The sequence below is a fragment of the Zalophus californianus genome, chromosome 3, assembly GCF_009762305.2.
Source record: "Zalophus californianus isolate mZalCal1 chromosome 3, mZalCal1.pri.v2, whole genome shotgun sequence".
Taxonomy (NCBI): Eukaryota; Metazoa; Chordata; class Mammalia; order Carnivora; family Otariidae; genus Zalophus; species Zalophus californianus.
Window position 1 is genome coordinate 165,401,858 of NC_045597.1, and position 72,089 is coordinate 165,473,946.

Genomic DNA, 72,089 nt, shown 5'->3' on the forward strand with positions numbered 1-72,089 from the left:
TAGACGGGCCCAACCTACTCTTACAACCTTGTCTCCTACCATGGCTCCCCCAACCACACTGGAACCACAAAACACTACTCACCATTCCCAAGGTCAGTGCACTTCATGCCTTCATACCTTGGCACATGTTCTTTCCTCTTCCTAGAATGTCTTCTCCTCCTCCTTGCCTGATAAATTCTTGTTATCCTTTGGGACCCAATTTAAATGTCACTTCCTATGTAATACTTATCCCAAGCCTTCTGGAAGAATTCATCCTACCTCTTCTGGGCTCTATGCACTTGGCTCCTCCTCAACTATAGCACAAATCATGTTGCATCATCATGTTCTCATCTCCTCTGTTAAATCGTAAAATCATCTTCTCGGCAGGAGCTGTGTCCTACTGATTGGTATAGATCCAGCAACCGGTTCAGACAGAAGAAGAAGTAGAGTATGTTGAAGGATAGGAGGAGAACTGGATAGACAGATGGATGGGTGGATGGATGGATGGATGGATGGATGGATAATTTGTATTATATTAGGTATCTTGAGCTGTTAAAAGAGGCTCCCACAAGCCTATGAACTATAAGAAATCTGTAAACAAAGAATCATTGAACTGAGACTCAGGTGATCCCAGACATAGTAGCTTTATAGGTCCCAGGGTCCCTACCTAATAAATAAGAAAGGCATTTTCTGCTCTAATGTTCCATAAGTCGGTGATAGTCTAAACCATTGCCATCCAGTTGAATTTTCTGTAGGAATGGAAATGTTCTAAAATTTGTTCTACCCAATAGAGTAACCATTAGTCACACGCCACTATTAAGTACTTGAAATGTGATTAGTGCAACTGAGGAACTAAATTTGTAATTTTATTTAGTTTTAAATTAATTTTAATTTTATGTTTAAGTAGCTACATGTGGCTAGTGGCTACCATATTAGACAGCACAGATGTAAACCATTGTGCACAACTCTACATTATACCTCAGTATACTGCTACTTAATATCATCAAAGACATTACTATGCAGGCTTGAACTGCACAAATTCTTCTTGTCTAGCCTATCACACCTACCTGGCCTGAATTCACTCCATTAGAATTATAAGAATCAGACTGGAGATACCCAATCAAAGATCAAAACCTACGATGAATCTGAAACTATGACCTCATACATCTCCAATCCCCTTGCCCTGGTCCTCAAAGTTGCCACCCCATTGAGGGCAGGAATAACGTCATGATCATCATCATATCTCTCATAACATCTAGAATCATGCCTGGCACTAAGCAAATGCTCATTAACATTTGCTGAATTAATTTACCAGGATTGCCCATGGGGAAGAGCATTTTAGCTATAGACTTGAACTCTAATGACTAACAACTTCACTCCCAAAAGCCTATCAGCCCATCCAAGGTGATCAGTCATAAAACCTCAGTCAATATTCAGTAACAAACACATCTTAAATACCTGCTATGTGTCTAAACTTAGGCCTTTTACCATTTACTAAGGACCCAGGATACAGAATACAGAAGACAAAGTACCTCCCTTCAAAGAATTCAGTTTAGTGGTAAACAAAGAAACACACAATCAACTCTAATTCTAGAAGCCACTGACTCCAATAGAAGTGCATGAAAGAAGGCATACAATATCTCTTCATTTTTACAAGTTTAAGAATCTCTGTTCTTACCACAAGAAAAAAAAAACTGTAACTATGTACAGTGACAGATATTTGCTAGACTTACTGTGGTGATCATTTAACAATGCATACCAATATCAAATCATTATTTTGTATATTGAAACTAATTTAATGTTATATGCCAATCATACCTCAGTAAAGAAGAAGATTCTCCGGATTGGACATCGTGGTGGACATAGGGTTACACCTCCATCAATGAAGGACTTGTTGCCCCAGTACTAAATACCATTGCAGACAGTCTCCACGTACCAGTCCCTTCTCATAGTCCTCATCAAATGACTGGACAATGCATAAGTATAGAGGCCCAGCCATCTAGTATCAGTTCTAGATAAGTCTAAGAGCCATTTAGCTGCAGAGACTACCCAGAGTTCAGCTGAGACTGTCCCAGACCAGCATGGAAGCTTGATTTCTCCCTGCATACACATCTTTGTTCTACTCCCTTCCCAAGGGCCTCCCTTAATAAACCTCTTGCATGCTAAACTCAACCTCAGAGCCTCCTTTCCAAGGAAACCAACCTGCAAAAATTAGTAGAACAAGTGGTAAGAGAAGCAGGGGATTCATTAGGGGCCTGAGTGGTACATCATTTCCCGTCTGGCTGGCAAATAGACACCGTCACTCACTGGTAGAATTTGGAGCACTGCTAATCCCTGGCACAATGGAGCAGTCCAGTCCCATTATAAAAACAGCCACTGGGGGTGTATTAAGATGGAAACCAATGCAAGGGGATCAGGTGTTTGAGAAATATGGTGGTAATAGTAATTATAAGACCAACGTCGGCTATTATTAGGCTTCACTGATATCCTGAAAAAATATAAGAAAAAAGCTGAGAGGACTAATCCCAACTGAAATCTAAGTATGAAAGCCAGAAGACCTCCTTGGTAGCAAATAAAAAGAACCTCATCTCATGTAAGGCAATGGCAGAAAAGGCTGAAGGCCAGGACCAGAACACAATGGTCAGAAGAGCTGAGCCCAAACTATAAATTTCCAGCCAAGGAAGATCTGTTCTGTCAAGGTCAGGGCTGTGGTTAGGATAAAATTTAAACCCTGACACAGGGGTGGGAATGGCTGAGTTATTTCCTCTCCCCTCCCATTACCACAAATTTTGAATCCACGGATTCCCTAAACTTTCTGAGCCTACAGAAGTGGCCGGCCCTTCCCAATAAGAAACAGTACTCCATCAGTGATTGGAGATTATGAGAGTCTTCACTCCTGCAAAGCTACAAGTGTCCCACTCAAGATCTGCCCCCACTTCCCTTACTGATCACTAATCTTACAACTAGGTTTAGTTAAGTCATAACATAACTTTGCTGAGGACATGCCATGCCTGATAAGGAAAAAGGAGCTATACTTTTGTGTGTGTATGTGTGTATATATGCGTGTATGTGTGTTTTAAGGAGGCTCCATGCCCAGCATGGAGCCCTATATGGGGCTTGAACTCACAACCCTGAGATCAAGGCCTGAGTTGAGATCAAGAGTCGGATGCTCAACCAACTGAGCCACCCAGATGCTCCAAAGGAGTTATATTTTTAAGGAGCTCCAAGACCTAGCTAGCATGCACCAGCAAAAGCTGGGAGAGTATTCATGGAACTGTATTCTGGAGATGCTTAATAAAGAAAGTTGGCATATAAGATTGGATAAATAAGAGTTTGTCAATTTGAGATCCTCTCCCAGCATGAAAGATTTAACATATTGGCAAGAACCCTGGAAGACGGTGTAAGCTTACAACAAGATGGCTGCTGGAAGAATGCAAAAAGCAATGCTCACATTAAGTGAGGTTGAAATGCCAGAACTACCAAGGCTGGTGGTGGAAGAAGGGAGTAGAAGTCTCAGAAAAGTGGAGATGCTAGAATGGCTGTACTAAGAAAGGCTGGGAAATCTACAAGATGGTTATGTTCCCAGGAAAGACTCCAAAGAATGTACTAGTAGGAGGGGCACCAGTATTCCTAAGAAATGCAGTGGTAGCTCCCCTCTCTAGGCCCAGGCTCACCGTAGGAAAGGTCATGGTAGCATTAGACCCACTGACAATAAGGGGATGAAAGGACTCCAGAACAAGAGGGGCAAGTTGGCAACGCATAACCCTTAGGAGCTGGGTGAATTCATTTGTCAGAATGAGCAGCGAGATTGCAGGGAGGCAGAGAGAGGGGATGGCCCTGCAAAGGTTTTCTGCTGATGGTTCATAAAACATGAAGCATCAGGGGCAAAAAAGATGGGCAACCAACAAGGGTACTACTCAACTTGTACCAACTAAAGAAATCACACAGATGATTAGGAGACCAGGGGCAGTTATTTTAATATCATAATCTCTTGCCCAGTGTTATGACCCAGAGCCCAATGACTGAAGAAGAGGCCAAGTGCCCAAGGAAAAGACCCCACAATACCACAGCAAGTACACACTCTTCTGATTCTGCCTCCCCCTCCTCCCCACCCCGTTCTTCAAAATGATCTTCTGCCACTTGGTCAGGTAACTACTCAGGTTAGAGAAGGGGGCATACCCAAACATTTTGAAGACTATTGAACATAGGATCCAGATTGACAATGATATCCAGAGGCCTGTTATAGTAGGGGCCTGTGGGAACTAGGTAACAAATGGAATCTCGGCCAAAGTTTAACTTCAGAGTGGGTCCACTGAGTCTGCAAACTCATCTGGTAGTCATTTCTTCAGCTCCCAAATGTATAATCAGCACAGACATCCTCAGTGATGAGCACCACCCCTACATTGCATTTTGGGACTGAGAGGTATGGGCTGTCATAGTAGAGAAACTTCTACCTGCCACCTCCCAGACAAGAAAATAAAAAAATAAAATCATACCCAAGGGGATATGCCAAAAAATGGGGCCTCTCCTAAAGATCTAAAACTGCACTGATTCTTATCCCTAAACACTTGTGGTTACTGAGGACTTAAAATGTTGTTAGTGCAAGTGAGAGACTGAATTTTTTATTTTATTTAATTTTAATTAATAAAATTTTAAAACATACTCAAATCAGTTATTGGAAAATGTTTAAATATGTTTGGAAAAACTTGAGTATATGAGTCTACTTTTTCAACTGTAAATTTTATGAAACCTAAATATAGATCAAGTATTTCTGATGAAACCTTAACATCTGAATTGGAATGTACTATAAATATAAAATACTCTTAGTAACAAAAAAGGACTGTAAAATATCTCAATGGTATTTTGTTTATTACATATTAAAATATTGTTAATAGATTGAATTAAATAAAATATATTGCTCAAATTAATCTCACTGCCTCTTTTTGCTTTTTTTAATGTGGCTATTAAACATTTTTAAATTACATATGGCTCATATCATTTACCCAGTGGAAAGCACTGGTCTAAACGATGCAGAGGCTGTGGTTCCAATTATATCTCCATTTAACTCAGCAGTCTGGCTCCAGCAAAAACCAGACAGATCCTAGTGTACTACAGACTACCACGAACTCAACAGGTAAAGAACCCAAATGCAGCCATCGTGTTAGGTGTGATTTCTTTTCTAGAGGAGATTAATGCTGCCTTACATCCGTGTTATGTGGCACTTGATTTGACAAATGTGTTCGTTCCTATCCCTATCAGAAGACAGGTTCGGAGACAGTTCCATTCACATGAAAGGGACAACAGTACACATTTCCAGCTTTGCCTCAATGGACTCTGACCTGGGTTCAAATTCTCCATGTCCCCCAACCCCTTGCCTTTAGCAAGAAGTTAACCTCCCCAAGCCTCACATTTTTTCCCCACATGTAGAGTTGGATTTATTATGGCCACCTCATAGGGTTGCTATGATGACCAACATTGGTTCATACATATAGAGTGCCTGGCATAGAGTAAGCAATCAGTAACCCTAGGTCTCTCTTCCCCTCAGCAGCCAGAGAGAAAAACCTTGGATGATAAGACACGTAGGGTACCTAAGTTCAGATCAATAGACTATTACCTCCATGTTGTGATACATACTGGTAGGTTCAGAGAAGGCTGCTTGCTTAGCCTATCCACAGGGATATATATTAGCGGCTCTCAACACTGGTTGCAACTGAGGCCGCACAATGGAATTTCCTGGAGGTTTTTTTTTTTTAAGATTTTATTCATTTATTTGATGGAGAGAGCACAAGCAGGGGGAGTGGCAGGGAGAGAGGGAGAAGCTGGCCCCCTGCTGAGCAAGGAGCCCCATGCAGACCTTGATCCGAGGACCCTGGGATCATGACCTGAGCCAAAGGCAGACGCTTAAGCAACTGAGCCACCCAGGCGCCCCTATCTTGGAGAGTTTTAATTCAGTTACTGGAAAACTTTTAAATATGTTTGGAACAACTGGTCTGGGTAATATTCATGTATTTATTCATGTATTTTTTTAAGCTCCCCCAGGAGATTCTAATATGCTGCCAGGGTTTAAAGCCACTTTCTATCTTGTCTTCAGTCTTGGATAAGTGATCTCCCCTCCTGGCTGCCTTTTTAAATTAAAACTGAATGCTCATCAACCATAGGTAAAGATTAATGAGATAATGGCATCTGGTATGTTTGAGATCCTTGATAGGGGAGAGGAGCTCCAAGATATAATTAGGGCCATTGTCATTATTAGTGCTTAAGTTTAAAGGAAGGAATTAGAAGAAGGCAGACCCCTGCTTCTGCTGTTCTGCCTTCCCTACCTACTCCTGGATTTATCATTCTGAGCGTGTTGTGGTGTTCACAGCCCAAAGAACGTCCTAAAGCCTGTTCATGTAGGAGGCCAGCCCAGCCCAGGTGTAAGCTGGAGTCTGATGCTGTTTGCCATTAAATGCACCAACCTCAGTGTCAGCGTATTTGCAACACATTTTGAGATTGGGTCAGGAGGCCAGGAGCTGATGATGGATTTTTTTATTTATTTATATATTTATTTTGCTTACTGGCAAATTTGAGATTTGTAGGGTTCTCAAGCAGCCACTGTAAAATGGTCACGTTACAGAGAACAGGCACCCGTGGAGAGGGAAACAAATAAATTCTGGATCTGACAGCCAGTGTGGTCAGCTCATCCCCTCCAGATTTCCCTGTCCCGTGCTGGAGTGAGGCACCAATGGGATGAGGCACAGCTGTTTGTCATCGGCCTGCCGACTGGGACATTGGCAAGGGGCCACCTCTGCACTGAGGAGCAAATCAACTTCCCACTTTATGCTAATTGTTCAGCTGAGTTATCACAGCTGCCTGGCACCCCAGAGGGGTGTGGTCACTCCCAGGGCCTAGAATGACAGAGCACATTCTACCTCTCATTGCCAAGTCCTCCTCACTAAGCCCACGGATAGGGTCTGGGAAGGGAACAAGACCTTCAAGGGCAGGGACCAACCTCACACTGTTGATGTATGGTTAACATATGTTGCCCCCCACTTTGGGGAAATGTTTAAGTCTCATTACTTCTAATCTCTATATGTTTTCGCTGAAAATAGAAAATGCTACCAGTTTTCACTAGAATCAGAAAATCTTGGCATGGGAAGCACCTGAGAGGTGAACTAGTCACACCTCCCATTGAACATCTTTCATGCCACCCTTTACCCCCCATGAGACATCTGCCTGTCCCTGCTGGATGGTCCCCTGTGATGGGGAACTCCACTGATTGTCCAACGCCCATCCCCAAACTACCTCAAGTGAACGTCTTTACTGCAGCTCCCGAAGATAGTGCACCAAAACCCTGTTCCAGGTCCTAGGGAGTGAAGGCAGACATTGAGTAGCCTGACTCTAGCAGGGAGGACGCAGAGTGGCAAACGTAGGGTCCACCATACCTGGAACCCTCCAGCACTCATACTTTTCAGTGAGCTGGAAAGTCACCTTGGAGTGCAGAGCAGATAGCCCTTTGCTTTCTTCTTTTCCTCAGCACCTCTTTTTCCCTCTTTTCTTGTTAACATCTGCAAATCTTTTTTTCTCCTCCCCCTTGTCCGGCAGCCACTGCCAGTCGAATAGCATTAAAGCCTTTGAGGGTGCCTGAACCCACAGTCCATCCTGCAGAGGCACCTTCTCCAAGCCCTGAGATGACACCACGTGCCCTCTGCTGAAGGGCATCTATAAAGATCACGAAGTTTGGGGTGACCAGGGCTAGACTCCAAATCTAAACCTACCCACTTACAGCTTCAAGTCCTTGGGAAATGATTTAACCTCTTTGCACCTCAATTTTCTCATCTGCAAAGGGAGCTTAATACTGATCTTTAAGAAGTTGGGAAAATGGGGGCACCTGGGTGCTCAGATGGTTGAGTATCTGTCTTCAGCTCAGGTCATGATCTCAGGGTTGTGAGATCGAGCCCTGCATCAGGCTGCCTGCTCAGCGGAGAGTCTGCTTCTCCCTCTCCCTCTGCTCCCCCATCTCCCCCCCGCCTGCTGGTGTGCACATGCATGCGTGCGCTCTCTCTCTCTCTCTCAAATAAATAAATATATGTCTTTTTTAAACAGGTTGGGAAAACAAAAAAAAAAAATATGCAGAAAACAATACCATATAATCACATTCACAAACCCAGGAAGAAAAAGCCTCCTAAGTAAGATGGAAAAATATTTTGACAAAATGTAACACCCATTCACCCATTCATAAAAACAAAAGTACAATGACAAAAGAAAACATAGCCAAATATATATATATATATATATATTTTAAAATGAACACCATGCATGATAAAGCATAAAGGCAAACTAGGAATAGAAGTAGGTTCCTCTAACTGACAAAGGTATCTGTAAAACATCTATAGGAAACATTGTGCTCAAGGGTGAAACAGTAAAAACATGCCCATTATTACCAAGGTTATTAACACTTTGTTGGGAGTCTCAGCCAGAGCACTAAGGCAAGAAAAAGAATAAATACCTGAGTGAGAGAGGAAGAAATTTAACTGTCACCATTTGGTTAATGTAATTGTCTACATAAAAACCCTCAAAAGATGTTATACATAAATTACTGAGATTTATTTATTGAAATAATTTATGTATTAAAATTATTAAAACAAGAAAATTTAACAGTGTTTCTGGACACACAAATCAAAATGCAAAAATCATTGTATTTCTTCATACCCAGAAGAGAGAAAAAAATAGTTTGAATTTTAAATACCATTTAGGGGCGCCTGGGTGGCTCAGTCGTTGGGCAGCTGCCTTCGGCTCAGGTCATGATCCTGGGGTCCTGGGATCGAGCCCTGCATCGGGCTCCCTGCTCCGCGGGAGGTCTGCTTCTCCTTTTCCCTCTGCCTGCCACTCCCCCTGCCTGTGTTCCCTATCTCTTGCTGTCTGTCCCTGTCAAATAAATAAAAATCTTTTAAAAAAATAAATAAATACCATTTAAAATAGAAGCAAATACACAAAGTATTTAGAAATAGATGTAGGTGTTCTTCATCTTCCTCCTGGGTTTGTTCATGGCCCCACCCATCTTACTCTGCAGCTGCAAGTCAGGGAAGGCTCTGCCTAATTCCACCCACACCCTGCGCTTTGCTAATCATGGCCACGAGCTATGCTTGAGACGGGACAAGAGAGACACATATTCACCATATCTTGTTTCTGCTTCCTGGTTCCGTTTCTCTATCATTCAGCTCTCTCTCCTCTCAGGTTGACATTATTTGAGCTCAACATAAGACCCAAGTTTTGGCCTGGCAAATTCTAGCAGGAAGGGAGGCAGGCAAGGTGGTTAAGAATAAGAATCAAACCCCCAAGGAAATTGGGTTGCAGGCTGAAAAAATTAAAAAGAATATTAGACAAACGTGGATCCAATTTCCACATTTGCCTTTTACCACCTCTGTAACCTAGGGCAATTTCTATAATGCCTCCTCCAAGACACAACTGAAGCTATACCTCCTAGTGCTTGATACAAAGTAAATGTTCAATAAACATTAGCAATGAGGATGGTGCCCCCTAGGGGTTAAAAGTGGTGCAGACATGGCTTAAAAATAGATTCCATATTTTCTAGAAATCGAAACTGAACCAATGAGATACTATTTTTTTATCTACTGCCACTGAGAGACACTAATAAATGTCTAATTCCTAGTATTGCTGGGAAGAGGTCCTTTTGACGTAGGAAAGCTGAGGGGACTCCATTTTAGAAAGGCTCCATCTCTGCTGTTTTGTGCCAGGCCCCATTTACTCCTGGTCCACATTTTGCCTCTGAATAAGCCAAAGAAGCTATGTTCCCACTTCAAGAAGGAAGCAGGAAAGTGAATCATTCTGCGAGCTTTGTTCTAGGCCCCAGATACTGGATAACACCTAAGAAGAGCCAGATCGTGTTCCAGGACATCAGCTCCAAACCAACCTCGACTGGCACTGACATCAATATCACTTACCTTTGGCAATTTATGGAATAACACCTATTGTTCACCAACACTCTCCTTTGATCGGACCCTACCCTGGATTCCCCAAGGAACGCGTACCCTAGACCCTTTCCCGATATAAAGCCCGGCCCTAAGCAATGACAAGACTCACGCTCCTTTCTTTTCTGAGTCTCCCAGATCCTCTGACTGCTCTTCTCTGCACTCACCCCATTCAATAAATTCTGCTCTCACTTCCTCCAGCTCGTGTTTGATTTCTATCCTGCGGGAAGCCATGCGCCCTCCTGGCTGGTCCTGTGGGACCCTCCCCTGGGTTCTTGGATGTAGCCTGCTTACGTAGCCTTCATACAAGGATAGGACCATACATTGATGCAAACTTTCTGAAGCAAATTAAGGCAACTCCTATTAATGACCTCCGAAGCATACATATCCTTTCACTTTACAAGAAGGTACCTAGGGAAATAATTATGGACATGTGCCAAGACATACACCCAAGTATGTTAACAGCAACATTGTAAATAATTAGCAAAAATTGAAGAGGAGGGCATCTAAATATCCAACAATGGGCATTAAAGAAGGGATGACAGAACCCTCTGCAGTCATTGGCAATTAGGACGTAAGGACATCCATGAGACAAGGCTCACAACATATTTTAAAGTTTAAGAAGCTGGCTTCACACAGATCTGTACTTCTGAAACAAATAATGCAATATATGTTAAGAAAAAAAAAAGAAGAAGAAGGTAGCAGGAGGGGAAGAATGAAGGGGAGTAAGTCGGAGGGGGAGACGAACCATGAGAGACGATGGACTCTGAGAAACAAACGGAGGGTTCTAGAGGGGAGGGGGGTGGGAGGATGGGTTAGCCTGGTGATGGGTATTAACGAGGGCACATTCTGCATGGAGCACTGGGTGTTATGCACAAACAATGAATCATGGAACGCTACATCCAAAACTAATGATGTCATGTATGGTGATTAACATAACAAAAAAATTTTTTAAAAAGAAGCTGGCTTCAGAACAGAGGGGAATTTTTAATATTCTATATAACAAAGATGCTGTAGATTTACTAAAATATTATGAGCAGTCATCTCTGGGCAGTTGGGAAGAATAGCTACAATAATCTCTTGGTTAATAAATGTGATTCACATATTTTGAAATGGTGCCTTGAAAGAGCTTAATGCCATTTTTCAGAACCGCTGAGTAACTTTTGGGAAAAACTAAGAGGATAGGAAGGCTTTTCTTTTTTTTTTTTTTTTAAAGATTTTATTTATTTATTTGAGAGAGAGAGAGAGAGAAAGAGAAACAGCATGAGAGGGGAGAAGGTCAGAGGGAGAAGCAGACTCCCTGCTGAGCAGGGAGCCCGATGCAGGACTCGATCCCGGGACTCCGGGATCATGACCTGAGCCGAAGGCAGTTGCTTAACCAACTGAGCCACCCAGGCGCCCTAGGAAGGCTTTTCTTAGCACCGTGCTGCCAACCCGCTCCCCGGGGGCCTGCACCCTCCAAGCCTCTTCTCACCCCAGCGTGGGGCTCAGGCTCATGCCCACCTTTCCTTCTCTACTTGCATTCCAGGCAGTCTGGAAGAAGGTCTTCTCTCTGTGAAGACAGATTCCGAGGAATGTGTATGCAACAACTCATGAAAATGCTTATAAAAAAATTTTTTTTCAAATGTGAGTGTACTTTATCAAATACAGCAAATCAGGAAAGCATTATTTTTGGAAACAAATGGAATGTAACAAAACAAAATGAAAAATGTAGACTATAGTGGTCAAAAACAAAACTGTTCCCATCTCTGTGCCCCCATGCCCTGTGACAACGTTTGCCAATGGGGGAATATTTTTTTCAGTCTCAGAAAATATCATCGGTGGGCAGAGTGACTTGTCTCAAGCAAGAGACTGGGCCCCAAGCCCTCGGTCTGCACTGCAGCTAGAGAGGAGTTGGAGGCTTTTCTGTTATGTGAATCGTCTTTAGCTTAATGCCTTCTTGCTACACTCCCTGTTTTGGAGAAACTAAAGATGTTAAGCTGAAAAGAGTTGTAATTTATTTCCCTCTTTGTGCTTTTCGGTATTTTCCAAATTTTCTACAGTGGATATGAATTGCCGGTGTGATCAGATCATGCCTCTTACTTTGAGGAGAGGCGTGAAGTCACAAGGCTACCTCCACAGCATCATCTCAAGTGCCCTGGAAAGAGCTCCTGAGCCTCCTGAAGTTGCCGGAAACGCTTTGAACTAAGGATAGGAACTCTCATTTCAATGAGATAAAGCTTAAGATGCAAAGTTCTAGACCAGAGGTGAGGGGGGACAAGTCTCCACTCTCACACCGTGGTATAAACATCAAGGATCTTAGTGGGGTGCTCTGGGAGGGGGCTTTTCCATCGAGGGGTCCACTTTTTAGTAGCTTAGTCCTCCTTCCTAAGTCCTGCCCCGCAGACAACCCTCGGGGCCCCATGGGTTGATGCCCTCGTCCCCTGTCTCCCTGCCGTCAGTCCCCATGGGCGCCCGATGCCCTGCACTCACAGGAATGGCACTAGTACTGAGAACAGCTCTTTCAGCTCCAACAAAGGCATTACCTGGATTCCCTCTGCGGCATAGCCTCCGAAAGGAACCAAAGCCCTGGACTCACCTGGGTCTTCTTGGACCTTAACGTCCCACAGGAGCGACCCCAAATCTTCTTTGGGGAGCTGGCTGTTTATAGCTTCCTAGCGCTCTCTGATCCGCACAGGAGATGCAATCATGCCCCCATTCCCAGGAGAGGAGGAGAAGGAGTCAGGGAACGGGCTGAGTCAGGAAATCAGGATTTCCTGCTTGAAACAGGCCTCGACCGCAGGTGTGCGACCTACGTCAGAACCACCCTTTTCCTTACTTTGCTCCAATCTGAAGGGGACTCCCAGACCTCCCGGGCTGGACTCACTGCCCAGGTCTGAGCACCAGCCTGGCCTGCCGGATTGTTCCCGGAGCCACCCAGGGGACAGGCGTGGAAGCCGCTGAGACCTGGCATCAAATCCCAGCTGCACCCCCTTCTCGTCCAGGTCCCCCTGGCCAAGCCCTTCCCACTCACAGAGCCTCCTGTTCCTCACCTGGAGGGCGGGGACCATGGGCGAAGACAGTCACACGCTTCGCTCCATACACCCCAGCTGTGCTTTATGAATTAGTTCACCACCTTATTTCCACCCACGTGCAGATGTGCTTACAGCCCTTACTGTAATGAACCAAAGACCAAGAACCTACAGACTACTGGTTATATTTCTCATCCGTTTTCCCCTCAGCTCCACGGAGCCACAATAAATAAATAAATAAATAAATAAATATAAAAATAACAAGCAACCAGGGACCTCACATAAGAGGGAAAAAATCTCGGTTTTGTGTGTTTCCGTTCACAGAGGAAAAACGAATAAAGGAATACAAAGAGATCAATTTTCCTACTTTTTAAAATTTTACAAGGGCACCTAAAACTTACATTAGGTACACAAGACTATACTATTTTTATAATAATGTCTTTTGTATGATAATATGATATTTTGATTATAGCCACTTAAGAATGAAAGGGGAAAGAAATCCGCAGGAAGGAGGGAGAAACGCCTAGAGCAAAGAGATGGAGCCGCAGATGCGGCCGGGCTGACCCTGTGGCGTCCCAGAGATACCCAAGAAAAAATGTGAGGGGTGGAGTCACTGAGAAAGAGGAGAAGCTTTGAGAAGGAAGAGAATGACAGAAAAGACAAACATGACCCCCTGCCCACCCACAACCTCTGGCCACCTCCCCTCACCACGCGCTAAATCAGGGGCCCTCTGGGGCCCGGCGGCGCCAGGACCCGCCCAAGTTCTTTGCGATGGAGGAGCAGCGCCATCTTGTGGGTCATTGAGTTACTGGCGCTGAAGATATTTGGAGTCCCGTTGCTTTTTTACTACCCGGGACACACTTTTCTTTTCAGCAATTAAGAAAGAGGAATCTGAAGCGTCTTCGTTTTAGAACACTTGGTGAGGATCAAACAGAATTAAGGAAAGGGCTGGCGATTTCCCTCACCAACCTCATTCACCTGCTGCAAGTATCTGACTCTCTTTCCCTACCTCATCCAACAGAGACGGTTGCCTGCAGCAATCCCAACCGCACCCCAACAGAGGGCGTTCTGGCAGGGACAGGAGTTGGCAGAGGGAATGGGCATCCTGCAGGAAATGGGACAGGAGATGGGAAGTGAGCTGACGTGGTTGAGGATAAAAATTGTTCATACTTGGGCAGAAAGAAGTTGGGGCAACACCTGGATTCATGGCCCAGAAGATGGTATTCATTTCAAAGACGGATTCAGATCTAGTGATACCTCCATGGCTTCTGGTGTTGCTGAAAACCGTCCTAGAAATGTACCTTCTTTGCAGCTTTATTTATAATATGGAAATTTGGGGAACAGACTAAAGGGACAATGGGAGTGAAGTGATCAAGTAGAGAGCCATGTCACCAATCAGTGGAATGGCGCAGAGTCATTAAGAATGAAACTGTATCAAGCCATTTGCTTCTAATCTGTGCACTTTTCTGTGTTGATATGTTTTACTTACTTTAAATGGATTAATTTTAAATGATTTTAATTAATTTATTTATTTTTTTTATTTTTTATTTTTTAATTTTAATTAATTAATTAATTTTTAATTTTAATTAATTAATTAAATTTAAATGATTTTAACATGATGCTGTGGAATATGCCTAATGTCATAGGCAAATATTCTGGGTGCTATGTTAAATTTTTAAAATGCAGATCTGGGGTGCCTGGCTGGCTCAGTCGATAGGGCATGTGACTCTTGATCTCAGGGTCATGAGTTTGAGCCCCCTGTTGAGTGTAGAGATTACTTAAAAATAAATAAATAAATAAATAAATAAATAAATAAATAAATAAATCTATCTATCTTACCATAAAAATTTTCTTTAAAATTACCAATCTGTATTATATACTTGGATCCACACCATATTATATACTGTATTATATACCTGAATATTGCTAAGAGAGCAGATCTTAAATGTTCTCACCACAAAAAAGAAGTCGTAATGCTATAGTGGTCATCATTTTGCAGTATGTAAATGTATCAAATCAGTGTGTTGTACATTACATTATGTCAATTATTATCTCAGTAAAGCTGGGAAAAATACACATCTGAATATGTCATGTTACGGATTTTTCTTTCCTCACCCCACTTTTAATTTGTGCTATCATGTCACATTTTGTGCATCCTTGTCAACCATGTTAAATCTTTGCTGGAAGAAAATAGAGAATAAGGGCGCCTGGGTGGCTCAGTTGGTTAAGCGACTGCCTTCGGCTCAGGTCATGATCCTGGAGTCCCGGGATCGAGTCCCACATCGGGCTCCCTGCTCAGCGGGGAGTCTGCTTCTCCCTCTGACCCTCTTCCCTCTCGTGCTCTCTGTCTCTCATTCTCTCTCTCTCAAATAAATAAAATCTTTAAAAAAAAAAAAAAGAAAATAGAGAATAAATAAGGAAAATAATGTTTACAATAGATACCCCACTCCAAAATTTATATATGCATGTGGAGAGAAAAAGAGAGAGAACAGCAAGATACACAACAATCATAGACATTGGGACTACCTCTAGGTGAAGACTGCTGGTCATTTTTGTTTTATTTTATTTTATTTTATTTTATTTTTGCATTTTCTTCATCTTCTACACTGAATGGGTATTACTCCTTAAATCAGAGAAACAGTAAATTTTTTAAAGGAAATGAGTTTCTGCACTAGCCCTGCCATCCCGCCTCCCCCTGCCCCCACACCCCCTTTCCAGCACATGTCTCATGGGCCAGGTGGGCCAGGCAGACCCTGGAAAACCAAATCAGAGACATCCTGGAAAGTTCAAGCTGGTTGCAAAAAGTACCCCTCGTTTCCAAGAGCTTCCAGTGCCAGCGTTAGAATAACTTCCTAATGAACCAGCCCAGTCCCGCGGAGGAGGTGACATTAGAAGCTGTTACTAATCAATTAGATATTAGTATAAATGTGTTTATCAGCAGAGTGTGATGGCTCTGGGCTGGGCCTGGAGTCAGGACGCTGAACAGACATTTTCACTCTGTGGTTTACTAATGTACGATTTAGAGCCAGTGACTCAACGTCTCAGTTTCTTCATCTGCAAAGTGGAGATGTCATTATACTTCCCAAGATGGCGGAGAAATGAAATGTGATGGCACTGTATGACACTGCTGTTGATGCAGGTCAAAAATGGGCAAATACCCGCCATTTCTCAGCGTTCAACCTGTGCATGGGAAGTGCTCAGCACAGTGCTGGCGGGTGGCCAGGGCTCCCTCAACCTCAAGGCGATTTTATCCCCATTTCACAGATTGGGCTATAATGGTGGAAAGTGGGGGAGCGGGGGCTGCAGGAAGGCATGGGGGCCTATGAGGGGAGCCGAGGTCGACTGAGATGAGAAGCCTCAGAATGGTGCTGAAGGCTCTGGAAACACAGCATTGCCAAAGGTTGGTCCCCGCCGCCTCCCTTTTGTCATTTTAAAGCCACTTACCGACATTTCCCCCACGCTCACATACCCAGGACCCTTCTGACCTCACTAAAATCACTTTCATGAGGCAGAACTTCTCCCCTGAATCTGAGCCCTGCAGGATTCACCTCTTGACCCCAGAGAGCTGACGTTCAGGACAGGAACCCTGATCCCTCCCTTCAGCAGCTCACCCTGGACACAGGCTTGTAGGCAGGTGCCTCCCACTGAATGGAAGGCACAGAGACTGTAATTTAAGCAGCCTGGTTGTGGGGCTTCCCTCGGTCCTAATTAACTCAGTTGCTCTAAGTTCCATTGCACTGGATATTGAGACAGCCATGTCCAAAGAGTGGGAAATCATGAGGGTTGGGGAGGAGCAGGGGCAGAGAAGGAGAAAGCCACCACTCGTCAGCTTGTAGGGGCCTTTCATGGGGGGTAATACGAAGTTGGGTATTTCCTTTAGATGTCAGATTCTGAATTAACTTTCATCTCAAACGAAAGTGCTGCCTTGCTCTAACCAGAGCTGCCAATGCCCCCAAGCCTTTGATAAGGACTTTCAGTTTCCTCAATGCCATCTTTCAAACTCAGATGTGTGGGAGCACACAGCTGGTGGCTTGGGGGGTACATGAGAAGGGAGTTGGGGAGGACGGGAGGAGGGGGGAAGCTGTTAGGGCTCTTTTATCCTTGAGTTACTTAATCCAAGAATAACACCTACAATTCACATTAGAAGGATCGACAAGGCTTGTTCCATTTAATCCTCCAAACAGCCCTGTATGTAAGAGTTTTAAGTGAACACAAGGGCTCAGAAAAGCCAAGGGTCATGCCCAAGTTCACACAGGAAATATGTGAGAGAGCCAGGACCCAAACCCACATCCACTGTCACAAATATCCATTCTCTTTCCAAATTGCCACAAATCTGAAGGAGAATAATTGCTCTAGAATGATAGTCCCAAATGAGGGAATCAGAAACCCAATTATGGCAAAGAATACAGACGAGTTATGGCAAGAAATCTAATTCAGATGGGACATCAAGCATGGCCCAAATACTTGGAAAGACAAAAGTATGACTGACTTACAGAATCATCCATTCATTCATCAGTCCAACTGCCATCCCACTATTTTTCAAACACCTGTAGATGTTAAGATGATTAAGATACAGTTCATTGTATTGTTGCTTTCTAGTGTTGCTTGGTTGCTGTGGTAACAAGTAACCCCCAAATTTCAGTGGCTTACGACAACCAACATGTATTTCTTACTCGGACTACCCATAGGCTGCAGGTTGGTTGAGGCTGAGTTCCGCTCTGTTCCGTGTGCCTCCTCATTCTGGAAGTTGGGCTGAAGGAGCAGCCCCTGACTGTAACAAGCTGCAAGAGACTTAGTCAAGTTATACAGTCACATCTGGCGCAACCGTGGAGTGCAAACATCCACAACCCTCACAGGAGGCACAGGAAGGGCAGGAATGTATAAGCCTCTTATGAGGGGATGCCTGGGTGGTTCAGTCAGTTAAGCGTCTGCCTTCAGCTCAGGTCATGATCCCAGGGTCCTGGGATCGAGTCCCGAACCGGGCTCCTTGCTCAGTGGGGAGTGTGCTTCTCCTTCTGCCTGCCGCTCCCCCACACTTGTGCTCGCTCCCTCTCTCTTTCTGACAGATAAATAAATAAGAATGAAAATAAAATCTTTTAAAAAAATAAGCCCTCTTATGAGAAGGAACATCATGAACATGAATGCAACCTACCACTTTGTAGACTTTCTTAATCAGCAAATACTAGAGGGAGAACTGTAATAAGGAAAGTTTCAGAATTAAAATATTGGGAGGGTCCTGCTGAAGGAATAACTTGAAGTCTACTCCTAAAACCCCAATACCACCCTGCCCAAGCTCCATCAGCAATTTGTTACATGAACCAGAGGGGGAGCCAGGGTCGCCAAGATGGAATTCAATATTTAAATACTGGTTTTAAGGTTCTAAGGTCAAAATTCAGTTGTCTCCATTTGCATCTGCCCCGAGGAGCCTCTGAAGCAGCTTCAGATGATGGAAGCCCATGGGACACGTCATTCGCTGCCCACCCAAACAGGATGGTGCCAAATGACTTCTATTGGTCAACTCTGGGCAAGCGTCTTACGGAAAACGGGCAGAATCTTGGGTATTCAACCATTCAAAACACAGTTAGATCTTGCTGACCATGTACAACGTGAGACAAAAGAGTAACAGTGACCATCAGAGAGCTTGCATTTGATTAGCATCAGCTTCCCAGCCTCATACGATGAGCAACACCAAGACTCTGAGGTTCCATGATTTGACCAAAGTTGTGCGCACCAAATGAATGACTGTAAAGGGACTAGAAATCGGGTGTCCTGACTTCCTAATCTCTTTTCTCTACCCACATGCGTCCTTGATTAATGTACTTTCCGTTCAATGCTCTGTTTTGTTTTGTGTTAACTTTCCCTTCCCTACAAGGCAGTGTGGGGCCCACTCTTTGATAAGAAAAGAGAAGTTATAGGAAGAAACAATGTGCACCCAGAAAGCAGGTGTCAGCTGTCCATAACCCAGAGGCATCAAACAAGGGACAAGAATCCAGGATTTTTTTTAAATTATGTAAATGATGAAAGCCACCTTTTGCTACATCCTTTCCATCAGAACTCTTGGAGCATTTGTGGCTTTGATTAATGAGGCTATATCCAAGAATGATATTTATGTTACCCGATAAAGACACCATGGGGTTGTTCCGGGCTCAATTTTGGCAACTTGCTCAATAGTCAAGCTGGGCTTTTTTTTTTCCTTCTATCTTATCGACCAGGTACAAAAGGATGTTGTTTAAATGAGAAAATCTCTTCCTTCATGTACTGTTCTAAACTCAGTGGGTTCTCTTTGCAGCCAGGTGAGAAAAAGTTGCAATTTCAATGCAGAGAGCCCTTCTGAATGCCTGCAGTCTGGGAGGTATAATGAACAAGTTTCAGTCTTGGATCGGTTCCCAGACCCACAACGCGAGAACGCTGTGGTGTCTAAACAGAAGTCCCTGGCTTTCTTTCAGTCCCTAGTCTTATTAGGTTTGACGCTTCTTTATTATGTTTTGTTCTGCATCTCTAAATCCCCCTTCTGAAGCATAATGCTGCAAACATGGGGTCCGCACGCCCAAGAGCATTGTCCCTCGGTTGCCATGGTAACCCAAGTGCATCCACCAAGCCCTTTCCTCCAAACGAAATAGCGAGCTCGGGATCTGAGCATGCACCTTGAATGCACCCACCCCAGCCAGTGAATATCCCCATGGGGGTTTCTGTTTACGAGCGAGGGTTGGCAAGAGCCAAAAGGGCCAGCGCAACTGTGTTTTATCGACTTTATTAAAATACCTAGGATACACATTCAATTTCTATTTATTGTTGTTTCACCTGTGCCGAGATGGGAAATACTGGCACTTGACAAATGGGCTGAAAGACTGTCGAGTTTCACTCTGGAGTTGGTGGAGAACAGATGCCGAAATGTGGTTTCCTTAGAGCGTAATGAGACTTTGTACTTTTACAGCGCCTTTCATCAGTGACTCTCAAAGGCTCCCTCATTAGTCCCATAAGCCCCCTGGGAAGGAGGTAGGTGGTGAGCGGGTCCCCCCACATGGCAAGCCCAAGGCAAGGGGAGGCCTCAAGCTAGTTGCCTAGACATAAACAGGACATGGATCCACAAACAGACCATTGGAGCCCCAGTCTGACAGGGCCGCTCTAATCATGAAATTACCCAGCAATCGTGCCCCTCATTTGCATTTTTAATTCCACTCATTAAACTCACGGCTTCTGTTTAGGGAGACTTGTCTCCACACATCTCAACCGTCTGAATGCCTGTGGCTGGCCCTTTTATGCAGTAACCAGGCATCCCCATAGAAAGGTTGAGGAAAACATTTGCTTGGGCCCGCTGCAAAACAGCCCACAAGCTACCTACGTGGACTGGCCCTGGGAAATGGTCGCCTCCATAGAAACACAAAGCAGTCCGTTCTGAACGTCCCCATGTCCATAGCAGAGAAGCCCTCAGTAGGCCTAAGGCACCTAAAACCTTCCTCCTCATCCCAAACTACATCTCCACGTTGTTCAAAGTGGGTGGGGGCCTTGGATAGTATCTAACTCCCAGAAGGGCCAACTTCAGATGAAGAAATCGAGCCCCAGAGAGATTTGTCAGTTAACTCCGAGCCCCCCAGCAAGGCAGCAGCAGAGGGAAACCCAAATGGCCCACCCAGTGGTTCACTCGCCTTGCCTATGTTAGCTGGACGATCCCAAGACAAATTCACATGGAAAGCTTTGTCCTGCGTGTGTTGCCCTTGAGTATTAGCAATATGAGCTCCATCCTGACAGGGATTTTGTTTGTGTTGTTCTGCTGTGTCCCTGAAAAGAGAGCCTACTATGTAACCAATTCTCCATAAATGTTTGCTGATGGTCAAACATCTGTGCTGATCCTACCCAACATGGTAACATTTGAAGAACAAGGAACAAGGACTCAGAAAATCCATTTGAGCCTCAGCCTTTTCGTGTGTACATTGAGGGACCATCGATGTCCCACCTGATTCGTGGAACTGTTGACCTTGCCATGCCCTCTGCCTAGACGTATTTCCCTGATGGAGAGCTCAGCTCGAAGGTTGCCCCCTCAGGGAGGCCTTCCTTGACCTGCGTGTTTATTGCTCATCTCCTTCAGCCCAGTCACTCCTTTCCATTTTATTCTATTTTATGCCCTTTTTTGTTATTGCTGGTATGGCAGTTATGAATAGTTGAAACTCATTTTACAACTCTCTCCGCTGCTCTGATGTAATCTCCATGAGGTCAAGAATTTTTGTCTGTCTCATTCACCACACTATTCCCAGGACCTGGACCAGTGCCTGACACATGGAAGATGCTCAGTAAATGTTTGTTGAACTAATAAATATAGAATGAAAAAACAATGAAAGAGAAAGTGCTAACGATCATAAAATCCAAAGTATTCTTTTCAAAACTAGAAATGTTTAGTGTTCTGGGTGTTACTCATATTTATCAACATTAGCAGCAGCTTGGAGCTTCATTAACCCTCTTAGGACTCGAACAAATTTCCAGAGTTGATGTGTGTGTACAAAACACATCCATACAACATATCATTATCTTCCTGGTTCCAAGTGATCCCACAGTTGGTGTTCTCACTATTTGTCTCAGCTTCTGGGGCTTCATTAATGTAATTATAGACACAAGTCACCAGTTGGGTGTATAATTGGGATTATCTATATAGAACTAATCACTGAAAGGCAAAGCCAGAGTCACCCAGGAAATCAACTGGTCCAACTGGTCCATTTTACAGATGTAGAAACTGAGGCCCTGGCAAGTTGAGGTACCTGTAAGAATCAACCTGAAGGAAAACCATCCCCAAAGGGGACAAGTCACAGAGTGTCATCCAAAAGGAACACAGGAACAGAAGCAAATACTGCACCAAACATCCCACGCACACTCTCAGAGCCCTTCCCGCTCTGTCACACTGAAGAACTACCCTGCAATGGTCCTTCGCTAATAATCTCTCTTTACTGTAAACAAACACACAAAAAAATAGAAGCATCCCTGGGCCGGTCAAAAGAGCACCATCAGTATTTCTTGGGTTTGGGAACAAAAAGCCAATACACTACTCAGATAATTATGATGTATCTGTCTTCTGTAAAAGGCATCCTCTGTCATTTCCCCCTTTCTCGGCCACCTCGCCCCCCAGGCAAGGCCCAGGACCCAGAGGGTGTTGATATGCATCTGGTTTTCTCTTCCTGTCTGGCTGTATGAACTCTGGAGTAACCTGCTCCCATCAGCCTGCACGCACACCTCTCTGTGGGAGGACTCCGGACACCAACCCACTGCGCTCAGCGGCTATGCGCGTTGCTAGGAGGCAGGGTAATGCAGCCGGTGGGTGAGAGCCTTCCTTGGCCTCAAGCCAAGAGTCGGTGTGATTCCTTGACTGCTCTCCACACCCCATCTCTCTCAACCGAATGTCAGTCTGACAATTTTCTCAAAACTAGCTGCCCCTTTCCTAAATATTCCTGACACGTGCAATTTGCTGGTGCCTCCCTGGGCGGTGTCCGATGGCTCTGAGATGTGCCTTACTATCAAGTGGCTTTGTCACATAAGAATACACAGGGCTAGATCCTCAGTTTACCACTGAACTGATAGCTTGGAAAACTGCTCTTATGAATGTTCCATCACGTTTCCATTACTTGGCATTTTTGAAAATACAAAATTAGCCCTGAAGGACTGATTAATTCCTCTATGGCATTCTGAGCACTCACAGTGTCTCCAAATCCAGTGGCTGTCACCAGTGACTTAGGTGCTGTGGGCTGAACAGAGAGCTGTCCCCAGGCATGCAAACAGCTCTTGATTGTCCCTATGGCTCATGTGCCTGTCTCCTGCTGCTACACGTATGAGTCCCTCGAGGACGGGGACCACGTCTTACTTGCCTTCCTATTTCCCAAACCGAGAGCAGCGTCTGGTCCATAGTGGGTGTCTCTCTGTGAAATGAAATGCAGAGTCTCATTTTTGTTATCTTTTATTGTGGTAAAATACACAGAACCTAAAACTGACCAGCTTAACCATTTTAAAGTGTGCAATTCAGGGCATTAGGTACATGCACAGTGTTGTGCGGTCATACTTTTTTAATTTTAAAATCTCTTCTTAATAAAATAACTTTAAATAGGTTAACAGCTTTTCCTAAGAAATGAATAAACAAAAAATAAAATAAAATATGGAGCCTGATTTAAAGGAAATCTAGGCAACAAGGTCTGAATATTGTTTCCTACTAAGTACAACTGTTCTCGCTGCTCAGCTCTTCTGTAACCAGCACTGAGGACACGTTCGGGACGCGGCTGTATTGAGCACTCTGCTGGACACTGGGAATAAATAGATGGAAAGCCGTGGCCATTGCCCAAGAGGGGCTTAAAGGCCAGGAAAAGACAGCTGCTTCTTTCTAATTCCCCACACCATCATGCAAACCTCACAAGGGCAGGGATATTCGTCAGTTTTTTTCCTCCGTACTGAACAGTGCCTGGCATCATTTTAGGCACTTAACGAATATTTGTTGAATGAATAAATAATGAAAGTCTTTCTGGAGAAGTCGGGGAAAGCTTCATAGAAGACATTAGATTGAACTTAGTCTTGAAGAAATTGTTTCTTGAAGAAAGTACAAACATCCCTTGTGGGAGAAGAGGGTCTGCTTGGAATGCTGGGGGACCAGGCAGGTGGTGTGACTGGATGCTACAGGGAAGGACATGTAAGCAGAGATTGGGTCATGAAGGGCCTGTATGCCATGTCGAGGAAGCTGGAGTTTTCATTTTTGTCTTGCAGGTAAAGAACTTTGAGCAAAATGTTTGCATTTTGGAGAAGTCCCTGGATAGTGTGCCACATTAGCAGCACTTGCCAAGGCTCACCTTCGGATCCCTTCCCCATGGGGAGCCTTTAATCATGTGATATGCCGAGAGAGCCCTTCGTATTCCCACCCTTTCAGCCTGATCCCTGATGGGAAGCTCCCCTGGCCTCTCCATCCCAGCCTTTCCACTGAACTCCCTGCTCCCTGAACCATGTTCTTCTCCTGGCAAAGAGAGGCAAACCTCTCTTCTCCTGAAGAGAGACCAGCACGAATCCACTTGGGGGGGGCTCTTCCCCATAGGATTACACTTTCAATCAGCTTTTAAATTCTTCCCATCCACCCCAAGTTTGGGTTCTCTTGGAAGCAGTTGTTGGGACAAGGACTTGAGAGGGAAGGGGTGCTGGAGAATGATGCCCAGATGAACAAGTGAGCCAGTGGAGAACGTGACACACACAATAAAGAGCCAGGTGGTGAGTGAGCTCCCCTGGGAGGACTCTGGAGCTTGAACTCACCATAGAACTGTGGAGAGTACATCTTGCAGTTGTCTCTGGGGAGGCCAAGGAAGTTGGAGTCTTTATCCATCAATTCCTAACCCTTTGGCTAAGAACGTCCCTGGGGGGCAGTAAATCTGGGATACCTGGTGTCTGCCCTGTGCTTGGGCTGACAGAGCCTCAGACAGAGAAGCAAGACCAGGGCATGTGGGTGTGGAGCCCTCAGTGTGCACGGGCACTGCCTGTCCCCTGCAGGGGAACACGGAGGTGGGCCAAGGGCCCGGGAGCCAGGCATCAGCAGCATACCACCTGCCCCACTGGAGGCAAGCTTCCCTTTGAAAAGACTGTGGCAGAGACAACGCTCTGTGCTCGCCATACCATCTCTCCTCAAGCACACAGGAAGACCACATGTCCCCAGCTCCCTTGTCGTTAAGCCACCTCATTCACAACTAAGTTGGGGAAGGGGTTACCACTGGACTAAGTTCTGCCCAGGAGAATATAGAAAGAAGTGACCTAAGTCCCTTCCAGCCTGGCCCTTCAAAATATCTGGGGTGGTCCAACAGTTCTCGTTTTGCCTTCCTCGACTACCTTAGAGGCCACATGTTTTAAGTGGCATGTTGTGACTTTGTTAAATTAACATGTGTCAGATGGAGCACAGGGTGCCAGATGGGGAGCTGCGGTTCCACCACAGATCATAAGAGAAACTGAAATAGAAATGTTCATATTCACATTTCCTGAAGGAAGTACACGGCGCACCTTGAGGGGCTACACGGGGAGGTCAAGGCAGAGGGGAGACAGAAAGGGAGCAAGGGCACCTGGGGCACATTCCTTCATGAGGGCCCACGGGTAGAGTGCCTTGGGGTTCCCTGGCCAGACACAGATGGTCAATTCAAATCAAAAGAGTCGGGTTTTAGTAAGCGTAAGGCAAGCAGATGCTGGGGGTAGCGAGACCGCTGATCACAAGGACTGTCGAGGAATTCACAGCAGAAACTTACATGTGTTTGTGACACTTGGGCTACTGTCTGGGCACGTGCTTGCAGGAGGGACTAGTGGCAGGTTAAGGTTCCTGCAGGTCACTTGGCCAAATAAAATGGATGGCAAGGCAGCAATACCATGGAGTAGCTTAGCTAAACTCTCGACATGGTAGGAACACAAGCTAGGAAGAGTGTTTATCCCTGAGTCCCTGCATGGAGGAGCCTACCAAGGAAAGCCACTCAGATCACACCAGACTGAGAAATAAACAGTTGAACCAAGTTGCTTGGGTGGGGAGATGTATTTGTTACTGCCATAGAGCCTAGCCTAGCCTGACTAACACGGGGTACATGCGGACTCTGCCAGGGATCTCTGCATGCCTTAGCAATATGCTCCTCTCCCCCTCCTTCCTTCAGAACTTGAAAAGAATAGTTTAATGCAATTTTAGGACTTTAAACAGAATGCTTATGTTTCAAAGAACAAATATGCTCAGCTGAGTGATACTCTCGCAGTCTGCAACAAACCTATGAAACCCAGCTGCTATAATGTATTTGCTAGCATCTCCCCAGGCCCCTTGCCCACTGGAAGGCATCAGTTTCAGCAGCAAAGTTCTGCCTCCCACCCTCTCCACCTAACAGATCTAGAGAAACTACCAATTACTACTCAATAGCCTTGCATGGAGTAGCCCTCGGGGTCAGAGGACGACATCCTGGAGGGCCGTTTGCAATGATTATGTAATTAATATTATCATGATGTATAACTGCATATAATGGTTTTCAGAGCTGGAGACCCTTTCTTCCTTGGCTATCCTTCAGAGCAAGGAGGTTTCTTGTTCTACCTGTATGACATTCAGGAGCATCCTTCGGCGGCTTGGTTTATAAGTTTTACTGTACATCCTGAAGTCCTTTCTTGAAAACCCACAGGTCCTCGAAAGTTTTGAACTAGGTCTCGTGGCTCTCCATCACCTTCACAGTCATTAAAGGCATCGGTCTAAACAAATGCTTGATTGTGGCCATTGACTCCTCCCAAAGTCAACACTTATTTATTGACTGAGAAAGACATAACTGACGGAAACTTCATCCAGCTCAATATTTGCCTAGAGACAATAAATCTCAACACCGGCCAGAACTGAAAGTCGATGGCTATGTATTGTTACTTACTTTCTTTTGGCACGAGCAATCAATTGGGTATGGATTTTGAAATAATTTCATTTTGATTGGAGTGTGGGACTAGCCTGACCGTGCAGGCAGAAAATGAAGGGTAGAAAGTATGATAGGAACAGTTGCTCCTTGTACTCCCACGGTTAAATGTAGTGCTGTGAGCAGCACTTAAAAAAGAAAAAAAGACCCTGTCATCTATCAAGCATCCAGAAGGGCTGCTTTATGTGAGATGATGTCATCATAATGGCAGAGTGTGTTAAGCCTTCAGTGAATCCCCACCGGGTATTTGTCCTGCATGAGAATCAATTACAGAAAAGATAAATGGTACATTAGAAGTGTCTTTTGGCATATATTTCACTTCTGATATATGTTGTTCTGCTGAGCAACAGACGATTTAGATAAACCTCAAGGTCATGTTTGGACCAGAGAGATGTTTTTCATTAGCCAGAGAGTGACCATCCTGATAACAGATAAAGCAGCTTGTGGAAAACTATAGAACACCCACCTCCTTGGGGGTGGCCCCAGCGGCCTCCGTGGGCCGCCTGGATGGTGCTGAATGCCCTGGATGCAGCCACACTTGGAGGAGGGACCGTGGACTGTACATCCCCCCAGCTCAACTGCTCATCAATGACAAATCTAAAAACCGACTGAGTTGTGACTTCTTTCCCCCATGACAGCCTATGGCCCATGTTATCACAGTTGATTTCCTATTTTGGCCAAGCGTCTTGTTTTTTCCTGAGACTTTTTCACAATTCCACATGGGAGAAGGGAGTGTGTGTTCATGCCTCCTTTGGATCACCTGGACGTCCATCTCCTTGTCATGAGGTCTCAGATCCGTTGCACTGGGATGTTTGTACTGCCTGTCCTACCCTACGGGTCAAGCGTCAGTGGGCTGCAGCACAGTCGCCCTAGGTCATTCGGTCCAGTACCTGAGGGGCCCATCCTCCCAGGACTTCGCTGCATCCTCAAAGGCCGGTGAACGCCACTCTGCTCCATGTCTTTGTTCCAAGTTCTTAAGTGTTACTAGGGGGCTCAGCTGCTTTCCTTGTAAAAGGTCATCCATCATATTTTCATAAAGAAAAACTTAAGTATTTTCTCAGAGTCTTGCACTAAGAAGCTCCCTCCGACCCCTCAAATCTCGGGTGTCTTCTCCATTCTTCCCTAGCCCTCCCTAGATACAAAAAGCCCATATTGTAATCCCCTGGTTATTTTTTTGTCATCTCAGTAGCCTTAAGCAGTAAGCGCCATGAGAGACCCTTTCCATCTTATTTGCCACCTCACTGCTAATTATAAGCTTGGATGTTGGCACATAATATATATTCAACAAAGATTTTTGAAATAAATGAAAAAGTCTTAGGACATCCAAAAGTCTGTGCCCATAGTTTTCTACCAGGGTCTGTCACAGCACCAAGAACTTCAGAGATTAACCTCTCTGTTTTCCTTATTCCTCAGACTATGAGCAACGGAGGCTCAGCAAAACGTAGGGACTACATAAGGCCCAGCACTGCAGGCCTGTTCACTCTCTCAGGAGCGAATGGGCTGTCAGTGTGTACGAACCAATTAGAAGGGAACAGACCATAAGGGTCACTACTGGTTCCGAGCCAACGAGCACTGCTTCCTGGCTTATGAATTTTTTCCCTTTTTTCCATGGAGAATGTGGACCTGGCCAGAGAGAACAGTGAGTTCAGCAAGAAGGGGAAAACGATCCTAAATCACAGGCACACTAGTGTGTGTGAGCTCACCCTCTGTCCCCACAAAGCTGCATTGGCGGTCCCCTCTCTGCACACAGTGGCTCTGCCCCAGCGCTCCCCACACCGCATTATGACCTCCTGGTTATTTCTCTGATCCTTGCCTTCCCGCATGTGTAAGCAGCTGATCTTCTAAAGCTAAGGTTGGGATTTTTTTTAATAGCTTGAGTTATAACTGACATACAATATCACACGTGTTTGAAGTGTACAATTTTGGTAAACAGATACATTTTTTTCATCCACAAAACCATCACCACAATCAAGACAGTGAACATATTCATTAGCTCCCAAAGTTTCCCCACTCTCCGGTGTTAGCCGCCCACCCCCCTTCTCCCAGCCTATTTCTCAGGCAACCACTGATCTTCTTTCTATTACTATAGATTAGTTCTCATTTTCTAAAATTTCATATTGGAGTGATACCACATGTACTCTTGTTTGCTGACTTCTTTCACCCAGCTTCATTATTCTGAGGTCCATCCATGTTGACGCACGTGTTAATAGTTTATTTAAGGCTAAGAGTTTTTAAATTCTTATCTTGAAAGTTTGAGGGCATCCTAAAAATTGGAAAAGATTGGGTTCTTATGATATATTATAACACAGACTGTCTAGATTTGTTCTAGAATTAGCAACCCTGATATCAACAGGAAACCCGCCATAAGGAAAGATTCAGAACCGGAAAGGAACAAATCACAAGTGGAGATAAATAGCTAAGAGAACAGAGAAAAAGAGCTGGAAATAGCTCCTGAATTTCCTTCTAACTCTCTCCCCCACTGTGCTTCCCCAAGACCCACTGTCACCAATTCATCTTCATCTGTCACTGCAAGTACTTACTTTGCTCTTCTTCCAAATATCTCACCTCCACCATAAATAAAGCCTTTTTTTTTATCACCTACCTTCAGCTAGCAAGAAAGAGTGAAATTACCTCCCACTCAAACATCTCACTGGAAACCCCACTGATTATGGGTTTTAGAATTTTGAATCCACTGTGACTTGAGACAAACGTTTCCCTTTCAGGGTTCCCACATAAGGGTCCCAATGCCTGGCTTCATCTGCCTCCCCCACCACATCTCCAAGACCTCAACCCAACCAGGGGACATTACCCACTGATTATAATGCAAGCTGATTTCAATACGTTATCCAGGTAGCCCAGGACTGATGCATTTTCAAGTGGGAGGCTACTTCCGTGTCTTATTCTCTGTAATGAAAGGACTGTACAGGTATACTTCTCTTTGCTAAAACAGCTGAGCTCCAGGGGCAAGCACCGTGTCAGCTCTAGGCTGCTGCTTTTCCAGAGTCAATCTTTTCAGCCCAGAATTGCTGGCTCTTGTGTCCCAGTTGCCTCTTTGAAACCCTTAAATGTGTAATGTCTTCCCTCCTTGACTTCTGCCTGTGCAAGCGCCTAAATCCCAGAAGGTTGACTGCGGTGAGAAGTCCAACTTGCCTCTAGCCCTTTGTGAGACACTGGGTTTGCAATTTGCTTTGTAAAAAGTCCATTTATCCTCCGTGCGTTTTTCCAGAACTCCTAGCATAAAACTTACCTAGTTAATGGGCAGACTTTCATGCATTAAACAGCACACATTCCAAAGCTATGGCTGAAGGCAGGGCAAAATGATTCCCTTGCAGATAAGGAAGGCGCCATTCCAATGACTGTAAACCTGGCCACAAATTGCCAGGCCCAGAGCAATCCTTTATCCAGACTGGTGGGGAGTGTCTGCCCATTCCCTAGCCCGACACTTTACAAGTGGAAGACTCTTTTTCCCCTCCCACTCCACAAGCAACCTATGCCAAGAATTTGCTCATGCTTCCAGCCAGAGGTTTAATTACTTGGGACTTCATCAGTCATGCTGTTGTTGTGTAGAGCTGCACATATTCTGAGTCTTCAAAGACCCTTCCCTATCAGGTCCTCACCTGTCTTACCTGCCTGACCTCCTCTGTCCCTCGATTCATCCTTCCAGACCACGACCACATCCTGGGCTTTTTGTCACTCAGCCCCCTTTTCCACAGTGTCTCCTTTACCTAGATGGTCTCTGGGGGCCCCACCTCACTGATCTTTGCCTTTTGAAAACCTCCCCATCCTCTAAGTCTAGACCTAAATGCCCCTTGTCCTTAATGCTTCCATTAATCCCCCAACCAAAAGTGATCTTTTTCCCTTTCTTTTCTTAAAGTACTTGGTTCAGTCCATAAATATGGAAGATGTCCGATTCTGCCTTGACTGTAGCTCAAGCAATCTAGAGAGCCATCAAGCCATCACCGACGTCTGACATTGGCGAGAACTTCGGGACAGACACTCTGCTTCCACATGGATCGGTGCACTTAATCCTCAAAGAACTAAGTCCCAAAGAAGTTATTTAACTTTTCTAAGATCACAAAGCTCGTAAGTCACAGATTTGCACGTAAGTTCGAGAGACCCTTGCATTTAACCAAGGTGCTAGACGGAAGGTCCTAAGGAGAACAGCTCCCCGAGTCCTCGCAGCGTGCCCATCTACAGTCACAAACACAACCCACACACAGACACCCAGTCTTTTGTGAAGATTTCTTTTTATTTCTATTAATATTTGTATTCATATTACGTTTATATTCACACCTACATACGTAGAGCTGTATCTCACATAAATGCGATGAACGAATAGGGTTTCCTGTGGCTGCAGGAGAAAATCACCACAACGCTGGTGGCTCAAAACAACTGAAATTTCTTCTTTCACAGTTCGGGAGGCCAGTGGTCTGAAGTCATTTTCACTAGGCTAAAATTAAGGTGTTGGCCGCTCCCTCCAGAGGCTCTGGGAGAAAATCCATTCTTTGCCTCTTCCAGCTGAAGAGCTGGTGTCTGCCCACTTTCCTTGGTTTGTGAGCGCCTCACTCCAATCTCTGCCTCCACCTCCACATTGAATTTTCCAGGTTTGTCGGCCTCTCTCTTACAGGACACTGGTGATGACATTTAGGTCCACCCAGATAATCCAGGATAATGTCACCAGTCAACATCCTTCACTTAATCACATCTGCAAAGACCCTTTTGCCAAATAAGGTGGCACATTCCAGGGACTAAAACCTGCTCTTCCTGGGCCATTGTTCAGTCAACTCCAACAACCAACCTTGACTCTTATTCCTAAGACACGGGCATCCACTGTCAGCTGATTTTATAAATTAACATGTTCCAAACAGTGAGATAAGACTCTGTAGGAACCACTTCCTCAGTCCCTGATAAAGAAGCGACCAGAATTTCACAAAAGACTTCTTTTAGAAGCTGGGTTCAAACATAAAGAGTATGTTCTTCAATAGAAAAAAGAAACAGAGCTCATTCCCCTCAACAAACATATTGCAGGTCAATTTTTATGGCTGAATCAACAAAATGCTCTTCATAAACTACAATTTTGTGCAACACAAACTGTTTCAGAAACACTCCTGCTGCCAAGATGAGAAGTAGATGCGGCTCGTTCCTTACCCTGGTGTCTCTGAAAATTCTTTCCCACGTATCTTGAGGTTGCCTGTGCTAACAACAGGGATAGTATATCATCCTCCAGCGACCAGCCAGCTACCCCTCTGTTAGGGGCCCAGGGAATCTCAGAGCACAGAGCATGAAACACTTCGAGATTCTGTGGTAGAAACCCCAGACAGCTGTTGTCAGAGGAAGTTACATAAGCATATTAACAAGGGCCAATGTGAAATCACACACTTATGTCGAGCCCACCAACTCTGACAACTTCGATGGGTGAGTCTTTGCTAACAATTCTCTGTTAGGGAAACAACCTCGCTAGATGATGCTCAGATGTGGAGAATGCCCAGAAGGCCTTTGGTCAATATGACTTTATGGTTTGTTTAAAAATGGTTAAATAGCTATTAAGCTTCCCTCTCTCTGACCTGCCTCCCTGCCTGCATATAAGTCATGCGTGCATTTGCTCTCCCTCTAAATCTCAGAGACACATAAACACACACACTCTCTGTAGCTTGATTGCTCCATTATGGGGAGGAAACATCATGATTTTTCCACCCCTGTTGAAGGTTAAGAATTCAGTCACAACCATGAACGTGAGCTCACCAGCCTTCAGTGACAGTCTTGGTCGCTTGTGAGTCACAAGAGTTCTCTCTGCCCTGAGACGTAGCCAAGGGTGGGGGCGTCAGTGGGGGCGGGGGGGGGGAGATTTCTGATCCATTCTCCATTTCAAACAGCTCAATAAAATTGATAGAATTAGACAGCTTTCTTTTCCTGGTTATAGTTCAACTTACTTTGTTTTATTTCTGCTGGGTTGGCACTAACCAGCCAGCCAGGTTGTTAACCATGTTTATTACTCATAGCCAGAGAGCCCACAGCACGTGCTCCCTCAGGACCCTCTGGGTCAGGCAGGAAGTCCCCTCCAGAAGCAGATTTCAGTGGTTGCCAGTTGGATGGCTATTCTGATCAGGAGCCAGGCCCAGTTTCTCTTCCAAGGTCACACTTGGGGGAAGCTCAGCAGCCATGAAACCTCTCCTGGGACTCTCATCCAACTGTTACACAGAACATGGATTTGCCTGACAAGCCCCAAACAGCACAGGCTATTTTCCCCAAACCCTTTATCTATGCAACCCAAGAAGTTTTTGGTTAGGATAGAGCTATATTTTATACCACTCGGCATGTTGGCAGTTCTCTCCTTCCCTAACATGTGATTTAGAATAACAGTATGTAAGGATCCAGGGTTAATACAACAACGAAATCTAATCTTAGCACAGAACAAGGGAGAACAGAGATGAACATGGTCTATGCTATGGAAACTCCCAAATTTCACCAAATGTTTACCTTTTGATTCACAGAACAAATCCTTATTAGCTAAACAGATTGTAAGAACAAAGGTGATGTTCTCTGCAGTTTAAAAATATGACCTGAAATTCAGAACTGAATTCAAAAATTAACATTAATTTCTTCACTCACTGGAACTGGAAGAAACAGAGGGCTTCATCCATCCCTTGGAGAACTTGAAACTGCTCAGTCCCTTCTTCATCACATCTGTTCACCGTGGAAATAAAAGAGGCTTCCATTTCACCAAGAGTGGAAGATGGCAGTGCTAACCCTGCCACAATATTCCTTCAGGGACTCCCAGGAAAGAAGAGAAGGGAGAGAGGGATGGAAAAGCAACAGCCGGAGCCAAAAGAAGAAAAGATCCAAAGTCTCCAGGAAGCTATGGACATAAACACATTGCCTTTGTTAGAGAATTCTTCTCATCCTACGTTTTTGCACATGTCTACAGAGAACACACCCTTTTAAGGCTAGGATGCTTTGTCTTCTAGACAGCATTTGGTAGTCTCAAGGAAATGCAGAAAAGGAAGGTCTGCCCCTCAAAAACAAAACAAAACAAAACCTCCCCATGATGCATCAGTTCACCTCTGTGTGTTGAGAATGGCCTTTCTCCACACGTTCCTCCTAGAAGAGGGTGTATGGCAAATCCCTTGCTCATTAACATCTGTAATAATTGCAAATTCTCCAGCAAAGGAGAAATCAAGAAGATTTAAGGATGCAACATGAACTAAGAGCAACAGAAATGGAGGTCAGGAGTGGGGTCCCTACTGCTCTGTATGGAGGCTCTACCCAGATTTGGACAGGTGCTCAGGCCATAGTCCAGGGAGCTACACTGGGAAACCAGAAGGCAATTTTGTGGAATGAGGAGAAGTACGCCTTCCTCCTGGCAAACTCAGAGCCACAGCAGGGCATTCAGCTTGGCCATCAGCTCCCACTCTTCTCCTCAACCAGGCCCCCTTGAGGGGTACGCAAGCTGCACAACCACAGGCAGGGGCTCTGGCAAGAAGACAAAACCTCAACTTCACAGTTTCATGTGGGGACTGACCCTGAAGAAGAACTTTCATCAAGAGACAAAAGCGAAAAAGACCTTTGGGCCATTTTTTTATTACTCAAATTCACGCTCCCAGATATTACTCTAAGTACCCCACGTGTCTTTGATCCTCTAATGGCTGAGAGACACTGGTGTGTGCACTCACCATAACTGTCTCAAAATATTCTCTACACCTTTTCTGTCTCTGTACCCAGAATCTACCATTTTCCCCATCCCTATCTCCCCCATTGTTTCCCTGTTCTCCTGACATAAATAAGAAACAAGATGATGGATGGGTTTGTGGCATTTGCATTGCTGAATTACCGTTCAAGAAATCATTCATGAGCTTAGACCATTCTAGACCTAGAGCATGCTCTCTGCCTACATCTTCAAAATCCTGGCAATCCCAGAAAGTCTAGCCTCATGTATAAATCTTTACACTTACTTCCATGAATGGAGGGCAGAATCAAATGTGTGTACCTCTCATGCCCAGGGATCTACAGGTAGAAAGTGGAGGGGCTGGGATTGGAACACAGGAGCCCCAGGGTTCATGGCACCATGCCCGCACAGGATGCCAGGGAGGGTACAGTGAAGCTGGGAATGTCTAGGAATGCTCCTCCAGATTTAGATTCTGCCTTTCAGATTTGGTATCTGATTTCTTGCTCTGCATCCTACTAACATGTCTTCCAAATGGAGACGGTGCCCATGAGCAACCAGGCAGGGTCTGGGTAATAAGCCCCTAGGTACGCTGCAATTCAACGAGCACCAAATATTACTGAATAAATGGGATTCACTCTAGGTTGGCCAGAGGCTCCCTCAGACCTGGCTTCACCTTTCATGGCCAAAAGGATAAGCCCTCAGGCTAAGGAGGACAAACATAAGCAGCTTACAGGTCGCCTTGCTGAACATGGTTAACTATGGACTGGGAGACAGGAGATGGAACAACAAGTATCTTTTACTTCCATTATCAGTAGGGGCTACCTCATTAGCGTTTTCTGTTGATCAAAGTAATGGACTTTAACCTCAAATCATTGTTGCTATGCTTGGAAATATATTAGAAATATTTGCAAAATTCTTATAGGTTTAAAGAAGATTCTCTCAACTCTTAGCTAAATTACTAAATGAGGAGGCAGATCATGGGAAGGACCAATATATTTCCCCTCTAAGTCATGGTCTAAATTTGATTTTCCTTGTTCATGTCATTAAATTAATACCTTGAATTTTAATTATATTATTTAAAAAGTTGTAAAGGATATGTTTTCCAGTATATTAGACACATACTTTAAATATGTTTTTATCATAATCTTGGAGCTAAGAATTTAAGTCCAATTTGTGGAAAATGTCTCTCACCTAACCTGTTTAGAAAAACTAAATCTTATTGTCAAACCAATTATCAAGTCAAACTCACTGTAAGAAAAAAGTCTAATTTTACCTTAACTCAAACAAATGTGTTAATACAGGATTCCATGACTATTTCCTTCGTTCTGGATCTAATTCCAAAATGGATGCATGGTGGGTAGATGAATAGATTAGAGCCCTACCATGAGTTTATCACCTGGATGAAATAAGGTGTCCTCTCCCTCAATATTTCTTTTTTTTTTAATTGTGATGAACAGCACATTACATAAAATTTACCACCTTAACCATTTTTTATACTTTTTTTATTATGTTATGTTAATCACCATACATTACATCATTAGTTTTTGATGTAGTGTTCCATGATTCATTGTTTGCGTATAACACCCAGTGCTCCATTCAATAGGCACCCTCTTTAATACCCATCTGCAATGACGTGGATGGAACTAGAGGGTATTATGCTGAGCGAAATAAGTCAATCAGAGAAAGACAAGTATCATATGACCTCAGTGATATGAGGAATTCTTAATCTCAGGAAACAAACTGAGGGTTGCTGGAGTGGTGGGGGGTGGGAGGGATGGGGTGGCTGGGTGATAGACACTGGGGAGGGTATGTGCTATGGTGAGCGCTGTGAATTGTGTAAGACCATTGAATCACAGACCTGTACCACCTTAACCACTTTTAAGTGTATAGCTGTATACTTAACCACATTCACATTGTTACACAACAGATCTCTAGAAATTTTTCATCTTGCAAAACTGAAATTCTATACCCAGCGAATAACAACTCCCTGTTTTCCCACCCCCTACCTCTGACAACAATAATTCTACTCTTTCTATAAGTCTGACTACCTCAGGTCCCTCATATAAGTGGAATCATGCAGTATTTATCGATTTGTGGCTGGCTTATTTCACTTAGCAAAGCGTCCTCAAGTTTCATCCATGTCATAGCCTATGACAGTATTTCCTTTTTTTTTAAGACTGAATAATATACCATTGTATGTAAATACCACATTTTCTTTATCCATGCATCCGCTGATGAACATTCAAGTTCCTTCTACCTCTTGGCAATTGTAAATGTTAAAATGAACGTGGGTGTGCAAATATTCCTTCAATATTTCTTTTTTTTAAAGATTTTATTTATTTATTTATTAAAGATTTTACTTATTTATTTGACAGAGAGAGACACAGCAAGAGAGGGAACACAAGCAGGGGGAGTGGGAGAGGGAGAAGCAGGCTTCCCACTGAGCAGGGAGCCCGATGTGGGGCCTGATCCCAGGATCCTGGGATCACAACCCGAACTGAAGGCAGATGCTTAATGACTGAGCCACCCAGGTGCCCCTCCTTCAATATTTTCTTAAGAAAACTCTTTTTTGCTTTGGTCTCATGAGAGCCTACGCTCAACAGCAATATACTGCTAAATTTTCCCTTTTAAGGGTTGTCCTGGGGGTATTCTATCCCCCGGGGAAAATACACCATCATAAAATCTAAGATTGGTGAGAAGAATTCTTTTCTTTTTAATGTGGGGAGAAGGTGATTAGAAAAAGAAAGTCAAGAATCTGGCAGAGCACAGACAGACTTCGTAGAGCTGGGTTAGCACCCAAGTTAGCTGTATGGAACTTGGGTTCCAGAATTCTAGGCCCTTACAGCTATCCCTGCCCCTACAAAGTTTCCATGGACTCCCAGAGGCATACACATCCCAGGTGAAAGACAGCTGATGACCTCACACAGTCTCTGGAACCCAGTACAAACCCCACAAATGTTAGATTTCAGTGTTGTCTAGCCCTAGAGAATGCATTGCTACAAATATACCTATACCTTCATTCCACTCCTTCCCCCATTGCCAAAAAAAACCTAGGTAAAAAGACTAGAACATGACCAGGCAACAGGTGCAGTGAAAAATTAAACTATACTGAGCTGAAGGAAATGGATGTATTTTAACCCGCTAGCAGGGAAGGTGCTCATTCCCTGTTCCTTGCATGCCTTATTAATGATGATGACTGTTTAATCACATTCCCCGGTGGTGGGGGAAACATCTTGTTCCCATTCATTAGGTCACAATAACTTTTTTGTTCATCCAAAGTGCTTAAGATAAGGTTCAGTGCCTAATGTCACTGACAACACTTCTAATTGAAATCCCATCTGAAACACTGCATCTACATAATGGAGACCAGCCACATAATTCCATGCCTTTCAGAATGTCTTCTTCCTGCTCCTGTGCTAAGCTCTTGTACCTAATTCAATGGCAAGCCCATTTTCTGAAGTGTTTAGACTGCTCAGCAATTGAGTGCCACTGTAACCCAAGATTTGCAGTGCAAAAGGAAATGTTTGTTGAATGAATGCATACCGACATGCATGAATGAATGGATGAGCAAATGAATCGATAGTGTAAGGCCACAAAGGATTTGATTCCCTGGTGCCAAAGAAAATCAGGAGCACACTCCTCAAGTGTTTTCATCCTTCTTGCTAAGCACAGCCTTGACTCGGTTGACACTAACTAAGTCCTCAGCAATAGCTAATGAACTATTCAATAAAACTAACCAACCTTACATCCTGACCCCAGAAAAGGTCAAATGAGTCAATGACCCAGCTCCACAGCCAGGTAGCCAAGTCCTGAGAGATTTCCTTCAGATGTCCCTCAAAGGGATGGCTCTGCCACACAGCGCCCCTACTTCAGGCTTGGCGATCATTCAGATCCATTGCTTTCCCACCCTATGGATGGACGCACATATCCATTTTCCAAACCATGCCATCCCTGGGGAGTCTGATCTACTGAGCCTTCACTGAGGGTCCTTCCACTCTTCCAGGTCCTTCTCTTTGCTCAAGGAAATACCCCAAACCCCACACTTTGACCTCTCAGCAACACAGTGATTCACTGATTTTGACAATCTCATCTTAAAAATAGAGAGTAAGCAGGTGCCAATGAGAAACAAACATGGCAAAACTTTCTGTACATTGTAGAGAACCACAATTCTCTCAGAAAGGTTTTGTCTCTGCCCCCTCTGTCCCTGGGTGTGAAAGTGCATCGTTTACTCCCCTTATCTTAGGATACAACCCAGGCAAGCAAGTCATTCTGCAATCAACCAACTTTCAGCAAACTCGGAAGTGTGGACTGTGTCTGGAGATTGCACTAGTTTAGTTATTTTTTAGCACTTTGGGCTGTCATAAAAACATTCTCTCAAATCCCCGTATTTTTCCTACACTCGCATAATAACTTCAAAATGTATTATTGCTGAGAAACCGCATTCTCCCTGCCAACAAGTCCCCAGAGGGAAAGCTCTAGCAGAAGAAAAGAAGTTTTTACAATCACTTCATGAGAGAACGTCGCTCATCCCCTGGACCTAATCAAGTTTTCCAGGACATGGGCCACAGCTGACACCCAGAGCTGCACTCTTTGTGTTTGTGCTTTTTTTTCCTTTTCCTTTGCTTTAAAAAGAAATGGCAAAAAAAAAAACCTATGCTTTTTCTTCCACGGCAAAACATAATGGGCAAAACGAGTGACTACCATTGTGGGAGTACTAATAGAGATTCTAGCCTGTAACTAAAAGACTTACCAGGACCAGAGGACTAATTAACAAGTCAGCCAGTAATGCACTCACACAGGAGGAAATGTGTATTTAAAACCCCGGGCTGAATGTGACCCCATGGAACAGCATTAGCATAGGGTGGGGAAGGGGGGCACCCTCAGTCCCAGCCCCAATTAATGCGCCCCTCTCTCCTCCATAAATCAAGGGATGTGTATGAAAGGGAAGCCCTTTCAGAGGCCTGTTTTTGGAAACAGGGATCTGCTTCTTGAAAGTTTGATGAACACTTGAATAAGCATCTCTGCCACTTGGTGGCTTTGTCTCAAGAGACACAGGAGATGATGAGCTTGGCTTCCCAGAGCTTGGGCTCCAAGACAAGGGACCCAGTGGCCACTTTCTCTCTGTGTTTGTCACTCTTGCGTGGAAGGTTGAATCAGTGGCATGCGTGTCGGCTCGGCTGGCATCCCTTCAAACAGAAACTTCTGTGAGCTGGCAGGCTTGCCCCACTGGCTATCAATGCTCTTAATGGGGATCCAGGGACATCTAGAACCTGCCAATGCCTTCTAAATTAGCAAAGAAATATTACCAATGGGCTTGTTTTAGTGTTAATGTATTTCACTGAAGCTCAAAATATCAGAGGACCCACCCCATTTTTCAGTGGAAGTAATTAGGACTTTACAGGGAGGGCGTATGTAAATGACTAACGTCAACATTCTCAGTGAGGGGCCTGAGCAAAACGGTGAGCTCATGAAAGTGTGTGTGCATGCTCATGCGCGCACGTGCATGTGTGTACGTGTGTATTCGTTTCCTTTTACCACTGTAACAAATTGCCACAAAAGTGGTGCTTCAAAACATGTGGATTTATTATCTTACAGCTGTGGAGGTCAGAAGACTAACATGGGTCTCCCTGGGCTAAAAGGGAGGTGCTAGTCAGCAGGGCTGCATTACCTTCTGGAGGCTCTACAGGACGTGCCATTTCCTTGCCTTCTAACTTCTAGAGCTTGCCTGCATTCCTTGGCTCACGGCCCCTTCCCCCATCTTCAAAGCCAGCAGCATAGAGTCTCCCAATTCCTCTCTTACCCTGACCTTCAGCCTCCCTCCTCCACGCTTAAAGGACCTTTGTGATTGCCTTGGGCCCATCTGGATAATCGAGGATAATCTCCGTATTGAAAGGCCGGCTGATGAGAAACTTAATCCCTCATTGCCAGGTAACATAGTATATTCAGAGACTCCAGGAATTAGGACGTGGACATCTCTGAGGCACCATTATTCTGCCACCTGCGGTGTGTCTGGAACGGCCCCTTTCTTCCCTCTGTTCCCTCCTTGGCAGCATTTCCTCCTGCCATCAGGGGTACTGGTTATTCACATTTGGAGAGTGCAACGGTTTGCCCTACTTGATGGTTGTATCACAGGGCTCCTGATTTCGCCTTCATTTCCTCTTTGTCTTTAATGGAAATTCAATTTACCATATATGCTTGCTTTTTATTCTACCATCCATTTCCATCCATTTTATCAGCCGAACTGTTTCTTCGTGCCTTCTCTACTCCTAACTCCATGACTTCTTCCATGGAACCCATGGAACACTAAACTAAACTGTGTACAGAGAAAAGACCCTACAAAAGAGGTCCCCCCAGCTGCCCCCAGGGGCGGCCACCTGTGGGACCCAAGTAGAACTCGGCACAAGCCATCTGACCACAACCTTGGAACTGACAGCTCAGAGGGAAAAAAAAAAAAAAGAAGAGGTCCCCTCACCCCCAGACCTGTTCCTCAGCCCAGTGGAGGAGGGCTCACCTGTTGCAAATGGTGACCTGGGACCTGCCACTGATTTTCTCCATCCGAAGAGTGAATCTCTCTTTGATGGACTTTCCAATAAGTACCAATACGTACTGTCACCAGTCATCTCGTTGAAGATTTCAGAATAAAAGGCATTCATGTCTACAAGGCCAGCCTTTAGAATTGCTGGTGCGATTTTAGGGTTTCATTGCCTGAAATAATACCTCTTTCACTGGAGAGTGCCTAAAATTCACTTCTAAGATTCACTTATTAGAGAGACATTCCTGTAAGGTGAGGCTTCCTTCGGAAGTCAAAATGAAAGATCCTGTGGCCAGGTTTATGCATGAATACCATCGATTGTATCTCAGTGTGAATGAGTGTGGGTCAGGCCTCAGCCAGCATTTGAGAGGAAGCGGAGGGAAAGAGTCTGAAAATAGATGGAGATTCTCATACTGGACTTCGACCTGAGTCCACTTCCTCAGAGAATTAAGTCAAGTGACCCGTGTTTCAGCAGGACCCTGCTCCTGTTACAGGCACCAGTTCACTTAGCCAAACACCTCCCATGGAAAAGGGGGACACTTTCTAAAGCACCATCTTAAGACCTTCTTCCCCACATGCTTCAAACTGCTTAAAACTCTCAAGGCTCTTCTGCCAAAATCCACTGATCCGGGCATCTCAGGAGCGTGACATGTGGTGGAGATGTCCTGTGGGACATTATCGCATACAGGCCCAGGGCGTTTTCCTCAGGAGTAACCCGGAATAGTGAGCACCTCCCAGGTGGTGAGAACTAAGTTAGAATCTCACAGAAGGTGGTGCTCCTAGGGGGCCTCTATCCGCAGGAAAGGGGAGCAGTGAATGGGGTCAAGAGAAGGAACAAGAAGTTAGCTTCATAGCTTTCCCCCAGTCTTTGAAATGGAGCACCACTGAGTCCCAAGCACAGAGCCACCTGCTTCTACGGATATCACCTCATTTCATCCTGACAACGGCCATTTTTCTAGGGGAGGGCATGAGGCTGAGGGAGGTGATGTGACTCGCCAAGCTGACAGGGAAGTCAGCAGTAGAGCTGGGACTCCTGACTCTTACTTCCGAGTCTCTCTCTCCCCTGAATACATCAGCCCGGTTCCAGAGTAAGAAGTAAACACCTCCTTGGGTCTGCCTATTATTACCATTTTGATAGTAAGTGAATATTAAGAAGTATCCTTGCAATGTGCCAAGCTCTCTGCTAAGCACGTATCACACCAAATACTCACAACCACCCAGTGGAACAGTATCAGTCCCACATGGCAAATGAAGAACTTAATTCTCAGGGAGGTTAAGCAAGCGTCTCAAGATCACACAGCCAGTAAAAAGGAAGAGTTCTCAGATTTCAACCCAGGTTGGTCCAATTTCAAGTAACTGTACATTTAGATTGATTGGGGTAAAGATAAAAGGAATAATCCCCCACCACCACCGCCGGGTTTGTTTTTCCTAAATTCACCATAATGCAGCACATAAAAAATTAAGGAAAACACTTCTAGAAAGGGATTTAAAATTGTAGAAGACTCTCAGTTTAGAGGAAAATCCAGACACCAGATTTGAAAGGACTATGATATTTAGGAATGATATTTAGGAATGAACCAGCAGTTTTTCAGGGCAATTCAATTTATTTAATTTTTAAAAAGAAAGAAAAAAATTAAAAGAGAGAGAAAGGAAGTTAAGGGTTTTTTTGTGTTTTGTTTTGTTGTGTTGTGTTGTGTTTTGTTTTGTTTGAAGAGCAAACTACCCAACCAGGGAATGTTCTCTGCCCCACACAACATCCATCATGTAATGCTGCAGACTTTCTGAAACCAACTGTGTATGTGTGTGGAATTATTCCCTCAAGGACAGTGGCCGAAACTCTGTTACATGAGACTCCTGTAACTGTGCTGGACAGAAATGAAGAAAGACACTCTGGAGAATATTCTGCCCGGTGGGAGGGGAGACCAGACGACCCAAGAGTGCTGAGACCTGCAAGCCAGCCACATGTCTCACGTTCACATTCACAATCAACACACAGCAGCATGGGGGAGAAACGCCTTGCAGCCAGCAGGTGCACACAGAAGAAGCCCGAGCACACATGAGCCCCAGGGACTGGGCATCACTTAACAGCATCCCCGGCTTCTCATCAGCCTGGCAGGCCCTGCTGACTGAACCTGGTGAGGCGACACAGGCTTCTGCCCGGCACAGCCAAGCCCACCCATCCTGGCCACTGTCGTGCTCAGAGCCCTTCCCTCGGCAGGCTGCCTGAGCTGATGGATTGCATCCTGTCAGGATATTGATCTTGGTGAACTAGGGGACGCTTGGCTATGATTAAAAGAACCTGAGCATAAAGAAAAGTCTTGAACTATAGATGATACCAGGCCACGTGGGAGACATTGCCAGAAAATCAACTCCGAACAGAATGTGATCGAGACTATATGCATCTAGGGAGTGGGGCAAGAGAAGGTTCTACACAGCCAAAAGGTCCTAGTCTCTTGTTCTACAAATGTTATAGCCATGTGCCTCCGTGGGGAAACCAGACCGCCCACCAACCTTTTTGCATGATGACCTTGCAAGAACAAATCAGCCTCCATAGAGCCAAGGGTCCAAGAGTGGAAGGGGCCCGTGGCCGCCATGCAGCTCCAATCATGCAGACTCGCCAGCACCTCTTCCATCCCGAGTCCACAGCTGGACAGAAAGGGTACGTGCATGTCCAAGTCTCTCCATATCTCCCACCTGTCTCCAGGTTCAAAATCTCCAAGGAGTTAATGAGCTTCCTTTCTACTTTTTGTGCTCTTTTCTGCCGAAGTCATCTGCTAACCACGTTGGGTGTCCCTGAGCAAAGCAATCTGGGCCACTTCAAGTAAATGGAGGCGCTTGTGTCCTTTGAGAGCCAAGGCTGAGCCACGAGAAACAGAAGGGCCCCTCAGTGGCTCCCAGGCACGAAACAGATGTGAGCAGAGGTAAACAGGGAAGCAGGTACCATGACGCAGCTCTTCAGCAGGATCTGAAAATCTGAGTAAGAGCCGCGTCAACCATTCACTGCATTTGGGTGTTGGTTTTCGAGATATGTTCCCACTGAGGGCAGTTCCATGTCTAATTCATCTTTCTGTCCCTCGCATCAGGTACCCCACCTGACAACAGTAGGCTTTCAGTTGAACTGTGTTTCATGGTTGGCAGGGTCCTTCCCCTCCAGTCATTCTCTGCACCTTCAGCCAACAGCCTCTGACACCTAGTGTGTGCCTGGCACTGTTCCAGGCCATGGGAATGAACGATGTCAGAGCCCCTACGCTACCCACACCGGGAGAAAGAAAAACTGGAAAACAGTGTGACAGATACGGTGACAGAAGAGCCCCTTCTCCACACCCGGAAGGGGACAGAGGTCGGTTGAGGAAGCATCCTGGTGATGGTGACCCTCAGCCCAGTTGTGAGGGCCAGTGTGTGACTGTGAGTCAGCGAGGAGGGCTGAGCTCAGAGGAGTCAGGTCGCTGCTGCAGAGCGGTGGGGCAAGGTCAGCAGGGGTTGGAGTTCACAGGACTTGTGCTCCAGGCAAGTAGCTCATTTTTTTCACAAAGATCACAGCAGGATAGCATCCACAGTTGAGAAAGGTCTTTCTGACTGCAGTGGGGAAGGGGTGGAAGGCTGGCAGGGAGCAAGGAGGCTGGAGGCAGGGAAAGCAGGTGGAGAGTGAGGGGGAGGGGGAGAGGGGTCACACCCTGAGTGACTGGAGGGAGCTGGTGAAGGGTTACAGATGGAGAGCGGTTAGGAAAATCAACAGATCTTGGTGACCCATGGCCAATGGGAGTGAAGGAGGAGTGGAGCATAATTCCCAGGGTCTGCCTTAGAAGCCTGGTAGAAATGATGTCATTTGGAAAGGTGGAAATTCGGGAGCAGGGGCAAAGAGTCAGAGAAGGAAGTGGCCATCAAGTCAGGTTGGGGCACGTGGAATATCCTCCGGAGGTCCGTGTGGACAGGTGCCGCGGTGCTAACCTCTGGCTCTGGAGCCTGGACACGGGCTAGAAGAGTTGCTGGGGATCCAGGAACTCACAGGGCCAGCCAAATCCTGGTGGGCGATATTACCCAAGGAAAGCCCACAGGATTGTTTAAAACAACCACCACAAATGAAAAAAATGGGTATGAACAGAACCCAGGAGACACCAATATTGAAGACACTATGGAAAGGGAGAAAATCCAAAGAAGACTTTCAAAGCTTGTGAAAGAGAAGAAACATCAGGAGAGTTCTATGTCAATGATAGCTCTCTCTTTTTTTTAAAGTAAGAAAATAAAAGAAAAAATCGGGAGAGGATGGTGTCATGAAAACAAAGGAAGAAGACAAGGAGGCACTGAGGACACAGGGTCTGATTTGTCCTCCCCTGCAGCATCACCGTTCCCATCTTACAGAGAAGACAACTGAGGTTCAGAGACTCGGGGAGATTAAGCAACCTGTTCAAGGCTTCTAGTTTGGAGAACAGGCTCAAATACAAGTCTTCGGGGTTAGCACGCTGCCGCCCACAGAACAGGCTCTTAAGTTCGTTTGTTCATTCATTCATTCATTCATTCATAAAAACTGTAATTACTTCTTACTGTCAAACTAAGTCATTGGAGGTGGAGTAAGTGTTCCCCACTAACAACGTTGATAAAGGAACTGAAGAGGGGTTCTTCAGTTGCGGAGCAACTCCTACATTTGCTGACATGCTTCCTGCCAGCTTCCGCCCACGCGTTCCTCAGTCCTGCAGGGTTCCTGGCCAGGTCCGCATGGGTGAGAGTACGAGAAAAGGCGGTGGGAAGAAGCTAGCAACTGAGACACGCAGACACGGAGTGCGGGGCTTGTAGCGACAGTGGCGGGGTCGGGGCTGGGCACAGCTGCCCGCTGGGCCGTCCTCCCTCCGGTGCGCGAGCCTGGAGCGCCCCCTAGTGCACGTCACGGGCGCGCGCACACACACACACATACACACACACACGTCACGGACACGCGCGCACACACGCACACACACACACACACACACACACACACACACACCCTGAGGAGGGCGACTGGAGACCCAAGCGGGGCTGCGGCGGTATTCTGCGGGAGAGACCCGGGGACATTCTCCAGCCCTGGTTTCTCTCAAATCTTCACGTCCAGTATGGCCAGTTCAGATGATCTGAAGAGGTTTCCCAAAGACGTCTCCCGTGGCCTGAACACGTTCGCCAGGACTGTGGATGACAACGAGCAAAATAACTACTGCAAGAGTTATCAAAACCCTTAAAAGGCTGAAACCGTTGAACAGGCCCCGAAGAGAAACCCGACGTTTCAGGAAGAGCGAGGCAAAGTGGATAAAGAGAGAGAAACGTAAACCTTGGAACCCAGCTACTCTGAGCACACCATTAATGCCAACCGCACTAAAAGATACATCCGATGAACAAAATTATTTTCCTGTGGGGAAAAAGAGAGAAAGAAAAGGGAGAGGAGAGGAAAGAAAAAAGATACGTGTGCCCATGAAGGATTTTTTTTAAAAAGGCAACAACAATATGCGAACGAGAAAAATGCAGGCTCCTTCGTAGCAACAGGGAGGAGGCCGCCTGATTTGGGATTCACTTGATGTGGGAATGATGGAATTTCCCTCTGCACCCAGCTTAAGAGTAAATCAGTCTTGAAATGTACCAGAGAAACCAACAAACAAAACATTCCCTTCTCCCATATCTCTCATGCAAAGTGTCCCAAAGAGGCTCCACAGAATGGAATTGAGTCGAGTTCTGCAATGAGAAAGCATATACGCTATAAAGGAACATTCTATATAGAAGCAATCAATCCAAGGTGATTCATGCAATCAGTCAGTCAGAGGTGTAAATCCCTCGGGGCGCATGAGGTATGCCGCCAGCCTGGATGCCTATTTTCTGGGGGCCATGAATGAATGGATTTCTCCCTCCTTCCCAGGCTCCAGTGCTTTTAGCAATTGGCACTGTGGCAGGATTTATACCACGGTTCTTGTAAATTGTACCTTCTCTCTCTTCTTTTCAAAGGTTTCTTTCAATAAAATGCAGATGGAATTGTTGGAGAGCTGCTTTTCATGTGTTTATAGGTTACTTCTGCTCTGGTGCTTATGCAGGTGCGTGTCTCTAGGCCTCTTTGTTTTTTATTTTCTCTGCCTATTAGGGAAATGGAAACATATGGATTCCTTGTTTGGGCCCAGCGGACCTTATAGAATGGTATCCCTGTTGCTTTCCTCACACATCTTCCTGTAATCACAGGGCTCTGAATTAGCCTCTTAATCCCCAGTGGAAAAGCCATAATACGGGGAAATTCAATAAAAGGTATATGTGGTGTGAATGCCAAAGCATTTACAAAAATAGATAGGAACGTGGTCATTTATACACCTGCGTTAGGAGAGCTTTAGCGGGCGTTGGTGAGAAGGTACAGTGTGTTGAGAAGCAGACATTTAAGATGGCAGACATGAGCCTGGTGTTCAGGCAAGCTAAGATTTTAAAATCTACTTGGGAAAAACAAATAGTACTCAAGTGCAAAGAAATTGGAGGCTTGATTTTGGATCTGAACCTCCAGCATAAATATTTCCAGGTTACATGAGCAGTTTAATGCAGAGATGCTTTACCTGGAAGATGGAGTCCAAAAACATATGCAAAGTGTTCCCAGAGATAAATGGTGAAGCCGGGCTATAGGCAATATTCCCATGTTATAATTTTCATCGTAAATAAATAACTCATTTACCAAAGCCTGCATATGTTTTGTTAAAAGGTCCCACGATAGTCCTTTAGGAAGAGGAAATATGTAAATGTCCACTATCCCCAGCAGAGTGTTTATTAAGACTAATGGGAATACAGAGTGTCTATGATGTGGGAAACAGAGGCAAAAGAAAAATTAAATTTCATCACTACCTACAGCCCATCGACAAGCCCTTGAAACAGGCTGAGTGACATTCCTCTAGGAACTCAGCTGCCTTAACTGTTATACTTTGCTAAGGGCAAAAGGCAATCTTAGCCCAACCGCTAGGATGCTGGAAGTCTACTTTAACATATAAAAAATGCCTTTGGAAACTTCCTTTATCTCCATCCCACAAGATATGTGTTGGCAGTCATCCCCCAAGCATATGACCCACCGATATACGTCTGAAGGGTCTCATGACTAAGGTTTTATTAGACAGTAATAAATGACCTTTTCCTAAAAATAGCCAGCCCCCTCAGGATCCTGGAAACCTTGCTTCAAAGTTCCTTAGAGACTTACGCTGTCCCTAACCCCCACCCAAAGTAATATAATCGCCACTCCTCATGACCCCAGTGCAGTTCTTTCTGAACTCCCCACCCCCCTCCCGGGTCCTGTCCCCGTACATTCATAAAACCACCTTCTTGGGGGAAAAAAAAAAAAAAAAAAAAAAAAACCACCTTCTTGCACCAAAGACGTCTCAAGAATTCTTTCTTGGCCATCAGTTCCAAAACCTAACATCTTTCCTACATCATCTACACTGCTCAAGGCATCAAGTTTGCAATATTTTGCAATCGGGGGCCCCAAAATGATTGGCAGAGGTTCAGACCAAATGTGGCTGGATTCCATGGGCTTCCCTGAGCCTTTGGGGAACACTGCCCAAGTTGCTGTCCTGAAGGGGTCACACCGCAGAGCCCTGACCACCTTCCCGACACAACAGGCAGAAAACCTGCTCTTCTAAACGGACCCATTCCACTTGGGTGGGACAGAGGCACAAAAACCTTCACCAGCCCTTTCCCAGACCCACTCCGGAGTTTGGAGAGAAGGCTGCCTGAGGAAGGACATGGAGATCTTCTCCCCCTGGTGGAGAATCGCTGTGTGTAAGGAATGGTATCTGTGGTGGAGCCCTTTGCTGGGTGAACAGAGTGAAAGCAGAAAAGGGAGTCACTGAGAAGGAACCGCCTGGAACATTCCTGCAATCACCCTCATGACTTGAATTTGATTTTTTTCTCCTTTCGAATTCCTGAGTCCAATTCCACAGTAGCTTTTTCTTTAAAGAAAATAATAGGGGGCGCCTGGGTGGCTCAGTCGTTGGGCGTCCGCCTTCGGCTCAGGTCATGATCCCAGGGTCCTGGGATCGAGCCCCGCATTGGGCTCCCTGCTCCGTGGGAAGCCTGCTTCTCCCTCTCCCACTCCCCCTGCTTGTGTTCCTGCTCTCGCTATCTCTCTCTGCCAAATAAATAAATAAAATCTTTAAAAAATAATAATAATTAATAAATAAATAAATAAATAAATAAATAAATAAAATAATAGAAGGCCTAGCAGTGGGGTCCCTGACCTGGGCTTGCCATACACCCCCGAGTAGTCCCAGATCTTCCTCAAATGTATAACCTCGGGCAGAGTGTATGACATCCTGAGACTCACTTTCTAAATCTGCAAAATGAGCAGTTTGGACAAGATGATTTTTTTTTAATTTTTTTAAAAAGATTTTATTTATCTAACAGAGAGAGTGCGCGAGAGAGCACAAGCAGGGGGAGCAGCAAAGGGAGAAGGAGAAGCAGACTCGATCCCGGGACCCTGAGATCATGACCTGAGCCGAAGTGAGACGCTTAACCGACTGAGCCACCCAGGCGCCCCCGACAAGATGATTTCTAAATTCATCTCCAGCCTTAACATTCTAGGACTCTACATATTAAGTGTTCACAATTAAATATTAAAATGTGCTACCCATACCATGCAAATACGATGGTGCTTGCGACTTAGGCAAGCCCAGCAGGGATCCCTCAACAGGGCCACATTGGTCCCTCCAGTCTCGTGTGGACTCCCCTTCTGCCCATCAGCCCTCATGCAAGGGACGGCTGTCAGAAGAAAAGCACTGTACGGGTTTTGTCACAGAAATTTTCTCACTTGGAACACTGCCAGTAGGAAGACGTAATAAATACTAATTAAAATAACCTGATGCAGCATCTTTCGTCCTGACAAATACCTCCGCCCCCATCTTTACATAAACAAATCTAAAAAATCATCTGTGGATCTAGAGAGAGTGAAAGAACAGGAGTCACACCTCCTCGCACACTGTATATGCACAAGTTCCAGGGTGAGCCTGTGACTGTAGCTATTTCAAATGTAATTACTTCAGTCACCCCCCACTGGGCCGGGACTCTTAAGGTCTGCTCAGCTTCTAGTGCATGGTTGCTGCTCAATAAATGACAAGTGCAATTATAATAATTAATAATTCATATATTAATAATGCAATCCCTTTCCCCACGCGCAGTAATTGCCCGCCGACACGCCATGCATACACACAAGAACGGGGGCTGCCAGGCGTCCCAGAATTTCTCCACACTTCCCTAAAGCTGTGTCCAAAGGTCACCTTGGAGGAGGCCATCCCAGCCGTGTGTGAGTCTAACAACGATGGCTGGCTTCAGGATTTCATTTCTTTCTCTCTCCTTCCCATTTCAAAGATTTGGGACCGTCTTCGAGGCCTAGGCCCGAGAAAGAAATGCCACGTTGACACATGCAGGAGAGCTGTGTGGGACCCGCCTCGTGCCCACCCCACCCCCAACCCCACCCACCACCCCCCACCCCCCCGGAGGCCCAGCAGACACGACGCCTCGCTCATCTCCAGCACCGCCTTCCTCATCCAAAAACTGCAGGGAGCTCTGGCCAAGGAAATGTCCATCCAGACCCTCCCCTGTCAGGGCCTATCCTGGGAGCAGAGAGCCTTGAGGCATGCGGAGTTCCTTATCTGGGGTGAGTTGGTGAACTCGGTTTGCAAATCCTTACCCCACAGTGAACAGATTGTTCATTTCGGAGGCAGTCACAAAAATCAAAAGCTCCAGCAGGTTATTAATATCCTAGCAAGTCTTCCCAGAAGAGGGCTAACGTTGATCTCTTTATCTCATCTGTGTTTTCTTTTTTCCTGGCATTCTTTGATTTTTCACAATGCAGGTAATTCAACTCTGTTTGATCAGAACTCACTCAAGTTGTCTAATGAATTTCAATTGCCCGTTTATTTAGTTTTCCAACTGGCCTCTCCTCCCCGGACATTCCAAGCGATTTCCAAACTAGGATTAAAACCCGGTGTTTCTAACCCACACCCACCCTAACACACCCCCACACTCCCCTTTGGCTCCCCCCACCCGTCTGCGGGCTCTTCCCCCAGACCTGGCTGCTTTCTGCTTTCTGTAATATTAAGGCCTCCATCAGCAGGAAGCAGAGAGGCTGACGTCATCAGACAACTCTGTAATCCTTCTGGAGCCCAGAAATGACTGACCTTTTGTTATGCATAAAATCCACTCCTACACCCTAACTCCTAGGGGCGGGAAAGCAAAGGAGTCCTTTAAACTGATCATTTTGCTTCTTACAAATTGCTTTCCCACATTGCTTTTTTAGCTTTACTATTTTCCAGGCTCCAAGTAAAACCAACTAAAACACAGCTTCTGGTTTCACCTTCAGAGGATAAAGTATCTATGAAACAAACTTTCAGATTTACTGTTCTGGGTGTTGATGAGATCCCATACATCAAGATCATGTCGAATTGGAGAGCTCTATTAAGCACAGCATTGGCACCGACCCCCCCTCACCAGCTGCTGCTGCTGCTGAGACCAGGCTCCCAGTTCCCACATCTGCACGACTGGGGCTCACATCGGTCTCCAGTCTTCCCGGAGAAAGTGCTCTGCGCAGGTTTTTGGTACACTTTATGCCTCATAGCGGGCTGAGGAGGAAACCCTTTGATATCAGGTTTTCTTTTTCCCATGCTTCTAGTTCCGAATCAGAGCCAAAAGTATCTGTCTCTGTGTTAACGCTCTCCTTCCAGACCATTAAAAATATCTTTGCCTTCAGTTCAGTGTTCTACTGAATTTGAGATTTCTCATTAAACAAATACATTGCTCACTTATCTATAAACCCATCTAGAAGAGAAACCCAACATAGCAAACCCATCACCTTTCCCTATAAATCTGTTCTTCCTCTCATATCCTTTATACTTAATTCGAGGACACCGCCACTCCCCTAATCCAAGGGTTGGCAAACTTGTTCTGTAAGGGTCCAGATAATAAACACTGTCAGTCTTAGGCCGTATGGTCTCTGTCACAACAACTCAGTTCTGTGGTAATATGAGAAGAGCCATCGACAGTACATAAGGAATAGTGTGGTAGTGTTCCAATTAAACTCTATTTACAAAAACAGGTGGTTCCCCAGATTTGGTCCTTGGGTCATAATTTGTCAACTCTTTTGACCAGAAATCTGGGAACCATCATGTCTCCTTCTCTCTTTAACCCCATACATTCAGTCAATAGATGAGTGCCAATCTTACCTCCTAGGTATTTCTGCAATTCTGCTCTTTCTAACCAGCTTTAGGTTCTTCACTTTAAAGAAGCTGCAACTGCAAACTACAGAAGATGCAAGAAAGACGATGCCTGGCCGGCTCAGTCGGTGGAGCGTGCAACTCCTAATCTCGGGGTTGTAGGTTCGAGCCCCACACTGGGCATAGAGATTACTTAAAAAAAAAAAAATCTTGAAAGGAAAAAAAAGAAAAGAAGAAGAAGATGGGAGGGAGACAATAGGGCACAGCAACCTCTGTTCAAAGGAAATTGTTCATGCAATAGAAGATTGGAGAACAAATTTATGTTCACTGTATTTCATGGAATCTAAGATACCATTGATTTTATTTTATGCATACTACTAAGAAAGAAAAAATACAGCCAAAACTATAACCAAAGCTTTCTTATCATTTAGAATTTTTATTTTATACTTCTTGAAAAAATTATTTTAGACAGAGAAGACATTGATTTTTGTTATTTATCAGTCTTGTGCCTATAAAATATACATACATATGAAAAGAAATTGGTTAAACTTCTTGACATGCAGAGCCTGATACATACATCATTTTCTTTCTAGAGTCAAGGAAGTCTGTATCTTTCAACTCAGTACCTTCCCCTACGCCATCATATTCACACATATTCAGCCAACTTCAATGCGGTCCCTCCCTTGATCTTACCAGAAGGTGTCAAAGGAATGTTTGCCAACAACAGCCAGGACTCCCGTTCCTTCTTCAAAGGGTCCTTAAATGGTTTGTGGCTCAGAACATAGAGGATCTGCATCGTCCATTGGTGGCACCAGAAATGGCAGACTAATATGTTTGTGCTGGCAATGAAAAGGACATCCTGAATTTTGCCTGGCAGACAGCAATTACAAAACAATCCTGATTTCAGAGATGCTAATGTAAAAACATGTGCATCTTAGCATCCGTGAAATGTGGTATATATTTTAAGTTATAACAAATGTTTTATGGCATGTATGTAACATTTTTATGATTCCCCCCACTTCAACCAATTTTTTAGGTGAACTACCATTGTTATCTATAAAATAATAAGAACACTTCGGCTGTGCATGCCAAACAGTAATTTTTTTAAAGATTTGTTTTACTTATTTGAGAGAGAGAGCACGCATGCATGCACAGAAGGAGAGGGAGAAGCAGAGTCCTTGCTGAGCAGGGAGCCCGACACGGGTCTCGATCCCAGGACCCTGAGATCATGACCTGAGCCAAAGGCAGGGAGCCACCCAGGCGTCCCTGCCAAACAGTAAGTTGACAAGATCAGTCTCTATCAGAGACAAGGTTTGGAGCTTAAATAACGTTCTTTGGATGAGTATGTCACTAGCAGCTAGACTGTCTCACTGGCACTACTGTTAAAAATTAGGGGAAAAATTAGTTTTTTCCCCCAAAACTCCTCCCAATGGGCTTGAACGATTCTTATTTCCCTACTGATTTGGTTTGAAAAAACTCAACCATGGGGACAGAATGAGCAATAAGATTCTTGGGCCACAGTCTTCTAGTACAAGATTATACCATGACCTCAAATTTGTGAAGTCTTGTGGGACCCACAAGATACAAAAGGAAAGAACAAAGTTTCACAGGGAAAGCTCTCTGACCCTGAGAGTTTGGATCATTCTTCCAGACTCATCCCTTGGAAGGCATGTGCACCCATGAAGGAAAAGCATCTGGGGCATTCAGGCTTATATAGGACAGCTCCCCATCAGGAACTTTTCCCCATAGAATGAGTTGCTAGCTCAGCTTTTGATTCCAGAAACAGTGCCACTTATCAAATTGGAGAGCTAGATGGGATCTTGAAAAGACACACCCCTAAGATTCCATCTGGGAAGGAAAGTGGGGGAAAGGTGGATCTGCCTGTGGGACCACCCCTGGTCCAGGGCAGAGTGTCCAAATCCTTTAGCCAGGGTTCTACTCCCACATCTTGCTGGCAAATTCCTTAAAATCTCCAGACAGAGGCTACCGGTAAGACAATTTTTGGATTATTAGCATAAAATGCCACCCAGCCCAAGCCCCACAGTCAGAAATAATCTTTTCTTCCCTTTGAAATGTGAATGAGAGTGTTACTGCCAAAAATCCTGCAAGACCTCTTCTTTTAAGCTTTAAATGGAATCAATTAAAGCACTTGGGGAAAAAAAAAATACTATCGTTTGATTTTCTTGTGAGGTTTTCCAAAGAAAGGCAGCATGGCGAGGAGAACGCACCCAGGCCATGGCTGGATGAAGCAAGAGAGTTTCCACTCCTGACATCCAGCATCTGAACTGCTCCTGATAAAACAAAACCAACGAATTAAGCATGAGCGCTGAGCCCACACCACCCTTCTTCCTGCGCGCCTGGATAACCCTGAGCGGAACCACTGGGTATGCCTGGGAGACTGGCCGATAGGTGTGAAGTGATGCGGGTGAGCCAGAGGCAAAGAGGAAGGTGGGGTCACTTTTCTCTGTCTTATTTCAGCTGTAAATTTTCTGGGCAATACAACCATGACAATTGATTTATTTTTCATTTAATACAGATTTATTCTGTGAAGCTTTGAACACTCGTTGACTCAGAATGGAGAATTTTCCGTTTAGCAAAGCAAACGCTCAATAAACATTATTGGATATGAAATTTGTTAATCTGCACTTGCCCTGTTTGGAAATAACCATATTTTCTGCTGCCCCACTTGACAGATCTCCAACCCCTAGCGTCTCAATGTTAATCTGAAATGATAAGTGATCAAGGCTCATCACCTATTTTCTTTTCAGACAAGACTGACGTGTTTTTTTTTTTTAATCACCTTCTTAAAATCGCCCAAAGAACAAATCAGGAATCCCTAGGGAATCTAATCAGCTCTATTATGCTAACTATGAAGACACTCCTGCCCCCAAGCCCTCAAGAAAGGATCTTAAGGAAGTAGAAATTAAATTGCCAAGCCTAATGGATTCCCTGTGTGACTAAATCACTGTATTATTTCTCATGTTTGAGGAGATACACAGATTTCACGGGCAGGCCCACTCCCAGCTTAGATATTCCTGCTTCAACAGCTGTTGCCCTGCACTGTGTCTAAGGTCAGGTTCATCGATGGCGGAGCCCAGCGTTCCTACTCAAGTGGGCTGAGAGCATGAAAGAGTTTTCTGTTGACTTTACTCCCACGCTTCCAGGAGACCCCTCCCCACTCTGTCCCAGGGAAGATCCCGCCTCTCAGGATGGGAGATGACAGCGATTAAAGGAAGAGGGGGAGCTGAAAGTGCTTTCATCTGAGTCTGAATAGCAAAGGACGGGTGGGGTCGCCCAGCTGTCCCAGAGAGGCCCTGCCCCTCGTGGCCTCCATCTTTCACCTTTAGTGGCAACAAAACTTGCTTCTTCTTGGTCCCCATTTCTTACGCAAACTCCAGAGAGAAAACTAAATCAACCATCTTAAGTCCTTTGGGGGAAAGGGTTGGTATAAATACATTCGACAAAGAATACTAACAAACGTTTGACCTTCTCCTTTTGATCAGCTTGTTTTCCAGAGCAACCCCAAAAGCAAAATCTAAAATAGCCCTAAAGGCTGGGCATCAAGACAACTCTTTACCCTCACTTCCATGTACTGCATTCACATTTTAATATGGTTTAGATTTTACATACATTGGAAATCACCATTTAGGATATACTGAAAAATGAAATGAACATAATCATACAGTTCCCTACTAGCACACGTGATTGTATGCATAATCTGAGTAGTACAACATGGAATACCATTTTTTTCAAATGGGTTACAAATAAGGTTAATATCTTTTTTAGCTCAATAGCGGGCCTCTTTATCCAAACTCAGACAGGAAGCATATCCTTTTTACAAATCCTAAGCTTAGTGAACACAAAAAATAAGGGGATGCCTAAAGTATAAAGTTAGCTCCTCAGGGAGTCCTTTGCTCTGATCATTTTTAGCAGTTTCTATCCAATGATTTCCCTTCTCCAACGTCAGTTTTAGTTATGTTTAAATAGGACCTTCCCCCCAAAGTGTATCTCCCTATTAGAGAAAGAAAATCAGAAAAAACTGTGACTACCTCTCAAACCTCCTCTTTCGGTCGTCATTGGAAATGGGCAAAGGGAGGAGCTTAGGGGGTTTGTTACACCTCCCTGGGAAGCAGGAGGCCCGTGCTCGGGAAGGCAGGGAGGGCTGGCCAGCACGCAATGGCAGGTGGGTGCCCCCGAGGCCTGACCGGGACCCACAAACACAAACAAGGCACCAGACGAAGAACCCAGAGAGAGAAGAAAAGAAAGCACTTCCAAACTTTCATGGATGCATTCACAAAAAGGCTGAGAGGGTGTGCATCAAATGTGGAGGAGCTCAACTCCAGGAGGCGGCCTAGGACCTACCTAGTCCACCCCCTAAGTGCTCTGCTGTGCCCAGCTGTGTTTGCTCAGGGTATCTATCTATCTAGCTAGCTAGCTAGCTAGCTATTTATTTATTTATTTATTTATGCGTGGAGCCCAACCTGGGGCTTGAACTCACGACGCTGAGTTCGAGACCTGAGATCAAGAGTCAAGAGTCGGGCACTTTACCGCCTGAGGCACCCAGGAATCCCTGGTGTCTCTTCTTATGAGGTTACTAATCCCATCAGACCAGGGCCCCACCCTGATGACCTCACCCAATCCTAATTACCTCCCAAATGTTCCCTCTCCAAAAGCCATCACATTGGAGGTTAAGATTTCAACCCATGGGGGGGGGAGGGGCAGGCACACAAACATTTAGTCCATGACATGACTACAGGCCCTGAAACAACCAACCACAAAGCTCAAAGCCACGCAAGAACAGCCACTGATTTCTCACACATTTGTGAGGTTCATTGATTTCATGTGGAGGCCCAGCTTCTGTGTTTGAGGTCCAAGGTGGGGTGGGCTGATCTAGACCGGATCACCTGGGGCTCTGTGTCTCTTCCCTCCCACAGGCTGGCCTGGCCTTGCGCTCCTGGAGGTGGTAGAGGTGCGAAAGAGAGAAAGCAAGACTTTGCCCTCGGCTGGTTGTGCCACATTCGATACCATTCCATCGGCCCAAGCCAGTCTGAGCGTCTGAGCCCAGAGGCAGCACTGGGGGCGCTATAAAGTGACATTCCTCAGCGGGATTCAGGGAGGGGGTGGAGCGCTGGGGACATCTTTTAATCTTGCACAACCCCTCCGTAGTTGCTCACATTTTCTTACCTCTCTGCAAGGTCTTCTATTTCCTCTTCTGAGAGTCATCAGGATGTGTATGTTAGACCGTTTCAACTTTATTCATCTGTGATGAGTTTCTTAATACAATATTTCGTGTATAATTTCATCCTATGGATGAAATAGTTAAGTAGTGTTTGAACCCCAGTTTAACAGTATTTTAAGCAATATTTTGACATATGGGAGGGGGTGGGTTTTAAGTCTGTAATGTTCATTTAAACCAAGACTTTTTGATAGCGTTCACCAGAATGTAATACCGCTTGGGTTTTGTCTTTCCCCTCTGCCACCCCTCACAGAGTGTTTTTCCCTGAAGAGAACAGGGGACTGGCTTAAGCAAGTGAAGTATCCAATGGGGCCTATTTGCAGCCAGTTCGAGTTTGTGTGAGAAAGATAATACCACATCCTGAAAAGTTACTAGGTGTGCGGAAAGAAAAAGACAAAAGAGCCATTGTACAGACATCTTGATGAATTAAAAAAAAAAAAACTAGAAGGAGATTTATAAAGAAAATCTAGGACTATGAGCTTATGAGTTGTCAGGATAATTGAGAACAGGTAATTTCCTAGGCGATAATGAACTAATGGAGAAGAAATGTATTTTTTCGGCACTGGAAACAGATTGTACCAAAATATCGAATTTAGGGAGATCCCCAAGAGGCAGTCTGACGCATGTGTTCCCGTAGTGGGAATGGCATCCCGAGCCTGCAAAGCCAGGCTCCTTAGAGGTCATACCGCTGTTGTGCCCTCCCGAAGGAGGCCAAAGCCTGCAGCAGGACTCCCGCTGCCATAACCAGCCTGCCCTTTCTGCAAGGGCCCCCAGGAGTCAGCCCAGGAAGGGACCCAAGTGGCATAAAGCAGACCAACCCTTGTCCAAGAGCAGCCAAGGGTGTGGGGCTTTGCGGTCGGGGAAGACATACCTCATTGCTCTTTCCTGAGCCCCCGGAGGTGTGGCTCCACTAAGGCCAGCCCCCAGCAGAGCCACACAAGAACAGCCACTGATTTCTCCCACATCCATGAGGTTCACAGATTTCATCTGGAGGCCCAGCTCTGTGTTTGAGGTCCAGTGTGGGCTGGGCAGACCCTTTGACCTCAAGGAAAACCCTGTGTCCATTTCTCCATCTGTAGAGCAGAGTCATTCAAGCCAGGCCCTCTGGGAGCAGGCCGTTAGGGCCAGAAATCACTGCCCTGTGCTCCCCACCATGCCAGGTGCCTTGGTAGCCCCTTCCTACCCATCAACTCACATTCTCTGCGTAGTGTCAAACCCCATCTTCTGTGAGAGCTGGCTTCTCACACGCAGACAAACTAGCCTGGGAGCACTCACGGGGCAGAAACCAGTCAAAAATAAAAGGGGGGGGAGCAGCTAGGATGTGATCAGTGGGCCCAGGGCTGGGGTGCTTTGAGAGAGGATCAGACGTCCTGCCGGGTCCCAGGTCCCCGTGCACTTCCACCCTCCTCCCTCAGGATGATGCACACGGCCCTGGGATTGGCCTCCGTGGATGGGGAAGTCCGCACTCAGCCTGCGTAGCGACTTGGGGACGCCCGTGAGCACTGCTGTCACGCCTGTCACCACCACCAAGCGATCTGGTGAAATGCCTCCCAGCACTTGTGGTAAAGCCGTGGCTCTGTCAGCAGGGGAGAAAGGGCTTGGAAAGAGGACAACGAGAGACTCTGAAAACCCAGGCCTGGGAGATAAAGAGGACATGAAGTTAAACTTTTTTTTTTTTAAGATTTTTTATTTATTTATTTGAGAGAGAGAGAGAAGGAGACAGAGAGAGAGAGCACAAGCAGGGGGAGCAGCAGAGGGAGAGGGAGAAGCAGGCTTCCCGCCGAGCAGGGAGCCCGATGCGGGGCTCGATCCCAGGACCCCGGGATCATGACCCGAGCTGAAGGCAGACGCTTAACGACTGAGCCACCCAGGCGCCCAGAAATTAAACTTGAAATAAGTCATCATCTGACATGCGTTCACAGTTTGATTCCATCCCTGGATTTCTGAGAAAACTATGAGGAAATGAAGGTTTTATCCAGAAAAAAAAAAAAAAAAAAACAAAGCTGCCTTGATGCTATGTTCATTCTTGTGCCATTTTTGGTCACTTATTTGATTAATAGAGGTGATTCAAACAACAACAAAAATGAAACTTAGAAGATACCCTTCAGCCCTATCAAAAAATCACCATAACCTATAGAAAACCACAAATACCCAAAGGGAACAGAAGAGGAACTGAGAGATGCAGGACTGGCCCTAGCTCGGCATGAAATAATCTCTCCCCTCCACCAGGCTTGCCTTGCCTCCCCCTTATCTGCCTCTGCCTCTCAGCTCCCACTCAGCGCATTCTCTCTGTAGCTGGACATCGTACTGGACGCTACAATATAGGCTACTTTTATACTAAAAGGAATTCAATAAAAGTGAAATACATAAAAGCCAATGCTTATAGATTTTTATTATGATTCTTTTCAGCCAGGCCTTAAGAAAGTCTCTGATGTTGGGAGAAGTATAACCAACGCGTCTTACAGGAGGAGACAAGATGTCAGGAAAGAAAGCCGGCGCGTCTGCACAAAGACAATCCCAGCCCCAAACAAAACCCCCCTGCCCGCCACAAGAACCACTTTCCAGCTTCACCCTCCTCGTCCCCACATGCTTTGGGATAACTTGCTTTTTTGTCTGTCCTCTTGATGGTTTTAGGTACCAAGGAGGTGGTCCCCATGAACTGTATCTTTCTATGAATCTTTCCTGCAAGCACTTTTTTTTCATAAGCAGTGGTAATCTGATGTTCATAGAGATTGATGAGGGGCCTGGGTGTCAGCAGAGAATCAGACAGATGGCAATTGTGACAATAAATAATCATAATGCTCTTCACTCTCTTGACCTCAACAATTCAAGGGTCTCAAAACACAATGGAAACTTAGAATTATAGGGAGGGAGAGACCTTGGGGAAGGGCATCCTGATTCTCCTTCCAGCTTCTCACGCAGAGCTCAGACTCAAGGAGATGCGCTCGTCGGCGCATGGCCTCGGACCACCTTGCGGACTGCTGTGTTCCTGGGGAGGACACGGGTGCAGCCCGTGCGTTAGGGGACATGCCTCCTCGTTGCCAACATCAAGGGGTACAGTGAGCTCCAGAGCACTCCCGGTGAGATGGAGAAGCTGAAGGGCAGCAGCTGGTGGCCGATGGCTATTGGGGCCGTGCAGAAGGCAGCAGTGGGGCCCCAAGGCCCTGTCCTGGCAGGAGAAGACCGCTCTGACCACCAAGTTTGTCTCACTGCTGCGCAGCGTGGCAGTGAGACAAACCAGCAGGACGCCATGGGTAGCCCTGGCTCCCTGTTCTTTCCTGGAGGACACATTCCACGGGACATGCCTCTTGGAGCCCAAGCCAGGGCTTCTTCGTGGGCTGTTAATCAGCTGCTGAGAGAGGATGTGGCCTGAGACGCTGAAGATCTCCTCACCTCACCTCCCCGCTGCCGGCTGCCGTGACAGAGCGCTCCATGCACCGCAGGGCACTGGCATCTCCGGATGCGCCGACGGAGAACCGCAGGGCCGTGGTGCCCAAATCTGGGTGCCGCACAGAAAAGATGCAGGGCAGGGGAGGGGAGGAAATGAAGTCCTGCCTTCAGCTACCCACATCCACACACACCAATACCAGGGCCACCGGCAGGAGGGCCCAGTTAAGGTGAATGTCTGGCGCATTGGTTGCAAATATAGCGATAATTTGCCCTCATTTCATAAGGTTCAAGGCCTCTTCAGAACTCCCTCCCTCGTCATGGTCCCCATAATCATAAGTATTCCAGCCCAGCGGTTCAGGGCTGTCTGTGCAGGGATCTCTCCTGAATTTTATGTGTATCTTAATCCTCATCTCCTTTGAAAAAGTTAATTTTGTCTCTGACTCGAAAAGCAGAAACTATCCTGCACCCATAAAAATCTATAACAGCATCTTTGTTCCTGAGAGCCAAATTAAAAAAAAAAAAAAAAAGTGGAGGTGATTTCGGGTCCTTCTGGCCCTCTTTATAAGGTCCAGACTCTGGAGGAGTTTTAAAATTTGACAAATTTCTTAATTTACTTCTCCAATTTAAAAAAAAAAAAATGTAGTTGCTGGAGCCTTCTGAAAAGCGACCTTGAAACAACGGATGCCAGCAAGTAAATTGTGGGAGCGGACCAATCACTAGGAAAAAACGAAGCACTTTTTATAAAAGTCCTGTTTACGGCTCAATTATTCTAAGTACCGGCATAGTCAGGAAAAGATCCAGGCATCATTAAAACAAGTTAGAACTTAATGTCCAAGGTGTTCCAGAAATACAACTGTTCCTCAAAGGCACCCGTCCACAGCTACTCTTCTCCAGGTTGGCCGCATAGACCTGCCGCAGGGAAGTCCAAGCATCATAGCACAGCAGTGTGCTGCCATCTGGTGGTCATCAGTGAAATGACCCTGAATGTTCGGCCAAAAGACAGAACAGATGAATCCTGTGAACCACAGCAATCATGAACAAAATGGTTTTCTCAAGCCCAACACCAACGAGCAGGGAAAACTGGGATCCCCAAAAAACAAATTAGATGTGGAAGAATCTTCTTCTCTAAGCCTCACAGGTATGAATTAAATGCTCTTAAATCGCTTGCTTAGCTGAGCCTGTCTAGTTACCAAACAGAGGTGCAGAAAAATAGTGCTTATTACGTCTGCAAACCCCTTTGGTCATGTGTGTACTTCGACCATCTGTGCTGTGCACACCTCTGGTGGTCGTCAAATGGAGAAACAAGTAGCTCGTTTGGGTGATACGGGAAGTGGGACCTGGGATATTCTGAGAGCCACCTGTGAATGCATTTAAATAGTTACTGTCTGCATGAGCTGGTCTATGAAACACCAGTCCTGGAGACAACTTACAAAACTGGTCACAGAAATTTGGAAAATGGGCTCCCCAGCCCCCCTCTCCAGCACATCTGTCATTTCTCCCTCCTTGGTGATTCATAACGTACTTTAATATGGGAAAACCTCAGAGAAGTCCCGCAGAACATTTGTCTAACTTGCTTAACTTAGAATAGTCTAAGTTTCTGGGACCTCTGAATATATTTTATTTGTTGTTGTTTATTTGGGGGTTTTTCTAGTTAGGTTTTTGTTTGAGGATCCTTTTTAAAAATTATTGTTTTTAATATGACCCAGAGAATTTGAGAAACTCAAGTCTAAATGCAGTCTCAGCTCTGCCGCTAGCCGAGCAATATTTTGGAATGTCACCTCACTTCTGTGTGCCTTGTTTTCCTCAGATGGAAACCCCGAGCGGAAAAGGAAGAGAATAGAAAACATTTTACTTCCGCCATCTCTAAGCTCTACCACCGTTCCCCAGCCGCAATCAACTTTCAGCAATCTACACTGTGGATTATCTGAAGCCATCGCTTACATCCTAACGTGCAGCAGATTGTATTTTCCCCGGACAACCACCCATTTCCTATCTCACGGGTTCTTCGCAGTGTGACCTCGCCACTCTTCCATCAAGAGGCATAGTCTAGTTTCCCTCCTCCTTGCATCTGGGCTTGCCTTAATGACTTCCCTGTAACCAACAGAAATCTTGTGCTGTGCCTTTGGCCTCTTGGAGAGCCATCTCCCAAAACATTCTCTCTTGGATCCCAGCAGCCATGCTGCGAGGAAGCCCAAACCACATGAAGTAACACCATGTAGGCACTCTGGTCCACAAGCCCAGCTGAGCTGAGGCTTTGAGTCATCCCAGGCCACGTGGCAGACAGGAGAGCAAAGACACCCCAGTCAGAGAAGCTTTCCTGGGCTACTCTATCTAAAATGACACTCTGATCCTGCTTTATTTTTACTCACAGCCATAATGTCATTCATTTGTTTATTATTCTCCCTTGCTAGAATATAATCTTCATAAGGTCAGGGGACTTTATCTTATTAACCACTATATCCCCAACACGTAGAACAACACTTAGCACATAAGAGGCACTCAATAAATATTTGATGAATAAGTAAATGAATAAAACAATCGGGGGAAAAAAAACAGAGGAAAATGCAATCAATGCAAAGAACAGAATGAAACTTCAACAGGTGTTAATTAATATCTGCAGAGAGATATGGAGCATCCACATAAGAAGAACTGGAAGCTACTGGGGTAGCGGGGCAAATAAGAATAAACAGAATAAGAAAGAGCTTGTACAAAATAAACATGGAGTCACTGAAATAAAAAGTCCAATAGAAGGCTTATTAGATAAAACTGACTAATAAATCTTTCAGAAAGCTGAATCAAAAGAAAATGAGATGGAAAATGAGGGGGAGGGGGAGAAAATTCGGGGACTGATCAAGGAGGGCTCACATCTACTATGAGATGCAGATAAAATAAGAACAGAGAAAATGGAACATAGCTGAGCAGCACAAGGAAATCACAGGAAGCCGTGTGCGCACCAAACCAGGGAACACCCCACCAACTGCCGCAAACGACAGAGGGCGGGGGCCCAAGGGAAATGCAGGACTGATGGATGCATTGCGTGATTTGTTTGAGCATTTGGAGAAGGCTTTATCAAACATTTTGTTAGAAATTTCTGTTGAAGTATTTAGAAGAAAATTTAGTGTATATAGTGGTAGATCCATAGCAAACTACAAAACTAAAAAATTAAGGTAATGATTAACTCCAAGGAAATCAAAACATTATACAATTTAACCCAGCAGTAAAAAGACACAGCTACCAATCTAACCCCCAATTGTGAGGTCACCATGTTGGAAGATGGGCGAGAGAAAGGCAGAGAGGAAGGAGAAAGGTAAGTGAGCTGAATCCTCCACTGCCAGGAAGCCAAGAGATCATGTCCAAAATGGATAACTAACATGTCATAAGATAAGCATATTATTTAGGTAGATGGAGTAAATACAGAAGAACCATAGAGTCCTCAATGGGGACCTACGCAGAGTAGAGAGAAATGAGAAGGAAATTAATGTTTTTCTTTATAAGCCCTTTGATACTCCTTGGTTTTTCAGCTATGCACATGTATGTCTTTGATATAAATACATACACGCACAGAAAAGACAGGGAATTGACTGGAATATAAGAAAAAACAGAGGAAGGGTTGTGGCAGTCCTGGATGGCAAGATCCTGGACATTGTTTTGCCTTCCTCTTTTTCAGATTTTCCAGATTTTCAATAATAAGACTGTAATACATTTGCAATGGGAAAGTTCCAATAAACACTTAAAAGAACGTGCTGCCAATATTTATGCCAAAGTGATAGTCCCACGATGTTGCTATGCACTGAAATTACCTGGGGAGAAACTTAAAATGTAGAAGCCCAGGCCTCGCCCGCTGGGAGTCTGGACTTTTATAGATGCCCTAAATATACCAGAAGTGCCACAGCACTCCACTCCTCCTATAATTCAAAATATATGAAATCTAAGCCAGGAAATGTTCTTTTAATTTCCTAAGTTATGCAGCACGTGATACATATACGACGGATTGGAAGTTTAGTGTCTTTCTAGGCTGAACCGTTTTCTGATGTGTGCAGGCACATGTTTGTGCCCACACCTCGGCGCTGCCGGCGCCCCAGCAGGTGCAGGCTGGGTGCGGGGTTGTGCATCTGCAAGCACACTCTCAGGTGATGTGGGAACCACTGCTCCAGGACCCCGCTCCGCAGGGGGGTGCTCCCCCCATCTGGTCCCCGTACCTCTCAGTCCCTGCCAACAGTTCCTCCCTCCACAACGTCTGGGGGACACTCTTGTGACCACAGTGACAAGAGTGACAAGAGAGGGCAGCAGCAGCTAGTAAATTCAACTGCAGAAAAGTGACCGTGGTGAAGCAAATTCCCTCAGGCTGCGGGGGTCCCAGCACCACTGGAGGTGTTCGAGCATCAGTCACCCCCAACCCCTAGGGGATGGCACAGCAGGCTTCCCACAGCTGGGAGGCTGGATTTCCAAATCCCTCAAAACCCCAGTGTGGTGACTGCCCAAAGCAATTTTGCCCACCCACCTCCCCCCGTGAGACATTTAACGATGTTTGGAGACATTTTTGCTTGCTACAACTGTGTGCTGGTGGTGGGATGCCATCGGCGTCTAGTAGATAGAAGCCAGGAATGCTCTAAATATCCTACCATACACAGGACAGCTCCCCTACCCACTCCAATAAAGTATTATCTGACCCAAAATGTTAATAGTGCCCAGACTGACAAGCCATGTGCTAGAAACCATGATACGATAATTCAAATGAGCTAAAAAGAGTAGCTGTTTTCTTCTTTTGCCTCTATTATCTATAAATACTCAGCTTGATGGAATGTGTTCCAGGCCATGTGCACAAGTTGGGACCATTTATAGACAGGTGCATTTGCAAGAACACCAGTCAATCCTTCCCAAATAAGATCAAAACACACACTATTACCATCTCTCCTTAGCACTCACGGACATCTCATAAAAGGCGGTTTGCATGACATGCTTTTTTGTTTTTTAAGTCTTATGTCCCAGGGGAAGCTGGAGATGGTAAAAAATAAAATCTGTATACAAAACTAGTGAGAAAAACAATTTGACGAGTGATGTCCAACGCTAAAAATAAAGTAAGAGGTGTTAGTTTCCTAGCATTAAGAAGAATGTTAGATGCTGTGAGGCAAGTTCAAGATATCAGCATGACATTTGTTGGAATGAACGGACATTATATACAATGGCAACATTCACACCAGAAAGGAAAGGTCCGGCAATATGCTAGGGAATAAGGTATTTTGTTAGGTGTGGATATATCAAGGCCAACCGATCAGGAGATGACTATTCCCAAGAAGAAGTACATGCCATTACACCCACGGCCACGTGGGGAAGCCCCAGAATCAGGTAGGAGGCAGAAGGGAGGACATGAGCGAGAGTCTGTGGGAAAGAATGGATGAAGACAGAGTAGGCAGGCTAATCTAACCAGGTTTAGGATTGGCTCGTTCAGATAATTTCAGCAGGCTCTGGGTATGGGGGCGGTTCCTTGTTATCTGGTCCCTGGCCCCAGGGTGATCAGGGTAGGTGGAGAGGAGCCCAACAAAGGAGGTGGTTGTTGTTGTGGGCTCTGGATTAGTTGGCATGTGTTGAAAAGCACACTAGAGAGCAAGCCAGTTATTATTTCTAGAAATTGGCTAACACTGGGAGAGGCAATCCCTCCAGGGTCTTGAAGGCCCCAAATAGCAAAGCATCAGAATGCAGAAAATAAAAGCCAGGGGTGATACACCAAAGGAATGTCAGAATGAATAACAAACTATGGAAAATAGTAAACTTATTCTTGCTGAGTGTGCATGGGTCCATGAAAAGGAGATATACGTCCAAGAGAGGTGAACGGTGCCTAACAGAGTGGGGTTTTCTCCTCTGCAGATTGGGTTTAACTCAAACAGTTGGGTCACCTAATGAGGGAACAAAACCAAACACACACCCAAATGTGCATCAGCTGATGACTGGATGGCTTATCTATAGAATGGAATATTATTCTTCAATACAAAGGAATGAAGTACTGATATATGCTACACCATGGATGAACCTTGAAAACATGCTACATGAAAGAAGCCAGATACAGAAGGTCACATATTGTATGATTCCATTTCTGTGAAATGTCCAGAGTAGGTAAATCTATAGAGACAGGAAGTAGATTAGCGTTGCCAGGAGCTGAGGGGAAGGGGCAATGGGGAGTGATTGCTGATGGGTGTGAAGTTTTTTAGAAGCTGATGAAAATGTTCTAAAATCAGACAGTAGTAGTAGTGATGGTTACATAAGTCTATGAACATTCAAAAGAGAAAACCATGTTGAATTATACACTTTAAAAGAGTAGACTTCGGAGGCACCAGGACAGTTCAGTCAGTTGGGTGTCTGACTCTTGGTTTCAGCTCAGGTCATGATCTCAGGGTCCTGGGATCGAGCCCCCACATCAGGCTCTGGGCTTGGTGGGGAGTCTGCCTGAGATTCTCTCTCTCCCTCTGCCTCTGCCTCTCCCCTCCCTGCCCCTCCCACTCCCCCACCTCTTGCACAGTCTCTCTTAAATAAATAAATCTTTTTTTTTTTTTTTTAATTAGAAGAGTAGACTTTAGGGTGCCTGGGTGACTCAGTTGGAAGAGTGTATGACTCTTGATCTCAGGGTTGTGGGTTCAAACCACACTGGGTGTAGAGATAACTAAAAATAAATAAACTTAAAAAAAGGTATTTTATGGTTTATGAATTACATCTCAATAAAACTGTTACCAAAAAGTTTAAAAAATAAACAAGCTGTTATTTAAGACAGAATGATGAATTAACAGAGTGAGTAGGCAAGAAAGCAGGGCTCAGGGCTAGTGGTCAGCCCGGAGCAAGGGCCTCTGGTAGGAAGGTAAGTTTGGTAGGCCTGCCCCCAAACTACTTTCCCCACTGCCTGGCTTAGTGAATCCTATTCAAACTATTTATTCCTTTGACACGTGAAGGCTTTTGATAATCAAGAGCCTCCTGTTAGCATGCAAAGACTTTCAGGAGAGTTCTAGAAGTTGTAGCACTCTCTCCTGAAGGTGGAAGGCAATCTTGCAGGAGAAGCTGCTGGCCTCCTGCGTTCAAATGTGTCAGCACAGGTATTGCAAAAAAAAGCTGAGACTCAGCTGAGCCCACAGCCACGGGGGCAGGGGGAGGGGGTTGTGACAGCGGCTGTGGGCCTGACTCCAAAGAGACTGATGGCAGGTGAGAGCAGGGGCAGGATGGATATGGGACAGAGACAGGAGGCCATGGAGCATGGGAAAGTGTGGGGCTTTTCAGTGCATCATGGGAGGTGAAGGTAGGGCATGGCAGAGACAAGCCTCCGCATCCCACACTGCGGTCCCAAGCCCCCCTTCACCACACCTCACTCCGGGAGGTGACAGTGCAGCCACCCACATCAGGATGGGGCTAGGGTACAGATTGGAAAAGACCTCTAGTAGGTTTACAATAGAACAGGATAGGATGTGAAAGAAATTGGGAGGCACGGTGTCACAAGCCAAGGTGGCAAGGCAGGGCCCGGGTGGCTTCACGCCAGGAAAGAAGAAGAAGAGGTCACTAAGGATCGGGGACAGGGCATGAGCCACAGTGGCAGCGCCAGTGCGGTAAGCCCAAGTCTCCCCCTGCCTCGGGGAGCTGAGTATGGGTTGGTTCCGCACAAACTGAACACAAATGATGTTAAGTACCACCGCCAGCCCTCACTTGCCCCAAGAGAGGGTCTGCACAAAGAAATCTGTCAGTAATCAATGGATTGCCATTCCTTCCTCCTGTCAGTCACCACCACGGAAGGTCTACCTGGCACAGGACCATAGCCGCCAGCGCTGAGCTCATGCAGAGATTGACTCCTAGTCCCTGCATGCGGTGTGGACAGAATCACATCCAGAGTCAAAAAGAAAGCAGAAGGGCGCCTGGGTGGCTCAGTTGGTTAAGCGACTGCCTTGGGCTCAGGTCATGATCCTGGAGTCCCAGGATCGAGTCCCGCCTCGGGATCCCTGCTCAGCAGGGAGTCTGCTTCTCCCTCTGACCCTCCCCCCTCTCATGTGCTCTCTCTCTCTTTCTCGCTCTCTCAAATAAATAAATAAAATCTTTAAAAAAAAAAAAGAAAGCAGAAGATGATCCTCCTGTGGTCCTTGCCAGAGAAGGCCATTGTCCTTCTAACTCAGGGGGCAGCATTCATTCAGAGAAACAGCTTGGGGCTGGGGGGTGTAAACTGTGTTGCCGCCTCCTATTTTGTGAGCAGGTATTACTGGACGGGCCTGGAGAGGGGGCATCCGGGAAGGGGAGAAGGAAGGCACATCTGGAGAAGCTGCTGCCACACGGAGAAGCAGGAAGGCCATCTGGCGTCAGAGGCTCGCAAGCTTAAACATACCGGAATCACCTGGAACAGATTCCGGGTCCCGCCCCAGCGTTTCCCGTGTAGTAAGTCTGGGTGGAGTCTAATCTGCATTTCTAGTAAGTCCCCGGATGATACTGATAACAGATACTGCGGAGGGCCACCTCCCTAGATAAACTGCCTCACCTGGTTTCCCAGGTCACGTGAGCAGATGGGCCCTGTGAAGCTACACAAGGAGGGCTAAAAGGAAAGGGCCAGCATCAAACAGGCTGGCTGGAGAGAAACGGGAGAGAGTCCATTAAGAAACACAAGTAGGGGCACCTGGGTGGCTCCGTGGGTTGAGCATCCAACTCGATCTCAGCTCAGGTCTTTCTTTTTTTTTTTTAGATTTATTTATTTATTTTAGAAAGAGAGAGAGAGAGCCCAAGGGAGGGGTGCACAGAGGGAGAGGGAGAGAATATTGTTTATGTGCTAAGCAGGGAGCCCTACACGGAGCTTGATCCCAAGACCCTGAGATCACAACCTGAGCCGAAACCAAGCGTCGTCCACCCAACTGACTGCGCCACCCAGGTGCCCCTTAGCTCAGGTATTGATCTCAGAGTCCTGAGTTCAAGCCCCACATTGGGCTGCATGCTGGGTGTGGAGCCTACTTAAAACAAAACAAAACAAAACAAAAAAACCCTAGTAGTAGAATACTAATAGGAGCTAACTGATTTCTTGGGCACTTACAATGTGCTGAGCACACTCTATGTGCTTTGTAATTTATCTCATCTATACCACAAAACAAGCCTACAGAGGTTGTCTACTCATATCCCCTATTTCTATGTATCAGGAAATCAAAGCACGAGGAAGGTAGTAAGTCTGGGGGGTGCCGAGAGTCAAGTCCAGCTCAAGTGCCCTCCCCCTTAACCGCTGTGCCCTGCAGCTAGCAAAGGATATAGAACTGACACTGGGAAGAGGGAAGTTAGAATTTTCTTTCCCTCATGAATCCTCCTGCCAGGCCTTCAAGTAAGCACCTCAACTCTACAACCCTTTTTTTTTTTTTTTTTTTTGGAAGAGAAGTGAAAAGGGAAGTGTGAGTTTGCTAGGGCTGCCAAAACAAAGCTCCACCCACTGGGGGGCTTAAACAACAGAAACATATCGTCTCACAGCTCTGGAGGCTGGAAGTCCAAGGTCAAGGTGTGGGCAGGGTTCATTCCTTCTGCTGGCCCTGAGGGAGAATCGGTTCCGTGTCTCTTGTCTAGCTTCGGGCACCTTGCCTGCTGTCTTTGGTGGATAGACACCCCACCCCGATCTCCATCTTCTTATTCACAGCTGTTCTGGCAGTATGCATGTCTGTCTCCAAATTTCCCCTTTTTATAAGGACACAATCATATTGGGTTGGAGGCCATACTCCAATATGACCTCACCTTAACTAATTACATCTGCAATGACCCGAATTCCAGATAAGGTCATATTTTGAGGTAAAGGGAATTAGGACTTCACTATATGAATGCCAGGGTTCGGCAGGGGGGCACAATTCAACTCATAACAGGAAGAAAACATCTTCCTGGAACTAACTACAAATGCTCCGATCCTAAAGATATTAAAAATACTTCCCTGGGCAGGGCCAACCTGCCACACCATCCCCACTAAGTGAGAAGTTCCACTTTCCTCCAGGACTTGAGAAACCAGCACATATGATGCAGAATCAACTAGGAAAAAGGAGGAGTATGGTAAGGGAGTTTTTATAATGAGAATTCTCTTTTTTTCCCCCTAACACTTGACTTCAACTTTAAAGTCACTCTTTCAGATGCATGTACCATCCAATTACAAGGTAGAAATGCAGCAGGGCAGGGGAAAATGGTCTTTTGGTACCTGCCACTAACCAGTGTGTGAACCTCTTCCCTTGGAATAGCATTTGAATAAAAGCTGAGCTCATTTTTGGAGAGCAAGTTTGAATTGGGGAAGATGGATGTGAAGATTTCTCTGAACAAAGGTCTAAGAAGTAAGGCAAAGAGAGCAGATATTCTGCATCAAACCGCCTGGGAAAGACAGAGTAATCTATTGATTTCATTATTAGAGACTTCCCACATCCTTCCCACCACTCAGCGTGGGCTGGGCCAAATGGAGAAAACCCCAATATCTGAATCCTACAAGAAGTTCCTATGGTGAGGGATGGGAAGAGCAACATTTCTCTGGGTACTTCTTTTTTTAGACAGCACCCTAATTAATCAGAGAGAGAACAGTGAGGACATTCTTGAGAATGCCAATTCATATGCAATGCAGAATGCAATTTGGTTGAATGTCCATCATACGGGTCAAGATAAAGAGACTCGGGTTCCAGCCTTTACCATAAAGCCCTCTTCTTCCCTTTACTTGCTGCCGACTGGACTCCCCTGATGTATCAGGCATAGTGAAAACAATGAGTGAGAAAGTCAGATGCACCCAGCAGCTCATTTCAGGGAACCAGCCCTTTTCCTCTTGGGTAAGTTTTGATCAGGAATGTGAAAATAGAAAACTGAATTTTCCTAAGGACTTCAGCTCCACAAACATCCACCTGGTCCTCAATGTGGGGCCAGACAGTGTGTTCAGGGTGAGAAGGCTGGAGAGCAAGACAGGGGGATGGGATCTATGGTGAGTTGGATGGGACCCCTGCCTTGGAGACACAGAAATAGGGCAGGGAAGACAGACCTGTCAGTGACTGAGACCTGTCAGCTCAGCAGACACCAAGCAAAGAAGGGACTCACTCTGAGGGCTGAGAGAGAATAGGAGAAGGCTCAAGGGAATGAGCTGCACCCTTTAGGCTGGGCCCTGAAGAAAGAGATGCTTTCTTTGGTAAAGAACTGATGATGAAGTACAGGCGAGGTTCAGGGTAGTGTGAGCAAAGGTCCTGGACATGAAAACACCACACTGGCAAGAGAGGCATGTAGCAAACGCAGTCCTCCTCAGTGATATGGCTCGTGTCTCCCAGCACTTCCATCCTCTACCAGGGACCCAAGCATGCAGTTCAGAAGGCGGCCAGGAAACAGCCGGGCTCCAAGAGCCATCAGATTGACTCCGGTGAGCCAATCATTAGAAATTAAAAAATTGGCATGGGGCAGGGGTGGTAACAAAGAGCATGTCATCTAATGGGGACAGCCCCTACTCAGCTTGCCATGCTGTAAAATTAGAGCAGCCCAATTCAGGGATTTTTTAGAGAAGCCAGGAAAACACGGAGTGTATTATATACACTCGCACATATATACATGTATGGATATATACATATGTGCACACATTCATACCATTATATATTTCTATATTTTTAAAAATATTTTTTCTTAATTTTAAATATCCTTACTACGTTGTGCAGGACAAATAAAATGCATCTGTATCTGTGAGCCAAATTCAGACCCCCTGGCCACCTCGGTGCAAGTCGA